The 72,089-nt window shown below is 32.6% G+C and overlaps 3 protein-coding genes and 1 pseudogene across 3 annotated transcripts; 3 read left to right on the top strand and 1 right to left on the bottom strand.

Moving 5' to 3' along the window:
• The first annotated feature begins 5,647 nt into the window (after nt 1–5,647).
• Nucleotides 5,648–6,853, top strand: LOC128171715 (IgGFc-binding protein-like). Its single transcript, XM_052837478.1, has one exon. The coding sequence runs from the start codon at nt 5,648–5,650 to the stop codon at nt 6,848–6,850; it is 1,203 nt and encodes a 400-aa protein (XP_052693438.1). The 3' UTR covers nt 6,851–6,853.
• A 19,302-nt stretch (nt 6,854–26,155) lies between these two features.
• On the top strand, nt 26,156–28,229 carry LOC128174326 (IgGFc-binding protein-like). The gene has a single exon (XM_052839900.1). The coding sequence runs from the start codon at nt 26,156–26,158 to the stop codon at nt 27,356–27,358; it is 1,203 nt and encodes a 400-aa protein (XP_052695860.1). The 3' UTR covers nt 27,359–28,229.
• A 13,198-nt stretch (nt 28,230–41,427) lies between these two features.
• LOC128174325 (uncharacterized) lies at nt 41,428–43,658 on the bottom strand. The gene is made up of 3 exons (XM_052839899.1): nt 43,606–43,658; nt 41,768–42,358; nt 41,428–41,557 (listed from the first exon to the last, which is right to left on the bottom strand). Exons 1-2 carry the CDS (start codon nt 43,656–43,658, stop codon nt 41,791–41,793), a joined length of 621 nt encoding a protein of 206 aa, XP_052695859.1. The 3' UTR covers nt 41,428–41,557; nt 41,768–41,790.
• A 4,806-nt stretch (nt 43,659–48,464) lies between these two features.
• On the top strand, nt 48,465–63,718 carry LOC128171720 (hepatic lectin-like; annotated as a pseudogene).
• The last annotated feature ends 8,371 nt before the right edge of the window (nt 63,719–72,089 follow it).

The following is a 72,089-nucleotide window of genomic DNA, read 5'->3' as shown; positions in this document are numbered from 1 at the left end:
ACAAAGTTCTGTTTTTTTTTCAGCTGTTTATTTGTATCTCATTTCACACAATCACGCCTCACTATCACTGATTTAACATTTATAAAAGGCTTGTAAAGTCTGTCAAGCTATATGAGAAGTGCATCATTGAAATATTGATTTAGCATTGTATCTCTATAAAATCAAACAGTTCATTGGTTCACTGAATCTGATTCATAGTGCAAACTTGTTTAGATAATCGTAAAAGTTTAATCTGTGAACCAAGAAAACTTAAGAGATTCACTCTCAGATGTTTGGTAAAAATAAGATTAGAAAATGTATCTAAATAGTTAATATTTAGTTTAATTTAAAAAAGAATAGTGAAATGCTAATAAGAGGATGGAATTGATAAGCATATGTGAATGAACATTTAACAACACAAACTTGCTAACTTCGTAAAAATAAAATGAAAATGTATTATAAATAAAGAAATTATATCCATGAGGAAATTAACGAATCATTTAAGCGTGCATTAAATGAATGATTATCCTACTCTTCAAACAATTTTCAAACCAATCACAGAAACATCTGGGCAATGCTTCATAACATGAAATAGGACCTATGTTTACATTTCACTTTTCTATGCTATTAATACCAGCCCAAATACTATTTTAAAATACCAGCATAATAGTTGCAAAATACTATTTTAAAATACCAGCATAGTAGATGTTGTTATTCCCATTAGAAGCAGGGGACATATCCTGGTTTATTCTCGTATGAACAACATCAAAATATTTATACATCTCTCTCTCTCTCTCTCTCTCTCTCTCTCTCTCTCTCTCTCTCTCTCTCTCTCTCTCTCTGACACAGAATATTAAGAAAGACAACTGCAAAATTAGAGTCTAGTTTGTTAATTTCCATGTATAGCTGTAAGGTGGAGGTTGAATCATAACAGGATTGTGAGTATTCGTAGCCATGTCATTATCAAAAGCAGGTGATGTTGATGTTCTTTGTGTTCGTTCATCCTACCTCTACCGGTATTAGGATATGCAAAAGTAGAGAACTGTTTTAACAGTTTTAAACATACTTATATTTAATATATTATAAACAATGTTATCAATAGTAGCATTTATCAGAAATGAACCCATCCATTTCAGTCAATTGAAATGTGATTTATTCAGTCTCCTTCCAAGACCTTTCATTCAATATCTAGTTCATTCTGTGCATATGAAAGTGTGTAGGTTTAACGCTTTGTCTGTATATGTATAACGGTTTCAACAAAACAAGTTAGTACTGTTGATCAACTTAACCACGTACCTATTTACCACTTAACAGTATTAAGTTGTCATTCATCGCTGATTTACGTCTACATGAAGATATTAGGAAGTCCCGCCGGCAGTGTCACATGCAAAGTGTTTTTGTGTTGACAACGGATTAAAATACAGACTTAAGATAATCTGATTTTTTTATCGTTTTTCCTTTGAAAAAAAAATCTCTTTGATCAGTATTACATACGTTGCAGATACAAATTTAGTCTTATAGCCGTTGAAAAATGGAGACAGATACCTTGTATTATAAGCTGATTTTAAGAGGCTCGTCATTCTACATCGACAAACGCACATTTAAAAAAAATAAAAACATGTCAACAATCATAATCATATCTCAAAGTACTCTAGAATAATGTTACACCAACTTATCAGCAATTTTTATTTTAACTTTTCTCTACACTTTTTTTATCATTCTTAACTAAAGGTTACGGTTAGTTCATTTCATCTTTTGCCTACTTTGGAGTTCAATTGACATGTGATGATTCATTCAAAATAGCAAATTGTTTGTTCATGAACTTGTTAAAAGCTAATATTGCACGATGTTTGGCCTATGGCAACTTTGATGACTCTGCATTAAATAAAAGATGCGTTAAAAATTGTGCCCACAAAGTGATTAAGAATTACTGATTTTATGCACAGCTTTTGTTTTATGTAAACATGAAACATAATGTATAGGACAGTTCTTGCTTTAAAGCACAATAAGGTAAATTGTTTTACTTTGAACTTTTATACTCAAATTGTACGTTACTGAATTCTACATGATAAATTTTTAACGCATTTGAAGTTGGAAGCAACTTTGAGGAAGTAAGAAACCTCAATTGATAATAACAAAATAAAAATGAAGAATCTGCTAAAAAAAAAAACCAGACTTATTTTTTGGAAAAATCATAATATTTTATTAACGAGTAGATTTTGACCCGTGCGTGCACGGGTTGAAATTGCATATAATATCGGACATTTACGAAATAGATACATCGACACACCGTATTGTTGACATTTACATAACGAAGATTTAAGACTACAAAAATGCTATTAATTTCACTACACTCTGCTTAGTTAGAATATTCTAACTATGTCTCGGAACAGGCCTTTTACCACAGTTTGCCTCCCATATACCCGTAATGTAGCACAAAAATGCAGAATCGCTCCAATACGATGTTTTAGAAAATCAATGAGGCTGCATTGAAAATAACAGTCACATTTCCATTTAAAAATTTTAGTAAAAAATTCAAAACTTTTTCACCAACGTTTTTACTCGCTTCGAATTTTCACACTATGTTGACGTTCGGAACTCTCGGGATATTTCATATTAAATGCACTGAGTTAGAGTTGTCTCCCGTATTCCTTTATGAACAGAAAATATAACAAATTTTCAATGAAAATTTACACGTATTTGTAATATCGTTTCTGAGTTTATCCATGCAAATGTGATATTGTGGAAACATCAACTAAAAAGCCTCCAATGATTTAGCGTGTATATAATGCACATGCGCAAGATTGTAAAATCCCAAATATCCAGATGATTTCCGGATTTTTAAAAGGAAATTTCGTTGATTATTAGCGAAGCTTGATTGAGAAAAAAATAAAAACAAAATGGTAATTTTCAAGTACCAATGACGTTTAAAATATATAAAACAAAAGACAGTACTCTTCGGATTTCTCGGTATTAAGGCCCAAAAATTCGAGTCTAATTTTTTAATATAGTAGTATATATATAAAGAGAATGACGTGTAAGTTATATGATAGTATCTATTTTTCTACAATGAATCACTTGTTTGTAAATGTTATCGCTTCTATTTAATATTTATATTAAAACTCGGTTATGGCAAAGTTCTAGGGACCAATGGATCTACTTTGTAATAGCCGTAATTCGTTATATCCGTATAACGAATTCCTAATAATAACTTATATAGCTTTATATATCTTTTCTTTCACCGAATTACAATTTTTGCTTATTGGGGCTTAAAATGAAAATACATTCGTTTGATTCCTATAATAATCAAATTGTAACTTGATGAATTTTTGTGAAAATAAATTCATTTGAACTATTATGTTTAACGGTAGTGCAAACATTTTAAACTGTAAAGAAATTCGTTATAATAGAGCTAAACTTCGTCTTTTTTCACATCTACGGGACTCAGAATCAGTTTGCTATATCCGTAAATTCGTTACATGTTATATCCGAGTTCGTCATAGCCGTAAAATTTTACAAAGGTTTGTTAAGAATCTTACCGGGGACTCAACAAACTCTACTATTATCGAGATTTCGCTATATCCGTGTCCGTACTAAACGAGTTTTACTGTACTTATTTTCCCTTTGATAGAGAGAGTGTTAATAACTATACAGTTTTAACCGGAAAAACTATTAATGCAAGTAGATAATGCTTACTTTTTTAATTTTTAAAAATTTTTGTTTTTGCTTTTTTTTAATGGGCATAATATTCTGTCAGTAACAGCCAATAAAATAAAATCAGAATCGAAGCAACTTAAGGTATGCCGACACTAAATATATGAATGTCATCATTAATATCACTTCAGGTATGCGTACACAAAATGTATGACGTCTAAATTAGTAAAATTAGTAAAAATAATAATCATCCAATCAGAACTGCACTTCATTTTCCAATAACTAGCAATTATCTCTTTTACAATAAGGTATTCTTTATATAGCTTCAATTTGATCTGATATGCCGCATATGTATGGGAAAGTCCGTGTTTGTAACATTCTTGGTTGAATCTGTTAATTACATTTGAAACAAAAAAAAAAGAACCTAATCAGTTAATCGAGGGCTGAATTTACAATTTTAAATTCTTTATAGAAAAATAGGATGGAGCCCTTCATGATTCATTGTATGCTTATGACCATAAGCCTGTTGAGTGCGGAAGCCATGTCATTCAAAACTTACGGGGGAAAGATTGAGTTTTTTAACAAAGTGTCTATATACGAACCATTAGAAAACAAACATACAGGCTCTCTTCTTAGGTGTAGCGTGCTTTGTGGCATTGGATGCAACTGTTTCAACTTTAATTTAAAGACCGGCACGTGTCTTTTATATAACTCATGCAATCCCTTGCATTTGACGGTCTCCGAAATCGGATGGAGATTCTTTACTGACCCCTCTCTTGATCCAAATGGTGAGTACATGTTGTCAGATCATTTATAGATTATTGCAAAGAAAAATAAATACATTTACTAAATACCAGTGTATGATTACATAACAAATTACATAGATCAGCGCGCATTATATCATTTTATTTTCCATTATATGATTGCTATAACTACTTAAATCTTATTTTGTTGCATGCATCATTTACATTTACTCTAAATTCATCAAAACTTATGCCATGGCAAACCCAGATGCGTATATGTTTTGTTCATTTCACCCCAACATTCAAATAAAAATCAGAAGGAAAATCATCGTTTCCTTCTTATGAATTACTAATTCATATTTCCGTGTGTCAATGTATACATGTATAGAATGCTCATTTGTCGATCAACTTTAATCATTGTGTTTAAATTATTAAATTAATGAAACAAAAAATGGTCACTTAACAAAGTCCATATTTTTTTTCAACAGTTTTGTAATCAAAATTGTCACAAAATGTTTGAACCATTGAATCTTACTTTATTCAAAAAGAAAAGTCTCGACTTTCCCTATAGTATCATTAGGTAGCTTGCGGGTTTACTTCCGGTCATGATCAGACGGTTAACTCTTCAAAGAGTCTTATAAACTAATTTGTGTATTATAGAGAATAGTCTTTATTTTTCAAACAAAATTAATAATCTTTATTTTTCAAACAAAATTAATAAACAGAAAAGTGATTTTCTTGATTTTTTTTTAATATGGTTAGTATTTTAAGTTAATCAGCACTTTCCTTTTACAAATAAGATGTTTCCTTTTTCTGCATCTAATGCTTCAAAAATGAAACATTTAAAATGAATTAGAATGTCCTGCACTGTGTGTTTGTGTTAATATTTCAATATAAATCCATTTATTAAAATGGGTATATATAATCAATACGTGATAAAAGTTATGTTCGACAGTAAATAATCAGCATCGGACGTGTTGTGTTTTATGATAATACAATTAATTCTTTACATTGTACATCCCATACCTATAGATAAAAAAGGCACACATCAACTTTATGCTAAACGTTCCCTAAACCGTTACATTATGATGACTAAACGTCTTAAACACTATAGAAAAAAACATATGTGATCATCTTAGACAAATATTGTAAAATTGTTCGCATTTTAACTTAACTAGCGCTTTCCTTTTACAAATAAGGTGTTTCCTTCTTATATTCATGTATTTCTACAATTTACAGAGAACAAGAAATTTGGTTTCGTCGTTTTATTTATGGGGAGGACATCAAATGATACGAAGAATGTTTACATTGCATCCAAGAAAGGTGCAAGCATGAATATATCAACATCCCAAGATCTTGACAACTCCTTAAAACGGCAGATAGACAGAACGGTTAGTATAGCGTCAAGTCAGCATATTATTTTTCCACCTCAATTGGAACTTAACAAGTTTAAGAGAGAATTGAAGTCAGTATTCATAGAAACATTTGGCGATTCTTTTGTCGTAAGTCTGGATAATATGAAATGGTATGCTGGAAGCTTAGGACTTATACCAATACATAAACTGTCTACCTATTATGTGGTTATATCGACAGAGCCTTCGAGTTCTTTTAGCAGTCAGTTTGCTTTGGCTGCTATTAAAAACAATACATCGGTTTCAATAACTTTTAAGATGAAACAAAACATTCCTCTCTATATCCATGGAAACTCCTTTTTGAATGGTGATGCATACACTCTAACACTTGACCGATTTGAAACATATCAAATTGCCCATGGAACGGATTTAACAGGAACCGTTGTTCAATCTTCAAAACCTATCGCAGTATTTTCAGGAAATGATTGTAATTGGCTTGAAAATATAGGTTATTGTGATCCCCTCATTGAGCAGGTTATTCCAACAGCAAAGCTAGATAACATGTACATTGTACCTCCGAATCCAAATGACCGAAACACTAAAGTTCTTATCACTGCGGTAGATCAGAGTAATATTTCCTACACAGTGGATCAAACATCTCACACTGTTTCATTGAACAAACTGGATTCTTTTGATATAATAATTTCTAGCAGGCAAACGTGTGTGATTGAATCAAACACAACAATTATCGTTACAAGTTTTGGCCTTTCATCTCAGATATCTGATATGGGCGATCCTTCAATGACAAACGTACCTGGAGTTCATCAGTATATTGATTACTACAAAACAATCGTGCCATACGGGTTCAATTATAGTTATGTGACCGTGATTATGAAACAATCTTTAAAAGATTCCATCCGTATTAACAACACAGCAATAAACAGAAACAATGTTGTATTTGAAGAAAATGTATCAGCCATGAAATTATCATACAATGTGAGGTCCATACAAGTAGAGGCAGGGGAGGTTATCGTATCTACGGTAGGCGGGGAGAAGTTTGGACTCATGTTCTCCGGAGTTAAAGCTTGGGCTGCCTATGGTTTCTCTGCATTCAATCTGTGAAACTATAATATAGTAAAACCTACCTACTCCGGCTTATACCGAGTCTGCAACATATTTTTCAAGAACAGATTAAGTGCGACTTAAGAAACGGCAATACCTTTCTAATACAGAGTTGTATAATAAACATTGAAGCAAACGTTAATGTATCATTTCATACAAACGCTACATAACTTACTTTTGACTGTGTAAATAGTCATATTTTAGTTTTAACTTTTATTTATGTTCAAAGAAAATTAATATTCTTGATTCGCCGTTGCACTGAATGATTGATCAGCAAGAACATGCTTCATATTTCATGTTTTTTTTAATTACCTCTCTCTCTTTTCTTTCAATTGTTAAACTGGTTGGACTTGTATCCAATATTATCGAATAAAACGATTCTATCGTGTAAGGCTATATTATGTTGTACTTGATACATCTTAAGTAATAATCGCCCTGACGTGCCGTTTTACTATTACAGTTTACAGTTTAATATGTTGTCAAAGCAATAATAATAACCTTTGAGATGAAACAATTTTTTATGTCAACTTTCGCAAAAAAGTACTATTTACTTTATGTTTTATTTTAAATCAAATAATGCGTTCAATGTGTGTGGGCTTTTTTTCATCTTAACTGATATGATTTCAATTTTGATATTGATAATTCAAAAAAAAATGCTTAATAAAAACAGCGATAATCTGTAATTTTAAATCCCAAAATCAAGGACTAAACGATTCACCTATAACAAAAATGTCATAATTAAGATCAAAAGTCGTACAGGGTACAATACTAGTGCAGGGAGGTTTAATACATGTATTCGCAATGGTTATAAAGTGAAATATACTGTGTCATTTCTACACATACTACCTAAATTGCATACAGTGAAAGGCCAAAAACTAAAATCTCTATCACGTCGACCTAAACTCATATCTAAGAACTGCTATTAAAAACTAACGTATGTTGTAGCTTTTCTTTCACGTAATGAAAATAGCATGTCCTCACTTGATGTAATCGTGGTGGTGGTAGGGACAACATGCAGAAGACAAACACCATATATATACTCATTATAACGATTGTTACAATCTTTTTTTCCAATAATTGTCATCTCACACATGTAAGAAAATATATTCTTTTAAAGCTTCAATTTAAACTGAGATTTGGCAAATGTATGTAAAATACATTGATGTTAGAAACAAAAACATTATACACTTTTCTGTTAACTTAGTAATTATGGCAAATTGAAAAAAATAACGATTTTTCGTCAGAAAAAAATTACAAGTCTTTATTTTGACGAAATGTTATATCAGTCGTTGGCGTTTTCTCTCTTTTATCAGACAGCAGCAAAATCTGGAGTTGCCTTTCTTGATATTGAAAGTTAAAATAACGGATTACAGTGCCAAGAGTTATCTATTTTTGATTCAACAGATGTTAACTGTATGTGTCTTTGGCTATATGGTTAACAGACTTCAATCTATATTTCTCAAATACAAAAATATAAACAAAAATGAGCACACATCAAATCATCACTCCCACGTAAAATCTAATCGCTTAATTAAGTCCTTTAAAGCCCTTCCCTGGTCAAATAACTCCTGTAAAACCAGGCCAGCCTGACCCATCCGTTTCAAAGACATATGGAAAAAAACATTGGCCAAAGATGAAAACGATATGGACCACAAAGAGACGCAAAGCTGCAATCATTCAAATGGATGTAGATTCACCACGGTGTTATAAAGCAGCGAACCATTATGTTTGTCTGAACAAGAAGATAGATGAAAACACACACACACACAACAAAAAAAAAAACAAACCAAAAAAACCCAAAAGACAAAAACCCCCAAAACAAGAGGCCAATAGGCCTTAACGGTCACCTGAGTACCATATCCCATATACAAACTTGTCGAGGAGTCGCATATATGAATTTAATTAAGTTATTCTAGAGTAAAAAATATATATATAAAATACAGTAAAACTCGGTTATAGCGAAGCCCTAGGGACCAGATGATCTACTTCGTTATATCCATAAATCGTTATATCCGTATTACGAATTCGTAATACAGCAAAACTCGGTTATAACGAAGTCACTGGGACCTCGGAAATTACTTCGTTATATCCGTAATTCGTTATAACCGTATAAGAAATTCATTAAATTTACATAGCTGGGGATCCAAGATGACTTCGCAATATCCGTAAATTTGCAATATTCGTGTTCGTACTAAACGAGTTTTACTGTAATAACTATAGCGAATTCACTATATACATGTACATGCTTTCTTTCACCAGACTATAACTTTTGCTAATTGAGGCTTAAAATAAAAATACATTACTTTGATACCTTTAATAATCGGATTGTGAATTGAAAAACTTATATTAAAATAAATTCATTCAAATAATTATGTTAAATGGTAGTGCGAACTTTTCTAATCTGTAAAGAAATTCGTTATAAAAGTTTTAAATTTCGTTAATTTTCACCTCTACGGGATTCAAAATCAGTTCGCTATATCCGTAAATTTGTTATATCCGAATTCGTTATAACCGGAAAATTTTGCAAATATTTCATACGATTTTTACCGGGGACTTAAAAAATTTCGCTATATCCGAGAATTCGCTATATCCGTGTTCATACTGAACGAGTTTTACTGTATTGTAATGACGACCGCCTCCCTACCTGGATTAATCTTTCAAAAAGAGCTATGAAACCTATTAAAAACTTAAAGATCATAATAGAGTGCATGGCCCGATATTGAAAAGGTGCAAGACACTGATAGAAAATAATTTTCCCATATTTGTTAACTTTCAATATATGTTTTATGTGTATATGTTTTCGAAGAAAAACTCAAACAAGGCGGCTAGTTTACATGTTTCATTTAAAACAACCTCCCTGCCCCCATCCCCAGGGGCAGACAGAAATCCTTCTTTTGAGGGCATTTAAACAAAAAAGAAACAAACAAGGAATAAGAAATGACTTGGTGTTACTCACTTCTCACGTTCAATTATTTAGATTTCAACATCTGGCATTTTTACCGAAATCATTTTACATGTACTGCTTATCGCTGATTTTGGTTAGCCGATTGCTATTCCTGGTGAAGATAATTTTTTTTTCTTACAGATGTGTTAGAGTTGAGAAGGAGATTTTTAAACATTATATACATTACGCCGTTCCTTTCCTCTCCGTACGGCCTGAGCCCCTGACTCAGGGGCAATGAATTCCACAATTCAGGTAGAGGAGTTCGTGGAAAACATACGAGGGTTGTTAGAAAAGTTCGCGGACAAAGTGATTTATGGCAAAATAACTGTGTACTTTCTAGGATGGCGTATGTTTTATTAAATGACTACCAATTGAAAATAAGTATGCAAAAATCATATGAATTCGAACTTTTTTTCAAAAGATACAGTGATTTTTACTTTTCATGAATTAGATTTACGGAGCACCATTTCATATTTTCACGACGTCAAGTGACGTCAAACAACAGAAAGTCAAACATGTTAAACTTACTCTTTTTCATAGTAAACACCTTTCAGGTCAACACACTTTTCAAGTCATTTAACCGATTTATAAACTGCATGTTCATACCAGTTTTAGTATAATGTCTTTGTGGCATATCGTAGATCATTTAGGTAAAACAAATCTCTGTCTACGCGGTTTCGACTTTAGATAGATAAAAAATCGAAATTCCTACGCCCAAGATTCGGGCTGTATGGGGGGAAGGGGTTGTGCTGCAAGGGCTAAAAAGGGGGTTATTCCATCTTTAATCCTCTGTAATTCTAATTGTAAACCTTTGTCCTATAAAAATAGCAGTATTTAAGAACATTTTGGTCTCCATCGTAGGTTTTCCTGCGTGCATAAAAAATTAAATGAAGGCCAGGTGCTCAAAGATGTCCACTGACGTCAACGTTCTTGAGTTTTTTTCAGGCGTTGTTTGTCAGAATTCGGCGATAAAACGGTCAAAAATTCTTCAATTTAATTGAAACTTTCACTTTCACAAAATGACCTTCATACGTTATTGTGATGTTATATGAAATATCGTTTATTTTGATGCACTTAAGCGGTGCATTTTCTTAATAAGGAAAAATGCGTACATAATAAAAAAAAAAAAACTAAAAAAAACCTGACATGCACAGGAAGAAGCTCTGCCATTCAGTCGACTGAATGATAACTGAATGGTCTGGAAAGGTGACTGAATGGCACACATATGCCATTCAGTCACTTTTCAGTTACCTTTCAGTCACCTTTCAATTGACTGAATGGCAGAGATTCATCCTGTGATGATTCATGAAACATATCTTATCAAAATAATTAAGGTGTATATTTTTATGATGCATTGAAAAACAAACAAATATTCGCATATTTCTTAGAAAATACGTCAGGATTAAATCTGGAAAGTTTCGCTGGTAACAGGTGAATAGTCCACTCACTATCAAACTTGTCCGTGAACTTTTCTAACAACCCTCGTAACCATGCATTCAGCGTTTGTCCCACATGTGTGGCAGTAAAGAAGAAGAATTTCTAAGATTTACTACATGTTCATAATATGGGTATATTGGCCCTATCCTAGGGCCCAAACCCCTGTCCCTGGGATCCTGAATTAAAAAATTTATGTAGAATACTCCAATGGCATCATAACTATGCATTTAGGTGGTTTTTTTTTTCAAATATATATGGGAGTAGAGAAGAAACTTTTATAAGATTTAATACATTTTAACTACATGGCCCTATTGACCCTACTCTAGAGCCTGAATGCTTGACCCAGGGGCCATGGTTTTCACAATTCTTCATGAACATCTTAACCATGTATCCAGTTTATTCTCACATGTGTTGGAGTTAAGAAGACGATGTTAGAATATTGGCTTTGCAGTTTTCAAAAAGAAGTTAAAAATGTAAAAATTTTAACGCACGACGATAGACGAAGACCAATTGCAATAGGTCACACGAATGACTCAGGTGACCTAAACATTAAAATTCCATCTTGTAGAATCGGAAAATAAAAGGAAGAAACTACAGAACGAGCTCTTACGCCGGAAAAAAACCAGGACGACCTACATGTATTCTGCTCCATGAACTCCACGCTCATATGTAGGGATACATAAGAGATCTGCCTGACTTTTTTTTTTGGGGGGGGGGGGGTATAAACTCTAATATCGATCGTTGCGTTGGCAGTGGAGTTCTACTACATTAGGACATATATCTTCTAGAAGAATGTGGTGGTCCAATTAATCTGACAAATAAATGGGCACGTTGAATGACTTTCACAAAGAGACAGGCTACCATGAGCATCAAACACAAAGTAGAATATTTGGATAACGCAAAGCAATTTTTTTTCGATACGATTAAACAATGAAGGATTTCTAAATTCCCGACAATCGGGATTAAACTGGATTGAACATGGCTTTTCATTGTTTCTGGACAATACAACATAAAGGTGCAAAATAGGTTAACGTTGCAGGGTTAGGGATCAAACGACACATAACTGCTCTGTTTTGTCTGACACTCACGCTCACTATTTTAACCTCTCTGCTAACTTACCAGGGTTCGACGACCATGTTGCACACCAATATACGATTTCCGACAGAATGGGCAATTACTGGAGTACAGAAAAAGAAAATGATTTTATACAGTAAGAGGTTTTAATTCTCTATGTCGAGTCAGTGCGCGAGAACTTATCCGTGTTACAAAAAATCCAACCAGCTCTTGCGATTTATGATGTATTCGCTGCCCACAGAGGTGAAAGAGTTTTATCAGCACTAATAGGTGCGAATATTCGTTGTGTGTTCGTAGGGTCATGAAAGCACATAATGTCATCAGTAAACACATCGAATTTCTCATTATATCAATTATAAGCGTCGGAATAAATAACATTTGATTGCGGATTTCTGGTTGTGTGTGCTTCTAAAACGTTTCTATAAATATGATTAAATAACTTCCTCTTTTGTTGAAAAAACATCAACTGCATGAGGTGACAAGTAGATCATTACGTGATAATAACGCTAAGCTAGAATAGGGTGGAATGTTGTAACATTATTACTTATTCGGTTTGTTACTAACTCACTACAGAAATATATCGGGTTGATCAATCTTATAGGTGGCGAGGCGAAGCTATGTTCTCATGTGTTTTGATCGCTTTATAAAGTGGTTTTGATCTCTGAAATAAAAAGAACTGAAATTAACCGTGAACACTAACCGAAAATTTGATTATATATATTGCATATGATCTTATTTTCGATAAAAATGGTATTCCATAAAGGTAAACATGTCAAAGATTAAGTATATGAAAACAAAAGTGTAAATTCGGATATTTATTTTTTTTAATCTACCATATAAAGCTAATGTTGGTGAACGATGTGGCGCATGGGCCTCTTGTTTTGTTTTTGTTTTTCACTGACCCCTTTCTTGATCCGATTGGTGAGTATTTGTTGGCTATAATTGAAAGTAAATTGCAATTTAAAGAAATTTTTACAATTACGAGTTATTTTTCATGATATTAAGAAATCATGCTTCCCCTCTTTCAATATATTTTGGATATGATATTTACTAAGATTGAAACATCGGTATACTTTGATTATTTTACACCTGATCAAAATCTTCCATGACAAAACCATCTTCATTCACATTTTTGTTCATTTCACTCAAAATCTAAATTAAAAAAAAAAAATACTCATTTCAAATCACTAGAGAGATAAAAAGTCTACCCACTTTATACATATATGCAATGAAAATTCTGTTCGCAAGACTTATCGAAAGGAACGGAAGTTTATGTAAACTATCCATGCAATCACTGAGGATATCCGAAAGCATACGATAAACCAAGAGGAATCTTTTCGCGGATTGATAGAACTTTCTAGATCGAACATCTCAGTGATTATATAACTAAATTACGTCACTCAAATGTAAAAGTCCGTTGCTTTCGATAAGTTTGGCGAGGACCTAGTACATTTCGACACGATACGTTTAATCTGAGGTAAGCAGATGTAGCCAGATTTTGGGAATTATTAGTTGGATAATTTCCCAACCTATACCTCGTCAGAAATTGTTGGATAAATTGGAGAACTTGTTTCAAGAATGGCGAGTGCTGTCCCTTTACTTTTTTAATATCCATTGACTACACTTTTTAAATATGATTGAAATAGGTGTTCCATTGAATGTGTTTAATGCAATACACAGAAATGCTTTTAAGATTACTAGTTTGTTTTAATATTCTTTGTCTTCGGGAACAAATAATACAGAACTCCACAATCCAACAACCGAGCTGTTGTGATGTCAAACACTATAAATGCAATCTTCATTAATATAATTCACTATTATGTTATCAGTATAAAAATATTATACCCCCGCTCCGAAGGAGAGGGGGTATACTGTTTTACCCTTGTGTGTCTGTCTGTCCGTCCGTAACAAAAATTTCTGTCGTATTTATCTCAGCAACTATTTATCGCAGATACGTGAACATTTTACACAATATTTGTATAGGCCTGCCATATAGTGGGATATATTTTTGTTCAAATCAGACGTCAAATTCCTGTTAAATTATGACTTTGCTTATTTTCAGCCAAAATTTTCAAACAAATTTTTGTCAAAGAATTCTCAGCAACTGTTTATCGCAGATGCTTGAATTTTTACACAGTATTTGTATAGGTATGCTATATCGTGGGATGTATTTTTGTACCAATCGGACGTCATCTTCTTGTTTAATGAGTACTTTGTTTATTTTTAGCCAAAATTTTCAAACAAATTTCCGTCAAAAATTTCTCAGCAACTATTTATCGCAGATGCTTGAAATTTCAACACACTATTTGTTTTGGCATGCCATATTGTGGGATATATTTTTTGTATCAATCGGGCGTCAACTTTCTGTTAAATAATGACTTTGTTTTTTTTTAGCCAAATTTTCAAACAAATTTTCGTCAAAGATTTCTCAGCAGCTATTTATTACAGATGCTTGAAATTTATACACAGAGTTTTTAAAAGCATACCATATCGTGGGATATATTTTTGTACCAATCGGACGTCTACTTCCTGTTAAATGAGTACTTTGTTTATTTTGTTAACAATCAGATGCCACTTTTCTGTTAAATGTCGACTTTGCTTTTTTTGTATATTCACATCAGAGCGGGGGAATCACTAGTGAACATTGAGGTGGTTGATACAATGCACAATTCAAAGTTAAAGGTACCATATCCAGGCTTGTTACTATAATATTTATCATACAATGTAACACTTTTGCAATTAGAGGTTTCCACTGTAGTCATTCGCCGTATACGTTTCATTTTAATTAGTGCTTGCATTGTGCCTTGTTTTATTAGGAATTTTAAGGTTTAATTCAACGTTTTATAACTATATATTGTTTTGGTACGACAACATTTAAATTGCAAACAAAGATACAACAAAAAGCTTGGTTTTTGAAAAAAAAAGAAACAAAAAAAAAAAAAAAAAAACATTGACTTTTCCGTCAATATGAATCCGCCCCCTCACCCACCCCCATAAATAGGCAGATTAATTGTTGTTAGCTTGTTTTAGTTCCTAGGGGTATCGTGTTTTGTGACAAAATTAACAAAAAATGAATTTCGCTGAGAGTAGATTGATTTTCTAAAAATCACTTTAACATCACAACACTATCTGCCTACGTCCGAACAAAAATATTTAAGGTAATAAGTAACATGCAATATATTGTTTTCAACACAAACGACTGTATTCAGAGTTTCTTTTTAGATTTTGTATTCGTGTCATGTATTTTTGCCCTTCTACATTCGCAAAAGGTTTTGCCCCATCTATAATTCGCCCAGAAATGATATATATTACATATACTCCTTTTAATGAACAAAATAAAACTGTTTTGAATCCACTTTATCTCAAATTTGCTTGCCGACAGCAAAAGAACTAGAGGCGATTATAAAAAGGAGACGAATGATTCCCTGTAAATGGCATCATTTTTATAATACTTTCAATGAATCTCTTCTTGTGATTTCGGTCAGTTAAATAATACTTTCGATTATATTTCTACTATATTTCTTTCAATAATTTGTTTCATATAGTTTCCATTTCTGTTAATAACGTTAACCGATGACAATTTATTTTGTGTGGCTGTTTTTAAAACCATACTGTAAGTTATTTCATTTCTTTACTGAATGCTATATCAATTGTATCACTAAAACCAAATGGCTTTGAATAGAATTAAAGGTTTTTAACGAATCAAATCAAGTTATCTGTGTTGAAAACAACATGCCAAAGTTGCAATCATTTATCTCTTCCATTTGAAAGTTATACAGCAATTATTACTTCTGCATTCGTATTATATAAAATATATAAGTATTCTATTTTTATATGTTTGTACAATTTTTTTTAACAAATTTTTCAAATGAATAATAACCAATGGGCAAGATGTAGTCAGTCGTATTTTTTTCTGAAGCAAATAATTATTGATAATTGGTTTAGAAAGCAGTCAGCTTGCAGCATACGTTCTGCGCAAACTTAAACAAACTTCAACAAGGTTAAAAAAATACCTTTCTTTTGGTGACAAAAAATAATTTACAGAGGAATATTATCTGTAAGCACAGTACTTGGCAAGTACTGCCAATGCAAACTAAACAAATTTATATAAAAAAAAATGACTCGTTGATTTTATCAGTTATTTGTCTAGACGTATCCATGATGGTATCATGTATTTGATAACATTCATCTTAATACCTGCTCCTATTCCTGTATAATTAGTGATTGAATCATTGCTTGCTATTTTAAATATGCATATGTATACCCAACTCAAATTCAACATAAATACAAAATGATGGCACCATAACAAAAACGGCAATTACCCGATATAAACGTTAAAATGCCCAATACAGTATTGCAAGTTGAAATTGGTTAAAAATGATAGATAGATAGATAGATAGATAGATAGATAGATAGATAGATAGATAGATAGATAGATAGATAGATAGTGTGACCTAAAATATGGGCAGCAACGGAACTCAATTCCTGCTTCAAATCGAGATCTAGTAGATGGCATGACCTTAAGTGTTTTAAGAATATATAAACATATCATTAATTTCCGAAATCAAACATATACATGTAAATACATGTACAAATAAAGAACAAGGTACACTTAGGGTCATATTTGGCCTATTTTCAGAGGTTAACAAATTTTGGTCCAAATACTCTCTAGGACATGGGCTTTCTATATATAGTAATATTATCTTTGTTTCACTAATAGTTTTTGAGATACCCGGAAAAAAGATGACATGCAAAATTATGACGTTATTTAACGTTAATGCCCTTAGTGGCAATAAAATTCGCTTTCTTCTCAAATATTCAACGAAATAAATTAAATTAAAAACTTTTTAATAAATTGATACCTGGGTGCACATTACACAATTGTGGAGTTTTTACTACAATATAAAACTGCACATGGTTTCATTTGGCTACCTAAGGAGTTAACTATTCACAGTCCAAAGTATGGGGGGGGGGTAAAAAAAAGGACCATAATCAAGAGTTGTCGAATGATTCCTTTGACTTTTAAAAACTTGAAATAAATGTTTTTTAATATTTATATGATTCAATGATTACATAACATTTGCTTGCAAATAATTCAATTTCCTTAGTTGTTAATGTCTGCTGAAGTCGTCATCAAATCCATGGCGCATTTTACAAGATAGTACATGTAACTTAGGACAGATCAATGTACTTTTAATGATGAGTTGGCTTATATTTGCATTGATAATAGTATCCCATGAACAGTTCTGTATTTGTATCAAAGACCTTATATATATATATTTATTGTTAAATTAAAAAGAGAAACACTTATATGTATAACACATCATATTTGACCTGTATGCACTTAAATACAAAATTTCCTATTACTTAACATTTAATGTCAATAATAATATTCAATGAAAGCTGGTGTGAAGTATTGGTTTAAATTATTACATGCAATGATATTAACCACAATAAAACAAAACTAAAATAAATTGATAGTGGTCTGGACTCCATGGAGGTTTAATCAAAATATTTTTTTCAAAGTATAACACATTGTTCATTTTTACAGTTTGATCTCAAATACAGTGGTACGATGCCCCAAAATAAGTAATATATTGATATGAACTGCTTTGAAAATGTTTAACTTTAAATATTTTCAATTTTATAGTAAAGATATGCTATGTATTTATGAGAGTAGTATACTTTACAAGTTAAAAGATAGACAAGCATATAAATATTGTGGTAAAAGAAAATGAGGTTATCCCTATACATGTATTTATTTTCAATGAGACACAATTATGAACAAAATGTATACAGCGTTTGAACAATATTTGTTGTATACATACAATATCAATTATTGAAAAGCACATCCATTATACTTTATACAGTTATAAATCAAAGAGCATGTCATAACTAAATAAGCCTCTAGACAAAGTGATTCTGACATTCTTATTTTACACATATATGGTTTTATATAATGGTTGTCAATATTCATACAATAAATCATTTGATATTGCAAATTTGTCATAAATTGATTTGCTTATAATCTTAAATTGCAATCAAAATAATTGTAGAAATAAATCAATCAACAATATACTTGCATTTAGGTATGAACTCAGAACATCAATATACACATTCAGGTACATTGTAATCATCACTAATTTTTACAGATATAATATTATACACTAAAATTCAGAAAAATTCTCCTATCAAACATGTTTTGTACATTATCATCTGGAGTTGCCTTTTTACTATACATAATTTAAACTTAAAAACTAGTTAAATTTTGAAAATAAACTTTAATTAACAGAACAATACATTGTAAATCAATCAAAAAAGAACAGAAATGCTGATCATTTCAATTCACAATGCCTGTACTAGAAATTGCCTATAGAGATATTACATGTAATGTTAGACAATAGTTCTGAAAAGTTTGAAATTATTATGCATTTATTGACTGATGAGTCACTTTGAAATTCACTCCTCTTCTGTTATGTAACATCTTTCTTCATTTTCTTCCTCACTTTCTGATTCATCAATTGGAAGTGCAGCAGCATCATCAACAGAACTACACCAATCGCACACACCACAGACACCACTTTCCTCATGACGAGCAAGACCCAAGAACCAAATCACACTGTTAATATGAGCACACATGCCCACAACTCTTGTATCAACTTTACATTTGCAAAACCAAGATTTGATACTGATATCATCATGTCTTATCCAAAGTAAGTATTTCTTTGCGGAAATGTGTCTAGTTTGAATCTTGGCACAGAGGATTCCATCAAAGTCATCACTGATGAAAATTTCATACCTTCCTTCCATAAAATGTTCATATGCATATGACTTTGCCAATCTTATTTGGTACACACCTAAGGTTAACTGACGTATTTCCTCCTCTGTCAAATGAGGGAAGACTACATCATGGGAGTCTATCTTCTCCCATCTTATGCTCCGCTTCTCTAAACCTTAAAAATATTATTTTCAAATAGAAGTTCAATTTATTCTCAACCAATTTTTATATTTGAAAATCCTGCCAAAACCTTGTGAGAAAACATAATCAAGATTCAAGATGATGCTCACCACTTGTCTCAAAATAATCCTTTAACTCATTCACTCCGTTTGCAAGAAATCGCATTTTTGTAGCCATGGCAACATCTTCCTCCTCAATTCCAGTGCTCAAGTCTGGTCTAAACTTGTTGCAGATTGCACTTACTATGCGGACATAATCGCCAATATGTGGTATCTGTGTATTGGGGATGGTCCTGCTAAAAAAATTCCATGTCTTGAGCCTGCCATTCACTGACTCGACAACCCATCTAAGCTGTAACACACAACACATACTATGAATATGCATATATATTACACATGCATGCAAGTTAAATATACAGTAACACTCGGTTATAACGAAGTCGTAGGGGCAACAAATTCACACTGTTATATCCATTAATCGTAATATACGTATAACATTTTTTTTTTAAAAATAAGTGCTGGGGACTCAAAACCTCGTTATATCCAAGAAATCCCTATATGTGTGTTTGAAATAAATATTTTACTGTAGTGCAATGTAATTAAAAGGAAAAGTTTGTTAAATCTTAAACTTTGGATTCACAACACATCTGTACTATATGATACAGTACTAAAACACATCAATAACATTTTAAGCTTAAAATTTTTAAAAGGTGACCTGCAACAACATAAACAAATTGAATCAGTATTATATTGAGGCATGTTATATTATACAAGTACCTTGGTCACAAATCTGGTTGAATTGGCTTCTTCTGTTGAGTGTTGCTTTGAATGACGAGTCAGAAAGAATGGCATTTCAACATGTATACCCAAGTCATCAAGCAAAGCTTCTGCGTCTCTGAAACCTCTGTCGACAATAAAAATATCGTCTTCTACCCATTTCCTAATGTCCTCTACATTTGTTTGGATCATGTGACTTAAGATCTTTGCATCGGAATTTTTGGAATCTGCCAGATAGGGACCTAATACAGAAATTATATATCCAGAAGTTGATACAATAATCATCGGTTTAACTAATGGCCGGTGTTTGTGGGTGCTGTAGGAACGACGTGAGAAAGAAAAGTTTCCGCTTTTTTGGAGGTATACATAAGTCCCATCGAGTACAAGAATGACTGGATTATCTGACATGCTGCATAGAAGTTTCTTGGCAAGGGGACGAGTATGGTGATAAATGACATCCTCCCTTGTTATGTTAGAGAACCCCAAATGCTTTGGCACAGAATCTTCCATCAAACCATTTTTCGCAGATATAACAGCACGTCGAACCTGGAAATAGAAAACCCAGTTTCAATTAATGTACATTCAATCACGTACGAGTTTTTATTTTTTATGTATAATAAAATAATAAGAAATCTTAAATGTATTGTCTTACTTAACATGTCCATACCTGCCATTTTTTCATGCCAAATAAGGTTCCAAGTAGTTGATTACTTAAACCACATCTAAGTTTCGTCAACAATAATGCTACACATGTTCTAGTACTTCTGTTCTTGGATGATCTTAAGTTGGTCTCCACCAAATATGTCATCAATTCATCAAACTGATCCTTTGTAACACCTGTTAGATTGCAGTAATCTTCATTTTCCATTCCATGTGGGTCATCAAAATTCAGTCTCTTGTTCTGATTTTGGATTGCTACCTCCCTTGTTTGTTTTAAACTCCAACAATGGTGGTCCTGTTGACATTGGAGACTTGTTTGTTTCAACAGATGCAATGCCTCAGTGTTGAGATCTCCATCAGATATATGTTTAGGACAGCATCTAGAACCAGGTGAAACAAATGGTTTTTTTTTGGATGAATACATTTACACGAGTGTTTTCAGGAACAACAACAAGCTTTGGCCCTGGCTTTTTACATATTACACAGTTGGCATGACTTGTAAAAGTACTTGGAATGGACAGTGTTACTGAAGGAGGGCTCTTCATACTCTGCTTTGATAATGTTTTCTGTATTTTGTTTGGCTCAGGGCTGTTGCAAATAGAATCTCTTGTCGATTTTGTTTCACACATGTGACGACATTTCCTACACAGCATGCTGTCACCAGAAACATCCATACGGAGTCTTCTCTTGATGAAGTCTGCATGCTCCTTCTTTATCCTGTTTCTGTCCTGTTGTGATGTTCTTTTGGAGCACAGCAAGCAGGGGTAGAACTTAGGCATTTTAAAAATATATTAAAAAGTCATTAATCACGCACAGTCACATTACTGTACAAGTATAATAATGCTACATGTATATGACAGATGTACATTTAATATCTGCAATAATGAAAGAACTTTCTGTAGAATTTTTTTTAAGAAATTCAATTTAATATCTTTAAGGTTCCTCCACACCCAGTGACCTGTACTTTTTAGAAGTGCATTACAACATGCAAATTCAACATATTGTTCTAGCTACCGGTACATGTAAAATATCGACCACTTCAAGTGTATTACTTGACAGTTCCAAAGGTTAGTCATCCGACTGCCAATCCTTTGGACCCCAAGATATTGGGTTCTAGTCCAACAGTAACTAATATTTTCATTGACTTGCGCAAAGTTTTTAAATTTCATATTTTCCCCTAAAAAATTTGTCTTCCATTATATTAGAATTTACTTTATCTTTGCATGATGATTATACATTAGTTTATGTTGCTTTAATAACATTTATCAAGCTGCATGGAGAAACCTTAATACCGGTATTTAAATGATATAAAATAAATGTTAAAATTATAAAGGATTGCAGGTATTAAATTATAACTGCTATTAAGATATTTTATCGTACCTCTGTTTATTGTTATTTCTTCATCATCACTATGGAAATAAACTTAATTTGACCTCTGAACACTGGTAAAGTCACACAAACATGAACATCTGATTTATGTAGACTGTAGAAAAATGTACAATTACTTACATGGCTTCAAACATCTGTTCATATTTATTAGCATTTACATTTTCAGTTGAAATGTGATAATACTGTAATTATAGATTATGTGTGGCAAAAGTGAAGATAACTATTTTTTTGATTTTGTTTTTTTTATTCCATTCATATGAAAAATCCTGAGGATGAGCATGCATACGATGGAATCAAATGATTAAAATTCTTCTTAAATAATTGCTACAAATACCTTTTATATCAAAAACTAACAGAAAAAAGTCAGTTACATGTATCATTTACTACGTTATTGCTTTGCAATAGCATAAAACCCTTTAGAACCCAGTGTATTAAATGATCACCTGTTTTTTCGGTATAATAAACAATTGATTGCATAAACATTCAGGAGATACAAAGATTCATTCATCCAGGGAAATCCATATTTCCTTTGGGCATTGCCCTCGAGAAATATGATTTTCCCTGGATGAATAAATCTCTGTATCTCCCTCACAATCATGCGATAAATGTAGCATTAATATCGATAGTACGCATCTGTAGATTGTCATATTGCAAATTCTGGTCAAAGTTACATGTAATAGTCTTGATTTGGCTACTGCATATGTGGTTGAGCAGTTTCCCTTATGCCTACCAGAAACATGCCACATATGCCTAAATACGTGCTTTCACACCTGATAGTTTTGCATGAATATATTTATAAATACACATCAAAAATAGCATCACTGGGCCTACAAAAAAAAATATTTTTATCTTATTTCCAAAAGCAGATAGGCCTGTTACGTGAAAGCAGAGACGTTATTTATGTCTCTGGTGAAAGGGGCATGCAAACTGACATATCTTTATACAGTGACAACTAGTTTGTTTGATTTTTATCCCTATCTCTACAACACACGCCAAAAAAACTAGCGGCGTCGGGTCAGGATTACAAGAATCTCGGATTAACATGCATTTTGTTGCTTTCCTTGTTTTCATAAGATCGCCAATCAATCCTTACCTAATACAATCCCATAGTGGTACATCAGTTGTGTTGAATATGTCTACGTATCGATAATGAACATAGTAGTTCCGTCAATCACTGCACCGTCATTCATTCAATCTATTCATTGCGATTGTCGAACTTGTCGTCTGGTTTGCAACGACAGAAACCGCCGAACGAAATTAAAAATTCCGAATTACAATGATTACTATTTTGCATTTATTTAATCAAATATATTTTTAAAATTTGGATTATTGCTACATTTGTACTTGAAATGCAGCGATTGTAGATCCCATGGTACATAATTTGGCGATTTTTCATTAAATATATAAGCCACGGGACTTGTTCCGGAAATGACAAATGTTTAAATTTCACTATGAGCACAGCAAACGCGATTTACGAAATATGCTTTTTTTCGACTAGTCATTGCAATAGCTTTGACATATACAAGTATTATCTATCGCGTTGCCTGTGCACATATCAAAATATTTACATACGTGTGTACAAATTCGTAGTTTTTTGCAAAAAAGTGAAATCGGGTTAAGTTTGGAATTTATAATTCTGATATGTGACGTTTTGGCGTCATTTCCCATGCATGTTTCAAGCACGGGGGTTGTCCAAATTTAACTTCAATGGGTGATGGCAGTTTAGCTGCTGCTTCATTTTTTATGATTTTCATAGGCCAAAATAATATACTAAGTGTACCTTGTTCTTACTCTACGATAAATAGCACGGCAGTACTGTCAATTCCTTATTTTGCGGGAGTACTTAATTTCGCGATTCCGCCGTTTTGTATCGCGAGAATATAAAATCGCAATCACCATTTTTTGGTTATAATTCCTTTACTTCTAAAAAATTCTAAAAAGTTTCTAAAAATTAAAGTGAGATTTTTAAATTTACGAGGGCTTCTCGCGATTTTACGCGGACATTAATTACTCGCGTTCAATTAGCAATATACAGTATGCTTTTCAAAAGAGAGATGGGGGAGAAAAAGGATTGGAACACTATTGTCAACATCTGTTTCTATTACATGTTACGACTCTCAGTTTGAGTGATTCAGCTGTGTGGTATCTTCAAATTCTGTATCAAAAAATCGATACCACATTTACCGATTTAAACGTTCGCAGAAATATGAATTGATAAAATGTCAACTCTACAAAAGAAGAACATATGGGAATCGTGTCGTGTGGTTGTGTTTCTAAACGACAGTGTCATGCTCCGTGAAAGGTATAGACTTACTTCAGAAAAAAATAAACAGCAATTCATTAAATATAAAATTACAAGAACAAATTTTAAAGTTGAGAAATGAGAAGTTTATAAATGATTCATTGGGATATGGTCACTGAAATATTGACTTCTTTATCTTTCTGTGAATAATAAGTTCGGATGAAGACTATGAAATCAAAAATCATTAAAATTAAAAATTGAAGCGTTCTACTTTAATGGAGAGTATGACTCTCCCAGTGGTCTATAAATGATGATGAAAATGTTAAACCTCTAAATAATAAAAAACAAAAACAAAAAAAAAACCACAGAAAACAAAAACAAAGGGTAAATATTGCAAACTGGGATTCTAAGCGTTTTAAATAAATATCCATTTGAAAATGTATCATCGCTTGACACACGCATTTATGTAAATTAACTCGCAAAAAAATGTTTGGCTATTAATTTCACATTTCTGGAATGGGTACTATTACACACTGACACCTGTCAATCAATAGATTGTATCAATACTCGAAAAAAAAAATACACGACCGTTTTAATACATTTTAATACAAAGTTTTAATACACAACCGTTCATATGACTGTCTAGCTTAATTTGAAATAAAGAGGTAGGAAATATAAGAAAAAAATCCGAATTCTATTCAACGTCACCAGATTAGAAGATTTTTGAATGGAATACTGTGATATCTGTGTAACTTCAATTTATGGACATAGAAAAGATCCGGGTGAAATTTATTGAGAACTTACTTGTTTTTAAAGTCAAGGTTTATCATACTAGTAAATATACTTTACAAGTCATGGAGCCATCTGTTGTTCACTTTGTGTTGTTGATAATGTACATGTATCTGCGACTTACACAAGCCAAAAACTTCCAAAGTTACCAGGCTTACCCAGAATTTGACAACAAAGTGTATATTAAAGAACCGTTATACAGCAAGACAACGGTCTCTCTCCTTAGTTGCAGCGCACTTTGTGGTAATGGATGCAACTGTTTCAACTTCAACCTACTTACGGGCATGTGTCTTCTCTTTGCTTCATGCAATCCCTTGCATGCATGTATGACAGGCTCTGAAAATGGATTGCGTTTCTTCTTCGATCCTTCTGTAATACTTAATGGTATGTATATGGTGTTTAATAATGAAATGCCACTTTTTAAACAAATTGAAATTGAATAATGAACAGTTAAATTGTTGATACACCAACTACAGCGAGTATTACTTCCTACACGCTTTAACGCGAAACAGTCGGACTATTTGTACATATATAAGAAAACATGTTAGTGTTGTTGGTTTTTTATTTATTTTCTCGTGCGCAAACATTTGTAACAAAGTTTGCCGAGTTCATCAAACTAAGTATATCGTACAATTTATTTAACATGTCCATATATCAATCATCTAAGAATATGAGTTAAAGTTTCTATGTTATAACACTGTACAAGCCAAAAGTATCTCTTATGCCAAAATTGTTTTAAGAAAGAATGTCAGAAAAATATAATTGATGATGAGAGGCACATATACTATCGAGCACAAATATTTATACATTGTTTTAATTTTTTTTCAAAAATTATATATAAATAAAAACGAAAGAAATCATTGTTAATATTATTTGAAAGAATATAATTCTTTTTGGATCTACTATTTCCTGATCAATCAAATACAATCACTTTTTCTTACTGATGAATTTCAAATTAACCTATTTTGTACATGTATATAATATTATTTTCCATTCCATTGCAGAACATGAGAAAACTGGTTTTATCGTTTTGTTTATGGCACATATAGACATTCCCATGAAGGATATTTACTTTTCATCCAAGAAAGGTGCATTCCTGAATATAACAACATCGTCACGTCTAGACCATTCCCTTAAACAACAGATAGATAAAATGATTACCGTACCTTCGAGTCATCGTATTATCATTCCATCTGCAATTGAACTGGAAAGCTTTAGGAAAGAAGTGAAGTCAATTTTCATCGAAACGTTTGATGATGTGTTTGTCGTTAGTCATGACCATCTTCCTGATACTATTGGAAGCACTGCAATTGTTCCACTACATAAAATGGCAACCCATTACGTTGTAATATCGACAGAGCCAACATCAAAGAAGAAGAGTCAGTTTGCTATAGCTGCTCTTAAAAATAACACGTCAGTTTCAATAACTTTTAAGATGAAACGAAACATTTTTTTGTATATCGATGGAAAGTCATTTTTGAATGGCGATGTATACAATTTAACACTTGATCGATTTGAAACATATCAGATTTCCCATGAAACGGATTTGACAGGAACAGTTATTGAATCGTCTGTACCTATCGCAGTTTTTTCGGGAAATACTTGTAATAGGCTTGAAAATATTGGCGCCTGTGATCATCTTATTCAACAAATAATTCCAACTAGAGAATTAGACAAAACATACATAGTACCCCCAAATACAAACGATCGAAGAACAAAGGTTCGTATAACAGCGACAGAAAGCAGCAACATAATGTACACAGTTAATGGAATAACTCAAACAGTAACAATTAATAAATTGGATTCTTTCGACACGATTCTATCCAGTAGACGAGCGTGTGTGATTGAATCAAAGACACCTATAACTGTCACCAGTTTTGGTTTACGCTCTAGCAAATCTACAATGGGCGATCCTTCCATGACGGTTGTTCCGGGGATAAATCAATACATTGATTACTACAAAACAGTGGTACCATCCGGTTTCAGTTTTAACTATGTAACTATTATGATAAAACAATCTTTAAAAGATTCTATCCGAATTAACAACACATTGACAAACGGAAGCAATATTGTATTTGAAGAAAATGTATCATTTATGAACTTAACATACAACGTGAGGTCTATTAGAGTACCGGAGGGTGAAATTTCTGTGTCTACAACTTGTGGGGAACATTTTGGACTCATGTTTTCGGGAGTTAAAACTTATGCTGCATATGGTTTTAGTGCGATACTGCTGTAGAACCTGAAATATTTGGTTCAGATTGGGTCTATTTAAATTAACACCATGAGGTACATATAGTAAGGGGATTGGGAGGCTTTATAACATTTTTTCTCAAACTTTTACTTGTTTGCCATTTTGTAAAACAATGGATGGTAATCAATCCATGTTTTTTAAAAGATTACCCGACAAGACATGAGTTTCATGTGTTTAAAAAGACATTAAGATTAATAATTAAGCGGATTATAGCGGGAAACAATTAGCGGTGTTCGTGTCAGCCGATTCATTTTTAATAATGATTTTCACAGACAACACTCGATGCAAATTGTTAAATATTTAGTGTTACAAAGTAAAACCTCGAAATAATAACTTTTCGAGACTAACGGCAAAAGAAGGCATCGCGAGAATGTTAGATGTACAAGTGTAACATTGTTTGTTGAAAGAAAATTTTTTACCTGTACATAGTTTATAAATCTGTACATAGGTCATAACTCATCCTTAGAATTATTATGATCCTGTTATGCATGACAGAAATGAAAGTTATTATCATGAGATTGATTTTGGTCAAATTTAGGCTTTTATGTCAGAAGTTTTTTTTTTTATTATGATTACAGTGTGTTTTGGTAGAGAGAAAGTTGTAAGTGCATTTTTAATGGGTTTTTTTCTAGATTTTGAATATTAAAAATTCTAAAAATCCGTGTAGGACAAGAAAAACAACTGGAATGATATTTTTACTCAGTATTCATGTACCAACAGGTATCAGAAAACTAACAGACATAAGAAACATTTCAAACCAAGCAGTTGATTATTGATTAGGCAATTGTACTTTAACATAAATATGAGATTATATATCCATAAAATTGAAATTGTTTTACCGTTCCGACATTGAAACACGTGTGGGTTTTTTTTTTCCTAGAACGGTAGCTATTTTGTTAGAATTTCATATAGATCAAATACAAAACATTATAGTTTGTTAAAATATTGTTGCTATTGTTTTTGTTATTGTTGTATCTGTTTAAAAAAAAAAATGAAAAGTATAATCCTTAAATGTTTACTTTTAAATGTAACTTCATTATGATGCCAAGCATGTTGAAAAAAAAAACAAACTTAAACACATTATTTTTTTCAATATGTTTTATCAAATATGAGCATTTGTTCCTTAAAAATTACAAAAATATTGATCGAAATAATTGCCGTTTTATCCGTATAGCAAAATTTAAAAGTATTGGCCACTATAGCGTATTTCACTACGAGTAGGATCTATATATTATAGCAATGCAATTGATTGAGGATCATACTACAAAGTAAAGTACTTTTAGATTCATATTTAATACAATAGTTTGTTAAAGTGTTGTTTAATTGTGTGTTGTTCTCGTTTTTCTAAGGATTCTAACATGTATATCAATATTTTTCTTTGACATCCCCTTTTAGAATGGGATTTCAATATCATGTCACGATTATAGTTAAAATCTAAAATAATTAGGTTTTTTTTCCTAAATTTCTTTTTTTTTAATGATTCTTAAATGGAATACAAAAACATCTATCACTTACACGTTACAAAAATATATATTGTTTGAGATTTAAATTGCTTTTTAACAGTATCGCACCTAAAAAAGGCAATACATGTAACAACGCATTTTCCTTCTAAGTAGTTCTCAATATGGATATGCAAGTAAGGGTTGTTACACGGCTTGACAAGGGCGCGCTTTGCGCGCCCAAGGCAACGGTGTAGCAACCATTTTGTCGCATGGTCTTTGTTTCTAGATTGAGTAATCAAACTTATCTGGGTTTGATTGGTAAGGACCGTATCAGATAAACTGTCAACAAGGTTCTGAATTATATTCACTTTTCCCCCCAAAAAGTGATATAATGGAAATTTAACTTTATTTTGTTTATTCATTGCACTTGTACAGTTAAATTAAATAAATCACTGTTAAATGTTTTTAAATTTAATTTTTACTTAAACAGTTTGTCTGCTATACATTCTTTGAAAACGATCCTATAGATTACTTTAGTGATTGGTCCAATGATTTATCAATTAACACCTTCCATTTAAAAAGATGCGCTGGCATCAGTGATATATCATGGACAATTAAATGGAAATTTGCGATCATTAGAGTGGAACCATGCGACAGTCAATTTAAAATAATGATGCACAAAAAATACTCTAAAATAAAACAGGTTCAAACTTGTTACTCACATTCTGAATCTAGAATTATTAGATTTTTTTCCTTTTAAAAATTATAAGTAACCCCCAAAAAACTAAACTGGTATGTTTCTATGTCTGTTTTACTTATGGTTCTTTGACCGCTCATCCTTTTATAATCAAGCAATTCACTGTTAATTTGAGTGACTTTTACCAGGTGTGTTATTCCACCTTAAGTAGAAAAAAATATATGCATGCTAAATATTATAGTTTGTCAAAGTGTCGAACGTCTTGGTATTATTGTTCTTTTTGTTGTTATTGTTATTGTTGTTATTGTTGTTGCTGTTATATTGTTGGGTTTTTTGTTGGTTTTTTTTTTAGATTTTTTAAATTTAGATGATTTTTATCATACTATAAATGCTTCGATTAAAATAAGATTACATTGTATCATCTGGTGAGTTTCGGGGAAATATAAACTAATTTGGATCTACATTCATTTTCATGTTTTACCGGTTTCAATTTACAAATATTATTTACTTTGAAGCATCCTTAAAAGCCATGGGTTTTATGACCATTCTATTTCCACAAACAAATTGAATAAGGACTCTCTTTGATAAAAATCTCCAATTAAAAATGAACATTAGTGTGTTACTTGTTTAATAATATTTTGAATCACGAATTAGTGCATTTCTTTTTTTTGAAAATAATACATGTTGCTGTTGTTAAAATAAAATGAAATATATATATTTAAGTCAATTTTATTTCCCAGGTAGAATATCTTTAGATACATAAGAAATACTACAATTCGCCAATGTGTTGTTTGTGTATGTGTGTGCTGTTGTCGCAAAAATCGTTAATACTTTGGCATAAAAACATTTTTGGCAAAACTGTTTTGCATGCAAATAAAATGGGCGATGCAAATGTATTTAACTCCGAGTCTGTGCTCCCAATATTGAAGGAAAATTGGGAGGGGGGGGGGGCAACTTCGGTATCTCGTATTATTTTCTGTGCTTGAAAAATAATCCCTGTTGAAATAAGATAAGAATCAAATACAAAAGTTTAAAGTCGATTATACAGATAGGCCATTGACCACAAAACCCTCTTACATATAAAAGGAAGTTATTCAAAACTGTCATCTAAATGTCATACAATAAATATTAAAAGCTTCTCTTGTGCCTGCTTTTGTAAACAATTCACTTATAAATCTTGTATATGGATACTGCATCTGCATGATATATGACTAACAGTTTCGGTTATAGTAATTACAAATTCCCATTGTGTCGATAACAACAAAATGTGACAACAAGCAAGTACAACCCATTTTTTCCTGTGACAAAATTTATCATATGGACTATATTTTATTGGTTTATAACGCTCGTACAAATTTATGTGCGGCAAAAAGTTAACGTAATATGTTGTTATTTACTCTAAACAACGTTTCTAACTTATAGTAAAACAAAAAAAAAATGTTTGCTTTAAATAATGTTGTTGTGGATTTTATGTACAATAAAAGAACTTTAGAAAATGACATTTATTTTTTACTTTTCATTTAAGGTTCTCCGATCCTCAGCCTCAAAGAATTTTTTTTCATCATAAGAATGATATTATTCTTTCCACCTTTATAAATGAAATGATATAAAATGAATGTTTTTAGAGGGTATCCATGCATTTTACAAAGTAATTGCAAATTCGCCTATGATGGATATATTTGTATAATGGAAAAAAGAAACAAGTTGAGTCTTACAAAAAGTTCGGTGCATCGATGGCAAGATGTATATAAGTGGGAAAGCTCCGTAAATCCACTACGCCAAGCATATAATGTGACTGGTGGTTATACTAGGAGTAGAATACTAAATTAAACTTGTCTGTATAAAAGTCAGATTTATTGTACAAATAAAAGAAATCCGGATAATTTAGAGTTATCGAACTTTGCCGAGGATCGGAGATAGTTAATACTGGTACTCTATTTGCGTAAAACAATACTAATTTGACAATACATGTTAACTTGAAGGAAAACATAAGGATGACGTCAGCTAGATACAGAAGAACATCAATGTTTTCGCAATGTGATCGCAACTTTGAATATTTATTACGTGTCTCACTGCAGTCCGTCTATTCAAGAAAGTTCATTTTTGAAATTAATCCTTTGCTGTAAGATTCGCTGTTTATATTTTAAAACAATTTCGTATTAATACCGTAATATAAAGGGTTACATTGTTATTTCATAAGATTATAGATTTCCAACATGGTACGTTTTATTGACAATACACAGATAATAATGAATTTAAATAAATGAAGACAAAAGCATGTGAAATATTTTGAAATTTATCTTTGTATTGTAAATAATGTTGACTGCTTACATTTTTTTTATTTCAGTGTAGCAAGCTTTACCTTCAACACTGAAACTACTCTTCACATGGATTACAAAGTCCTCTTTGGCTCTATCTTAAGTACAGTTTTGAAGATTTGATCATTAAAGACCCACACTTTATTAAATTGAAAATGATTAACACTTGTGGGAAATACCAAATCGTTTTGATCTGTGTTGTTTTAAGTTAAAAAATAAACCATATTTGCTCTCAATGTTTTCGGTGCTGACCAGGTGAAAATTATTATTAAAAAATCAATTTCTTGTGTCTATGTGGAGTTGAATCTTTGCTCTAGTAGTTTTGGTGAATTGATTGTCATTAGGGTGCAACACACAGTTTTATATGTAAGGTTATAAGGATGTTTTTAAATGAGGGACAAGCAAAACTGACCCCTATAAAAATAAATTGTAAAAACATGTGACATATATATCTATATATATCACTAGAAAGATGAAATTGTGAATTTTGTGAATATTTAAAAATAATGCACATGTAACTTAATACAAGAATTTATTTGGCACTCATAACATGAGGAAAATTTACAAAAGGATGCCTCTAAATTCAGTACATTCATGTATTTTAGACTCCCCTAACAACAAATTGCAAATACATCAGCCATTTTAATTTGTGTGCATTTTCAAAGTAAGTCCTAAGGAATCGTTTTATAGTATGTTCATGGTACATTCATCAGCTTTTTAAAGAGTTACATTACCTGCTAATAAATTCATGAAATTCTGCACGCGTAAAATCAGGATGTTTTTGGAGTTACCTCCCTTTATTTTAGAGTCTCACAAAACTAATTTAAGAAATTTTTCTACATACTCTTTTCATGTATTCGAAAGATAAACCTTTAAATTATGCAGTTGAGAATTTAATGTGGACAAGTGTGCTATTAATCATAGTTAGTTCCCCTTTATATGTTAATTACGTTTTAGTATTTTCTGGAAATGTTTGATTTTTCGTATCTGGATCCGAAAATACATATAGTGTATGTTTAGTGCTGCCATGCGAATGGTGAAACTTCGTATTTGTGGAACATTGTCTGCATATCATCATTACTGTTCTTCTGTGCAACTACATTGTTATAGGTATGTTTGCGACTACAACTTTTGTATAATTGCATAATATCTAGGTTGTTAGATTTCCTGTATATTGTATCTTTATGTTTTGGCACATACCCTTTTCCCGCCATATCCAAATGTTATCATCAACCTGAATAATCGGATTATCTTTCACCACTGATTAGTAATTATATGAAAGGAACTACAACATATCCATGGTTACAAGTATGGGCTTACATACCACAGGCATAGCACTGGAGTATTTGAAAATTAAAGATTTTATTTAAAAAACCATAAAGACACGCTTTACTTACTTGTATGTTTATCTTTGTTATTTTGTTGTTTTAATTGTTTTGTTTTTTATGTCTCATTAGACTCAAAAACAACTGTATCATCATCCCTAATAACTAAAGAAAAAATAAAGATGCATTTTTCTGAGGATTACTCCCTGGATAAAAACGTTTTCACCTTCATTGCTTACATACACCATCTCACTAAACTACACCATCTCACTAAACTTTACCTTAAGATGACGAAAATGAAATACAATAAGACATGTCTGAGGTTGGTAACTTAATGAACGTACACTGTATATAGACCGATGTCAGTTATCATCAATACACACAAACGCCAACACGTACCCGCTGCTCCTAGGATGCAAGCATATTGTTAACATATGAGTGCAGATGTCTGTTAAAGAAATGAACGAAACTCCTTTTTTGTCAATATGCCACCGAAAATGTTTCGTGCTTAGGGTTGTGGTTGTTGGTTTGGTGTCCTGTAATTAATAATTTAGTCGATATAAGGTAATGATGTTTATTCCTCAAAGATCTAGCATAAAGTCAATTATAAACAAATGATAAAAATGATAACAAAGAAAACAGAGTACTTAACAAAGCGTCTTTACAAAATGTGATTAGAGATGCAACCTAAAAAGGACCACAATAAAAATAAGTCTTTGCATACTCTAACACAATTGTAACATATACACATGCTAAGTGAATATTGACCACATTAAATCTGTGTTTTATAAGTACATATTTATATAAAATAAATAAGGGGAAAATGAACTAAAATGGAGAGATCGCTTGGCTATGATGAAGACCATAATTATTGAAAATTCAACTATATTTATTTACATGTAGTAGTAAGCTACAAACCTATTTTTAGCGCGAGTACACATGTACTCGGCTATATTGACGAGCCGAAATAAAAATGTAAAGTGGGGTAAAGTGAAATATAGATCTTTAGTTCAAATAAAAGAAAGCGTAGATAAAAATAAACATGTTATACACTTACATTATAAATCATGAACGATCGATTGGAATCATATAATGAAGCACGCATTCTCCTAGCGAAATAGATTTGTAAAACCCGCATTTCCTCTTGGGCGGAAGTGTAAACAATGATTAGATTTAGAACCAATCACGTGGTAATTCCGGAGACGCGTTAGCAATATTATCAAAGTGAAAAGCGGGGGATAGTAATAATTGATAAGTAAGAAAATCAAAAATGAATCAAATAACAAAATATTAAGAACAGATGGAAAAATGATTATGAACATAAAATGATTGAGAAAATAAACATACAAGTTAATATTCCTGACTAACAATAATTTCATATCATAGCATGTAATATACATGTATATACATGTAATTTCAAGACATTATAAAATTCATTGACAGTAAAAGTAGAATGTTTTACCCTTTAAAAAGAAAAAGAGTTGTAATTAAAATGCATATAAAAATGTATATGAAATAATGTCCTACCTGTAATTGATAAATAAGTAAATGTTTATTCCACGAAGATCCAGCATAAAGTGACGCGCTGGGATCTTGGGATAAAAATCGACCGAGTCCAGGTGATGTACATTACAGGTTAATTACTGATTGTATCAAGGCTTCCTTTGCGAGGGCCTCTTGACAAAAAGAAAGGCATAGCGTGGGTACAGACAAAAGGGCCTAATCCGATGACCTGACACTAATTGAGTAGATCAAACATCAAAAGAAGTGTCTTATTGATAAGTGATTTGTTACGTAAAATTTGTTTTACCTTAACAAGATAGATATTTCGCTCATCGCCGTGATAAGTGTGAATATTTACGAAGCAGATTATCAAGTGATAGAAAATATTTCCTTGCGGCGAAATGGGGTTTATAGTGACAAAAAGATATTAGTTACTTTTTATGCAGTTTGTTCCAGAAATAGTTTGAAACACAATTCAGTATAAAGATATAATATGTAGAAAATAGGACAATTTTCTATATTAGAATATTTCTGATTAAAGCTAAAATATGAAGAAAATAGGAAAATTTTCTATGTTAAAATATTTCTGATAAGGGGTCAAATGTACTTTATGATAATTCCCTCCTGGTTCGGAAATTTTTTGTTCTCAAAAATAAAAGTTATGGTAGCGGGTAAAAAAATGGGGGGGGGGGGGGTAATGACATGGTGAATAAGCTAGGTATCTAGTTAAATGAATTAATGTTTGCATACAGAATGATACAAGAGATGTTTGTAAAACACTTATGCCCCGCTCCCTTGGAAACAAACAGAAACTGCAAGTAACTGGAATTTCTTTAAGTCCAAGGACCATAACTCTGTCGATAATTGCTCTATCATACCCAATATCAAACTTAACCTAGATGTTCTCATAATAAACCTGTATACCAAATTTCATTTCAATATCTTCATACTCTGCGAAGAAAATGAACGGAAACTGCAAATAACTGGAATTTTTCTACGTCCAAGGGCCATAACTCTGTTGAAAATTACTCGATCGTACCCAATATCGAACTTGTCCTAGATATTAATATGATACACCTGAATACTAAATTTCATTCCAATATGTTCATCCTCTGTGAAGAAAATGAAGGGAAACTGCAAATGACTGGAATTTTTCTAAGCCCAAGGGCCATAACTCGAAAATTGCTCGATCGTACCCAATATCGAACTTGACCTAGATATTATCATGATTAACCTGAATACCAAGTTGTATTTCAATATGTTCATCCTCTGCGAAGAAAATGAACGGAAACTGTCGGTGGACCGACCGACAGACCGACCGACCGACCGACAGACACCAGCAAAGCAATATGCCCTCCCTTCTTCTTGGCTATATAAAAATAACTACACAAGTACCCTACAATGTAAAAGTTGTACAACAAATGGTGCAAGAAAAACACTTCAGGGTGTACACTATTTTAAGGGAATACATACACACTTTTACACTGGAAGTATTGTGTTCCAAGATTCTTTCCCATAAAAATTATTGAATCAATTTGAAATTCTGAATGGGAGTCGAATATAACAAGAAGCATGTTGTGCAGGTGGGTGTTATATTGATTGGAGTTTGTATGCTTTGAAAGGTGAAAGGTGAAATTTTGACTGAATTGTGTGTGTGTTTGTTTTGAATGATTGGATTAATTGGGATTATCGATGGTCAAAGTTGGGTATGCAGGTTGTCAGAGCAAACAGGATGAAGCATGCAGTCAGTACAAGTTGTGAGTTAAGGGTTTAGTGTGGTGGTTTAAGGTTGCTAGTGAGTACAGAAAATGTGCACAGGTCATGTATGAGTAAAAATGAGGTAATGTATTAGTAAAAATGTAAGTATGCTCAAGAACATGCAATTAATTCATTCAAAACATTGCAGGTGAATAGGAAAGTGTTGTGTAGTCCCGGTGACCTAGGGAAGGAAGTGAGGTAGATTAGGGGAAAAAAAAGGTCAGGTATTCATTGTTAATATTAATACAGTAAAATAACCGTAACAATTTTTGAGCAATATATTCAAATATTAACAATGATACATGATGGGTGGCTTAGGGAGCAAAGTTAGAGGTAGGATTGTAGGAAAGGACGGTCAGAGAATAGGACTTGCAACAATTTAAATTCATTTGTAAAAACATGCAAGCTCTGGTTAAACATTATAACCGGATGTGTTTAGAGAAGAATGGGATGCCTGCTTATTAGCATTGTTAAGGTTTCGTAAAGGAGTGTTGAAATTGGGTTTGTAAGCATGATAGTAGACTGCATTTTGGTGTTCGATAAAGTGCAGTGTTAGTGACTGTATCTGTTAGGTTAAGATAAGTATTTGTTAATTGTGATTTTAAAGGTACTAATGTATTTTTTTGTGTTATGTGGATGCAAAATGACTTTATGTGTTTTAAATTTGGAACAAAAAGTAATTGTATAAAGGGGAAGAATGTCTTGGAAAACAAGACTTACCACCTTGAACACAGTCTTTTGTGTAGTTGTAAAGTTTGTAATGGTCACTGTTGTCTTGGAGAATGGTACCACTGTTGCAGTGATTGGAAGACGCAGTGTATTCTGCCAAAGTTATTCTGGAGGTCGTTGCCATGGTTGCTGGGCTGGTTATTGTGGAGACTGCTACCAGTGTTGTTGTGGAGGTCATTGCCATGGTTTCTGGGTTGGCTACTACCGGGATTTTTGTTGCGCTGCTGCCTTGGTGCTGCCCCAGTTGTTGTTGGTCCTGCTGTCAGAGTTGTTTGTCGAGACCCATGTCCTGGTTGGTCTCTTTCAGTCTCTGGAGGAACTCATTCTCTCAGTATTAGTTGGTCCTAGTAATAGGTCCTGGAGCTTGCTTGTTGACTCTTCAAAGGGATGAACCGATTGTCACGAAAAATGTTTCGTGCTTAGGGTTGGGTTATTAAGGTTGGTTTTCTGTAATTGATAAATTGAGTCGATATACAGTAAATGTTTATTCCACGAAGATCCAGCATAAAGTGACGCGCTGGGATCTTGGGACAAAAATCAAGGTCAGGTACATTACAGGTTAATTACTTATTGTATCAATAAAAGTAAGAAAGTCTTCCCTTGCGAGGGCCTCTGGACAAAAAGATAATCAGAGCGTGGGTACAGACAAAAGGGGCTTAATCCGATGACCTGACACTAATTGAGGAGATCAAACATCAAAAGAAGTGTCTACAGTCATTTCATGCATATCTTTTACAATTCAATGCTATGCTATGGTATGCGATTTTAATGATATGCTATGAGATTTGTATGCTATGCTATGAGATTTGTATGCTATGCTATGAGAAATTGAAATGAAGGGCTTAATGATATGGTATGCTATGCTATGCTATGGTATGCTATGAGATTTGAACAAAAACGCCTCCATACACAGAAGAGTTCCACACATTTCGAAGTAAAATAATAAGAAGCCAAAGTTTACCACAAATCTATCATGTAAACATTTATTTTTTCAAATAAAAACATTTAAAACCGAGTTAAAATAACGTTGTATGCTATGCTATGGTATGCTATGGTATGATATGACGAATGCGATTCTATGAGATTGTATGCTATGGTATGAGATTCCAGTGCTATGCTATGAGATTCCAATGTTATGCTATGAGATTTCAATGCTATGCTATGCTATGGTGTATGTTGTAAAAGATATGCTTGAACTGACTGTAATTGATAAGTGATTTGTTACGTACAATTTGGTTTACCTTAACGAGATAGATATTTCGGTCATCGCAGTGATAAGTGTGAATATTTACGAAGCAGATTATCAAGTGATAGAAAATATTTCCTTGCGGCGAAATGGGTTTTATACACTGCTGCTATCGTGAAAGTTGACAAAACTATCCTATCCTATATCCTGTATCCTGCATCCTATCTTGCAAAAAAGCTCTATCCTATCCTATCCTATCCCATACCTTCAAAATATAGGAATGCAAGTTAAATGAAACGAAATTTAAGAATAAAATGATTTTAAACAGTGGGACGGACAACTTCGGAATGGACATTTTCCGGCGTTGCACCTTTTTCCGCTTAAGCTATCTTAGTGATTTTTTGTTAAAAAGGTTGAGTTTTTCCTTCTAAAACAATTATGAAATAAATAAAAGGAGCATTACTAGATAGTTTTTTTTATATTCAGCTTTTAAATTCCCTCCCCATGGGAAAAAATGTGATAAAAAAACTCATGAAAAACCCCATGTAAACCCCATTGGGTTTTCTTTAAAAAACCCAAATACTAAATGGTTTTTTTTTTTTCACCCATATTTTTCTTATTGAGCAATCAAGGGTTTCTTTTTACCCCACTTTTAAAATAGGTACAAAAACCCCATATTATATTCTGATCATTTTGATTTCAAAAAGGTTAAGCACAACCTCTTTAATCATAATTCTACTTTTCATCCACCTCATTAAGCTTTACTAAATTACTTGATAGTGTGATGTTCATTCTCAGCTGTTTAATCAAAATCATGAACATAATTGATAAAAAGTGAACAACCTTTCATTAATCTTGCTGAAGTTGTGCTAGTCCTTCGTGTGTGTGTATTTTTTTTTAAACTACATGTATCTTAGACTGTAACTCTTGCTATACTATGCATGTGCGACCAATTTTCCAAATATGCTATAATAATCTCTGGGATATAATAGCTCAAATGGGTTGTAAAAATACAGGGCAAAAATTGTAAATCCGCAATAAAATGCATAAATGAAACAACTTTTTTTAAACTACTATTTTATAGACCTTTCGGTAGATCAAAACTTCTTCAGTACCAATCTCATGAATCTGAGTAACCATTGTTTTTTTTTCGGGGGGGGGGGGGGTTGCTTACAAACAGTTGTTGTATTGTGGTGTTTATTCAGAGATTTTATTACAACATTTTTATCGATTCTTTTCATTTTTTGCACTGTAAAATTACACCCCATCTGGGATATTATACGGTTTTCTGTAGTGGCATCCCGTTTGGCAACCTGGTCTGGATAGCCCACAAACGGCACAGCGTCGTAATTCATAACCTCTGTCTTTCACTTCAGCATGGCTATAGATATCGTTGATTCGCGTAATACATGTCACCATAGAAAGTTATCAACTTTTGTAATGTATGAAACAAAATAGACCTCAGCTCGAAGCTCATAATGTTTTGGAATCGATGTGAAGCATGCTGTTATTAAAAGCTTTCTTAAATTCACTTGACTTAAGCGCATTGTTGATCAAGAAAAATGGTGTAGAAAATAAAATTCAGGTCCGAATTTTAACGATTTATAGCCGGTTACCCCCCTTCCCCGAAAAAATCAAAAGACAAAAAGTTATTGATTAATTTAAAAGTTGATTAAGAATGATGACGGAATGCTTACAGTAATAGGTGGTACTAAGAAATACACTATCTAAATTTTGATATCGTGCATGATTGGGTGGTGGTGGGGTTACAATGCTCCCTTTATTAGACAATGACTTACTGAAAGAAACTAATAGAAACAGACTACATTTGATATGGTCAAATAACTGGCCCCGATTTTTGACAAATTTGTATATACTGTGATATGATATCAAAATCAATAATATTGATGCTACCGAGATGTCTATCACATTATGTTAATTATGAGCCACCACTGTACAGTGTGAATCTCCATCATTTCATCTATGATGTAACTAAACTGGGCTATATAATCAAACAAGCAAAAATATTATAACTTTATCTTCAAAATTTGCTTTCGAGTACAGAACAAATGTTTGATCAAGTAAACTATATTATATACATTTGAGTTAAAAATTCTGCTTGAGCACTTTTGCATGCACTTGATGTTTCTCAATCAAAATTTAAAATTATAAAAAAACACCCATATTTTGTTAAAAAACATTATACCAAAATAAGACAATATTCAAGACGTCATTACTATCATATTATGCCGTCACTGAAGTGATAACTTTTTACATACTTTTTACCCCCCTAAAAAATGCTGCATGCATTATGATGACATTAATTGAATGAGATTCAATTATTAAGAGGACCTCTACTAGAGCCATTTATAAACATAACCTTTTTTATTTACTTTTTGATACAAAATTAGCCACATAAATCAAAGAAACACTTTCAACCTTTCATATACATTTGCTTTATTTAATGGCTTATTTCCTCAAAACAGCAGTTTATAATACTGTGTAATCAGTTTGAATTCATTGGCCTGAGTTTCTTGATCATTAAAAAATCTTTAGGTACATGTTGCAATATATTTATGATTTATTAAGGGGCAAGTGTGTACCAGAAAACCCTTGAAAATAAGCTCCTCTAAATTTCTATGATTACACAGTACAATAAATTTAAAAAGCTAAGATAAAGAATCAAATGAACACAAATAAATGCAATAACTGTTCAATTCCAGCTTGTTGGAGCATGTATGTTATAAATATATTGAAAAGCACATATAACATTTTTAATATAATAATATTGCATGCATTTTTTTCATGACAATTTCAAATATAACATATGATAATAGAATTTTGGAGCGGACTATTGCCGCACCCGAATTAGAACTCCCAATAAAAGTACAAATCAAACTTTTAAAAAAGCTTTGGAGTGGACTATGGCTGCTCCGAATAAACACTCCAATTACTCCAAACAAATAACAATTTCAAATCAAACAAATTTGAAATTTTGGAGCGGACGTTTGCCGCACTCGAATTAACACTCCCAATAAAAATTAAATTCAAATCTATTAAACATATTAAAAAGTTTTGGAGCGGAATATTACTGCACCCGAATTAACACTCTTTCACCATTTCAAACTCGACATTTACATTGAATCTCAGATGCTGACTTTTGTCACTTAAACCAACAATTCCATCAAGTAAATTAAGGTCTTATTCTTTGTCTCACTGTTCGAATCTGTAAAAAAGTACCTAAAAATAGATATAAAATAAATTTATACAACTTACGAGAGAGAGACACACAGACTAAAACTTTGAAATTTATTTAAAAGGTTTTCCTTTAAGACTTGTTTCCAAATGTTTTCACTAACGATATATATCACCAAAGTTTTACAGCTAAGGAAACTCTTACAAGAATAGTTTACATAATTTGCTATTGATCACTTACTGTTGACTCCTGTGTCAGACTTGTCATGTGTCTGTAGATGGCTTCCGCCACAGCTGAGGGACCATTTCCTCAGTGGGAACCAGCCTCAGATGCTCCCTGAAGGCACTCAGCGTTGTTATGTTGGGTTGGTGATATTGAAACTGTCCATGTAAGTGGCCAGTCCACCAGTTTTTCTCCTCTGGAGACATACTCCCACTCTTCTCCCACTTCCGAGGGTCTGCTTCCATGCTGCTAAATGCTTTCCTCCCCTTCTCTGGCATGGTTCCAATTGGCAGAGGTTCGCCTCTGAAAGCCCCTGCCAGGTTGGTTATGTCCACACACTTGTAGTCTGACCGCTCCATTGGCCACTCTTTGTAGAATAGCTTGACCTCCTCCTCCACCAGTTTGAACTTGAAGATGTGGGGGGAATTGTGGCCGGACAACTGGACTGGGGATTCCAAGGCAAGGCCCCTGTAGTCCCAAATGTTCTCCAGGAATGTTGTCGTTGGTTCCGGATGGTACAACTGGTGGATTTCAGCATGAAGATGGTCCAGGGTTTTGATGGCCTGTTGCCAATTTGGATGGACATGCGAGGAAATAGCTGGTCCACATCTTTATGGGTATGTCCTACCATCAAAAAGGACAATTTAACCTGCAGCAATAAACAAGTGGAACATGTGAATTATTTTTTTTTAAAAGAAGATATGAAAATTGTGTGCTTAATTTTCCATACCATTTGTCATGACTTTATTGATATTATACGGTATACTATAACTATGACAATTTTATTCATAAACTGAAACAGTGATGGAAGTTATTCCCAGTTATGTGTAATTAATAATCCATTATTTAAATATTTATCGAACGAATTCATCTTTAAGTGGTGGAAACTGTCCATTGCTTAATTATTTTCAAAACTTACAGTTAGCTAGCACATATAAACAATTGAATGAGATTGTTTAAGGACATTATTTACATCTACCGAGTGTGGGACGCCTCTATTTCTTACGGAAACTTTATGGTTAATTCATAGTTCCAAAGAAACAGCAAGACTGAAATCTACATGTCCCTTTATCCATAGGTCAAAATCAACAGCGGCTGAAATTGACATGACTGAAATTTACATGCTCCTTTTATCAATTTTAAATTCATTATTTTTTTCAATGCGTTTTTTTCCTAACTTTTCTCCTGTGATTTCAAGATTTCAAGTTGATGATTTAGTTTAAAAAATATATTTAATGGAGACAACAATAGGTTTTCCTTTTTTTCTCCCCCAAAACCAAGGACTAAAAGATTCACCTACGCTGCAAAGTAAAGGCATGTTTAAGTAGGCGGGGCTTATTTTATTGAACTTCGAGCTCAAAAAAAAATTAATCATATCGAAGTCGTTTAAAACTTGCAGGAATAAATAATGCTTTTGGTAGGGTGTTCTGTTTGTTTTTTTTTTTGTTTTCTTTTGATTTTTGGGTTTTTTTTATTTGGTTTTTGGTTTTGTTTTGTTTTGTTTTGTTTTGTTTTGTTTTGTTTTGTTTTGTTTTGTTTTGTTTTTTTTTTTGTTTTTTTTTGGGAGGGGGGGTATATCGAGACAATTAAATATGTATGCTTTCACGGTGCATAATATGTTGTAAATAACGCTTTTTAATGGAAATATAAATATACCTTTTCACGGTAACTGCGCACCGCTATTTTGCAGGGCAAAATGACATATTTTGGTAAACAAAAAAGGAGGGACATTACATTGATTGTTTCATTGATGTTCTTTCAACATCTTTGTCAAAGTATATCAATTTGCTCTACAAGAGATAAGTACTGCAATTATCGTAAAAGGGGTCAATCATTTTTTGGTTCTGATACGCTACCTCTCGACATTTGATGGTGTCTCTGACAACAACTGTATAAAAGAAGCAGGCATGGTTACGGCTAATGGCAAATACGAAGAGCTTTTTTCTTCGTTTTATCTTTTAACATCAACTAATTTCTTAAATTGAAAAGATACTTTAAGAATTCGTTAATTATGTCTATGACTTGCACACACAAGTATTATAGGTGATTTTTAGTAGCTTAATACGAGTTAGAGACCGAGGATGTATAGTTTACACAGACCACGTGTAAATAAAGTTGAAGTGGTGCATACTGGCTGTAGTTCCAATGAAACGAACATTTTGTATAATATTGAGCTAGAAATAGTTTTATCAGTTTTGGATGTAAATGTAAAATTCAGCATGGAGAAGAAAAAAATGTATCTAGAGTCATTCTATCTGTAGAAAATAGCTTTGTTGTTTTCACCCGTGAATTTGAAAAGACCAATATTATCGGTGTTTTATACTTCTTGGTTATTGTGTAAAATAATTTTAATGTGATATTGAAAATAACAGAGACATTAATGTTATGACCATTTTGTCTTTTTCTGGTTTATTTTCCAGTATAATTTCAATCACAATGAACAGAAAAAATCAAAATCTACAGCTGACTACGGCTCGTAAAAGGAATTTTTTCTGCTACATTTCTTTTATCATGTCTTATGTCTGAGGCCTGTAATATGTAAGCTGTTCGCCTAATCACAGTTCAGATCATTTTTCACATCTGTATACGGACGCATTCTACATAGCTACACAAATTGTAATGCATTCCGTAGTGACAAAAAGTAATGTGCTTCTTCCATTGCATTAGATCAAACTACGAAAGAAACAACAGTTTACCTCCTTTTTGTCCAAAATCAATTGCTCAAACCATTTTGCTGTATGATTTTTTTAAGTATTGTAAACTGATTCTCCTGTTTAGATACCTTTCTGTATCTACCAGAGTTTTCTTAAAGAGGAGGGAACGTTATATCAAAGGTTTACTATGTGTACTTGTAGCGAAACAAATATGGATTTTAAGTAAATTTGAAATTGTAATAAAAGGATTTTTTTTTTAAATCTTAAACTTATGTACATCTTTTTATAGCCATTATAAAAATGGAATATGTTAAAATTGAAAGACGTTATAGCTCGTTCGAAAAAAGAATGAATTTCAGGTCATTGGCAGTTTGGAAAAGATTGGAAACCACAACTTTCGGTTTGGAGTTATTCTCATTATCTTTTTAAATTTTAGGGGCATTCATTTTCAGACAAATGCTCTGAAATGGTGGATAGCAAATGATTTAAAGATAAAAAACTTTAATATTGACAATTTGGACGTTGTCCTCTGATTTTTGTGTTTTAGTTTAGTCAATGCACAAAAAAAAAGTTGTGCATAATTTTGGGGTTTTCAGTTGAGACCATATAAAGGGGGATGGTCCCTTAAAGAAGTGAAACAAATAAACGCCTGGAAAGTCTTTGCTTTATAACTAAAAAAACGGTAAATATTTCGATAATGCTCCCGCTGGAAAAGTTAATCGTTTTTACCATATCAATTTAATTGTTATATAGTATTGGTTGGATAGTGCGTAATAAGAGAGTGAAAAGTTTGACGTAAAAAAATGTAAATCCGCATTCAATTTGCTAAAAAGCAATAACCCCCTGTGTGTAATACTGTTCTAAGGTCGCAATTAATTCTTTTCTTGTTTTTATTGGATAATACAAATTTATCAAGAATGCTATTTTAGTACCCCGCGCTTTTATCACAACTCATTTTTGGATTTGTCATCCTCTTATGAAAAATGAGAACAAAATAAGGGAGGATTTAATCAAATAGAATTGATAAGTCTTTGATTTTCTTTTGTTAATTAAGCACAGAAACAGAATGAAATGAACATTTGACTATAAACATACAATAACTGCAACATTTTTAAACTTAAGCTTTGTGTAAAATATTTAGTATTTACTCATTCCCCACACGTGGCCGTGGAGAGTTATCGCGCGTTGATCGACTGGAACTATTTGTAGTTATTTTGTAGACTACCTTTAGGTAGAAACACGCGAAGTGTTTTTGTGTCGCCGTCAGACATCAATGATTAAGCACTATATATTAATTTTCCTCTTTTAGTTTATTAAAAAAACCCACCAAAGATCTTTATATTTCTGTATTTTCACTCAGTTAACATTTCACCTGCGATGCTAATACGTGCGACGACAGGCAGTAGCATGATCTGAAATAACAAAAATTGATATACATAGTTAGAATATAAATAAAGACTAAATTTAAAGTATAAATTCTGTTTACAATTTACAATTACCAATGATAAAAACATTGATTCGTGTAACAAACACATCATGCTCCAGATTTGCACATTTTAGATTTTTACGGAACTTCATTTTCTTGATATATATTTATAATAAAATAGAAGAAAAATATAAACAAACAAAAACAAGGAAGCTGTGTCGAATTTGTAACCCAATTATCAGAACTACGTCGTGGGAATCGTTGCAATTCCTACATTGATTGAGCAATATGGTTTTTTTTCATGGAACAACGAAGCAATGTAGTACTATTTTGTTCAAAAATATGAAGTAATGATATTGCAGGTGCATATATTTACAATCTGTTTTTGAAACAAGAGGTTGCTAGTATCTTCTGACAGATATTTTTGCTGCTGACCATACTGTTGACATGAATAAATATTATTTTTATTATTATTATTATTATTATTATTATTATTATTATTATTTTAAATTTGTTGACATTTACACAAGTTTGGCACTTGACATATTTTCAACCATCAGTTTCAAATTGGTATTGTATGGTGATGTCCTTTCTGAGTGCTCTGAAATAAATATGAATGCAACTAGAAGTATTTTTGCATGTTGGTAATTCATTGAAACTACCTAAATCTTTCATAAATGTAGAACAGAGTTCGATATCTAATAAATAGATCATAAACACCATGAATGGATAAAAAATGTTTTGAAGTCCCATCATCTAGCAATAGATATTTAAGGAGACCGGGTCTAATTATACCCCCGCTCCGAAGGAGAGGGGGTATACTGTTTTACCCTTGTGTGTCTGTCTGTCTGTCCGTCTGTCTGTCCGCCCGTAACAAAAATTTCTGTCGCATTTATCTCAGCAACTATTTATCGCAGATGCTTGAAATTTTTACACAGTGTTTGTTAAGGCATGCCATATCGTAGGATATATTTTTGTATTAATCAGACGTCAACTTCCTGTTAAATGACGACTTTGTTTATTTTTAGCAAAAATTTTCAAACAAATTTTTGTCAAAGAATTCTTAGCAACTGTTTATCGCAGATGCTTGAAATTTGTACACAGTACTTGTGTAAGCATGCTATATCGTGGGATGTATTTTCGTACCAATTGGACGTCAACTTCCTGAGTAATGAGTACTTTGTTTATTTTTAGCCAAAATTTTCAAACAAATTTCCGTCAAAGATATTTCAGCAGCTATTTATCGCAGATGCTTGAAATTTTAACACACTATTTGTTTTGGCATGCCATATTTGGGATTTATTTTTGTATCAATTGGACGTCAACTTCCTATTAAATGAGTACTTTGTTTATTTTAGCCAACATTTTCAAACCAATTTCCTCAAAGATTTCTCAGCAGCTATTTATCGCAGATGCTTGAAATTTTAACACACTATTTGTTTAGGCATGCCATATTGTGGGATATATTTCTGTACCAATCGGATGCCAGCTTTCTGTTAAATGTCGACTTTGCTTATTTTGCATATTCACATCAGAGCGGGGGTATCACTAGTGAGCATTGGCTCACAGAAATCTTGTTTTTTCGGCCCGAGATTTTTGAATGACATTTTTTGCATGAATTGCTACTGATGTAATGATTATTTTAAGATAGAAAAATAAGACATTTACCACCCCGTTTGTTTAACGGGTCATCTGAAAGTTTGTTAATTTTTAACATAGGACCCTATGGGATTTTGATCAATTTTGCGCATATTTTACAATTTTTTTAAACTTCTGCTCAAGGGTTTTCTTTTTCTGTTCTACATATTAAAGTTATTGATAAAAGGCATCAAATGGTCAAATGAAAAGTATCTTTTTACCTCCTGGTTTGTTCCAGGGGTCTTATCAAAGTTGTGGGGTTTTTTGGTATGCCCAATCTCCCAGTTTGTCCGATAATGGCTATTTTTTATTTGACAAAAGCGGAAATGGTGATCTTTATAGTATTATTAAAACATTCAGACAGATTTAAGTAATAAATAAATATATATCACATATTAAGGTTCATTAATAAAAAATACATGGTTACTGTTTTGAAATATATGAATTAAGCTAGATTTAGGCGAGTTAGGAAAACGTGACAAAGGGCTAGGCTTGCTGAACCCTCTTCACCTTTTCGAGTCGAGCCAAAATAAAGCTTATACTTCGAAACATTTATATATAATATCAATTTCACACATCAAACGAGCTATTTTCAACAAATTTCGCTGAATATCTGCTGTTGAAACTATCACGATATGACGGCACAATACAAATGAAACGCTGCGCGAAAGTGTGCGTGCTCGTTCTGTACTCGGCCTCGTTAACTAATGATTCAAACTTGTTTAATATCCCTTCATTACCCATTGAATTCCTCAAATATTACATTGTAGAATTTTGTGTTTTTACCTATAAGGAAGAAAACATAGAAATAATTACATTTTAACGTTTAAGGAAATGTGTACATGAGTAGTATTCTAACAATTATCATTTCTGTTTATTATTATATAACATGTTTCATAATTGTCAAGTATCTCGAACAAGTGTTTACATGCAACATATATAAAAAAGAGATCTGTTTACTTCCTCTTTGTTAAAAGTCTCAGACAGACGACTTGTCTCAAGTATTACAGCATAAAATATTTCGACAGTATTTAGCCGACTAAGACGTTTTTCATTGCAACACAGATTTGGGTGAATTGTGAGCTATTCTTTTCTACATTTTTTGCAGTTGCAGAACGAAAAAAAAACAATAAAAAAAAAGATGAATAAATTGTACATTGTTCAAGTGGCTATATGCATTTGTTTCATGGACGGCTTTGATGGACAACCGTTGTATGAAGACAAATGCCATGTCGATGATATGGACAGACGTTTCAACGGAGCTTACAGTAAGATTTAAACAGTTAATCATTTTAAATCAAAAAAAAAAAAAAATAAACGTTTAAACATTTTAGAATTCATCATAATTAATTTCTCCTATTATAAAAAGTGCTTGTGATATGTTTTGCACGTTTCAATATTTTTATATTATCGAATAGAACACCTCAAGGATTTGTCAAATTCAAATTGTAATGGCTCTACGCCTAATCTTGGTAGAGTTCTTTTATTCGTTTGTAATGATGATAATTCAACTTAAAAAATCTTGACCTTGGGTTCTACAAACGTAACGTCATTGATTAAAAGTAGAAATGTTTAAACATGGCTCTCTTCGCAGTATATTGAACCCTGCGTTATTATTTCTTTATGCCATTGTACTTATCCCAAAGGCACATGTTGTTTAATGTATGCATTTATTATATCAATTTATTTAAGACCGTCTGCTTATGAATGTTAAACATATTATGATTTAAACAAAAATGGAAAAATGAATAGCTCCTATCAGCCGCGTAGTTCAGATCACTTGACTCGGCACTTATTTAGTGTTTCGGCGGTGTGATGTTATCGAGGTTAATTGATAGATTTGTAGCTGCAAATCTGCCATCCCTAGGTATCATTTTATTAGAGAAGTACGCATAGTGCACCTTTTAGTATAGTGTGCCAACATTTGATAGATTTTTCCTAAGGTTATGAATTTGTTACAACTCAAATTTGAGAGCTCCTTTTCTTTGTATTATTTTGAGCTGTGAGAGTCAAGTCTTCATTGTATTTTTCCAGAACTTCTTCTATAATATCATTAATTTCATTTTTATTATGTCCTCTTTTCTTCACAGTGTGCATTAAATTCACTTAAGATTTGATTTAATATAGTAGGGTCACTTGCATTTCACATATGGCGGTACGTTTTCTTCTTGATGAAACCTATGACAACTGATGCATTATGAGCACTACTTCGCTCCAGAGATTGAAATATATAAGTTGGTTTAATGAATGATTAAATCAAGGGTTAGCATGTTCATGAATCGTATTCCTTAAAGGGACATGGTCACCATTTTCGTTAAAAAGTATTTTTCCGATTTTAATATTTTCAATGCTTCAGAAAGGCATTTTTAATAAGCAATTGAAATTTGATTACCATTTCTTGAGTTATAAGCGAGTAACAGAGCTTTAAATGCTTCGCTATGTAAACAAAGCGTTTGTTTACATTTTGAACGTTGAAGTAATAATTTCAGTTTTAAACCTTAAACGAATGTTTTAAACGTAAGGAACTGTTTATCTATGCTTAGAATAAATAAAAAGATAAATCAGCTTGAAATTTCTTTTTACTGGTATATTGAACCTATGTAAACAAAAACAGGGCAAGAGCCTTGTATTGTTAGCCATGTATCTTGCTTATAACTCTACGAATGACTCTCAAATTTTATTCGATCATTAGAAATGCAATTCTAAAGCATTGTAAATAATATAAAAAAAAAATGGAATTTCACCAAAAACGTGACCATGCCCCTTTAAAATAGCGTAGTGTCAAAAAATGCAAATGTTTTGTAGACGGATTTAAGCAATCGGCAAAGGTTATTTGCTAAGATGAATGTGTCGTATATTTCGTTTTCATTTCCATGAAAAAATAATGTATTCATTGTTTCGATTGTGGTCATGAAACAGTATATCTGTTTTCCTTTGGAATATCTGTAGAATCCATTCTTTAATTTGATGTACGCGAACACTACATAGGGCGGGGTGACATTATGACCCAATAACACAACTTGTAATTTGTTTATATGTGTGCATGAGAGTTTCATTGAAATATTTTTTTCTTAAATTAAATTACGTAAGTAATTTGGATCTGATATGGGCAGGGCTAGTATTGAATAAACACTCTTGTCAAACTTACTTTAAACCAACTTTTATTTGCAACGATTTTCTTTCGCGATTTTTTTCAGATGAACTGGTTCGCGACGAGTTTTGTTTACGTCAAAGACTGCTTATGCTGGAAATAATGACTTCTATAGAAAAAATAAATGTAGATAGAAGTTTTACAACCCAGAAGAAGAAAATAGATTTAATATTTTTACGATTTAACAGCAGATTTAAACTCTTTTTTTTTCATAAAGACTCTTTTCATACATGGACGGAAACAAACTTGCTTTGTCGTCGGTCGAAATTAAGAAAACGTCAGATGATTTTAATTTTGTCTGAATGAAACGCATTGTAACACTGAAAGGAACGCACTGATATTAACATAAACAAGGCAGAAGAAATAATATGTGCGTTGTCTTGCCCAATGTTGTCTAAATAGTTAAAGGTACAAGACATTTAAAATTAAAATAAAAACAAGAAATAACAAATCCGGATTTAAAATGTCACAACAATTTTATCCAAGAAAAAAATGTTGATATGAAAACAAAGGGTTTTACTGAAGATGCGAACTTCAACTGTTTAACGAAAAAAAAAAACGAGGTATGGGAGTTTTTTGTCTGCCCCCCTCCCCCCCCCCCCCCCTCCTTCAGAAGTACACAAACTGGACATAAATGTATTTGATGCCATTAAAACAATGGTTGCTGCAAAAACATTACGGTAATTCCTAAGGAAAGACAAATTATCTCCCCATATAACAAGGCCAACAGAAAATATTTATTTAGTCAATATGTTGCTTATATGTTAACAACAATTTTGCACACGTTAAGAATTTCTATAAGGGGCGGTTGTAATTTCATTATAAATATAGAGCATATCAGACTAGAGGCACAATGCCTGCTTGTCAGTTATATGATGTAACAAGAAATAGCCTACGATAAGTTCGACAAGAGTGTTTATTCAATACTAGCCCCGTCCACATCAGATCCGAGTAGCTAACGCAATTTGATTTTAGAAAACAACAAATTTAAATGTAATTCTCACACCTATCTAGGCTATGAATAAATTATACATGCACAGTCCCTGAAATGTTCTATTTTCCCACTTAAACGGCGAGTAAACGGTGAGCGCACGCTGAGCGAGCGGTGAGTGCACAATGAACTTAATATGAGCGCACGCTGAATTGAAATTGATGAGCACTTATGAAAGGTGAAAGGTGAGCGAACGCGAGCGCAAAGTGAAAGATAAACGCACGGTAACAATATGAGAACGCAAGGTTAAATGATTTATTCTGAGTTCCTTGGGAATTATTCTTACATTGTGTTTCGTTGGTAATCGGGGAAAAATAACAAATACACAAAATGTATGTATTGTTATCAGCCTAAATATGATATTATCTGACTGAAGAATAAGTGGACGCTGGACGCACGTTGAGCGCTTTGTGAACAATAAGGTCGAATTAAACGAAGCGTATAGCCCAAATGAACACACGAAGAAAGCACGGAATAAGAAAGTAAAACGTTTCAGGGACTGCACTATACAATGCTTGAACAACATGTATAATGGAGGCTTTAGTTATTGAAAAAAATATATTTATAAAAAAGCTTGAATTTTTTAGCATGGTAAAAGTAAACAAAGATGTATAAGGTGTATGCATGATTTTGCGACTTATGATAAATGTATGAACAAAAATTGATTACATTTGGTAACAAGTCAACTCATTTTAAAGAATAAAATGTTCAGGGTACAGTCGAAATTGTTAAGACCCTCAAATATGAAAATAAATTTCGCAATGAAAATGCTTGTCGCTAAGATCCCTAAGATTAATTATTTTCACAGGAAGACCAGCAGTTCAAAAGTTTGTTGCGATTTGTATTTCAAAATATCATATCCTTTTTTTCTATTAATTTACTTTGTAGATATACTCTTTAGAGACAGGTGAAAAAATGATCATTTTAATGGACAACAAAGGCGACCTATTTGTCATAAATAAATAAACAAAATAAGCTTATGAACAAAAATGATGACAAAAACTATTACATATTATTATATATACTTTTAATTTACAATATCTTTTCAAAACGTGTATTTAACTTTCACAGATAGAGAAGTGGTATTGCAAAGACAAATTGGCAGTTTAAAAAATCAACTTGACTCCTTTAGAGGTATTTCTTTTTATAAACGATGAGTTAATGCTTAGTACACTTCAATCACTAAGAAATATGTCTTAAAGCTTAAGAAAGCTGGTTTTAGAAGTACAAAAACTGATTGTTTATCTTAATTTAGAAAAAAAAAAAACTTAGCTATCAAATATGTAATTCTTTTGTTTTGGGTTTCAGATACAATAGAACGTTTACAATTTCATCTTGGATGTTTAAATAAGAACGGAACATGTAAGTAATCTATTCTTGCTGTCCATACGTTCGAACGTCCATCAGTCTGTCTGTCTGATATGACGGCATATGTGTTACTGTTTAAATCACTTGAACAAGGATTCGGCAACACAACTACACAACTATAGCAACCATTTCTACATTGTACGCAGGGCGTCGCTTTTATCGTTTGAAGAGTTAATCTTTGACTGGCCTAAGTATGATACTTGTTTTAAACATGACACTTAAACAATCTTAACTTCTCGGGCCTTTACGGCAAGCTTGGAAAAACACCTCGAATGTATTAACATCACCAGATGTTAGAATTTAATACAAAATGGAGTCGATTCCCATCAAAATAACTATCGGTTAAACAGCCTTGTATGTCGCTTATGTGTTCTATATTAGGGTATATAGTTGACTTTAATGAAGTATATAGCTCACATCTCAACAGATCGTAAAATGTGTTGTATTTATATCAAATTTTTATAACATGGGGGGGGGGGTCATGGACGCCAAAGTAATACATTCGAGGTGTGTGTCGAGATTGCCTGAAAGGCCCGAGAAATTGCGAGTGGGCTCTCAATAACAGAAAAGTATACAAGTTTAGCATTTTTGAAAAAGCTTACCGTCTTTAGAACAAACCCGAAACACAAATTAGTTATCAAAGACAGTTTAATTCTCCTTTTATATTTATATAAATGCCACCTTCCTCTACATAGCATGGCGAGTGGATTTATCCGAACATTTTTGTGTCTTGTGTCGTTTAAGCCTGCGTGTCTAAAATTGAGAACTGTGTGCGCGAGCAGGTAAGTTGAGATCGACTATAGGGTAAACGAGATCTTAGGTAGGGTCGTAGACTCGTATTATTTTGATAAAATCAAAGTTATACCACTGCATTTATCTATCTAAGGTGCAAATAACTTTACCAATATCAGGCATACCGCATCATTTTTTTTTTACATTTTGGTATAAATATTTGAATTAACAATGCTTAAAGAAAAACAAATAATTTCAAGATATTGTAGAATGTTACTTTCAACTACATGTAGTTGGACCTGAAAACCAAAGGCTGAATTTCATTCATAGCAATTTGTATTGCATTTTCGTTTTCTCACTTTTTAATATTTGAAATCTACGAAATTTGTTAAGTCGTACAAAGATCATCAGAAAATTATCTCCCTTGCGCCGAACAGTATTTCAACCAATGAAATTAATGTAAATTTTCACATCATGTATTTTCAACCAAACACAAAGGAAGAGAAGAGCACAACCCGGAGACTGTAAATTATTTCAACTCTTTATACCGTCTTCCAAGGCAGACGGATATAAAGGTGGTGGTATGGGAGGGTGCTTTCAATTAAACTACACACTATTGTATGTTTTATTTCAATTATTATCATTTTCAATGCCAACATTGCATAATCGGCGAAAAAAGAACAATAACTTATGCATGATTTTCAGATCTCGAAGAAAACGTTACAAAGAGTCAATACTGTTTCATTAAAGCACCTTTCAACTGGAAAAATGCCAAGGTAAATTGTTTATTGCTTTAATATATTGTTAATATCCTTAGTTTATTCGAATATGAAATTTACGAAAACAACCTGGTTCTCATGTTTTTCTTATTATATCCCCCGCAAACGAAGTTTGGGGGGTATATAGGAATCACCTTGTCCGTCCGTCCGTCCGTCCGTCTGTCAGTCCGTCCATCCGTCCGTCCGTCCGTCCGTCTGTCTGTTCGATTCGTGTCCGGTCCATATCTTTCTTATGGAGAAAAGTTAGAAGTTCTTACTTCACACAAAGATTGCTTATGACCTAAGAGTGTGTCATGACCTTGAACCAAGGTCGTTCGGGCAAGGTCAAGGTCACCAACAGAAAAAAGTGCAAAATTCGTGTCCGGTCCATATCGTTCTTATGGAGAAACATTGGAAGTTCTTACTTCACACAAAGATTGCTGATGACGTAAGGGTGTGTCATGACCTTAACCCAAGGTCATTTGGGCAAGGTCAAGTTCACTGACAGAAAAAGTGCAAAATTCGTGTCCGGTCCATATCTTTTTAATGGAGAAACATTGGAAGTTATTACTTCACACAAAGATTGCTTATGACCTTAGGGTTGGTCATAACCGTGACCTAAGGTCATTTGGACAAGGTCAAGGTCAATGGCAGAAAAAAGTGCAAAATTCGTGTCCGGTCCATATCGTTCTTATGGAGAAACATTGGAAGTTCTCAGTTCACACAAAGATTGCTTATGAGCTAAGGGTTTGTCATGACCTTGACCAAAGGTCATTTGGGCAAGGCAAAGGCTACTTGCATAAAATTTTAAAACTCGTGTCCAGTCCATATCTTTCTAAAGGACAAATATTGGAAGTTCTTAATTCACATCTAGAATGCTTATAACCTGAGAGTGTGTCATGACCTTGACCAAAGGTCAATTGAGGAAGTTCAAGGTCATTGTTAAAAAAAAAATCGGGCTCAGTATACCAATAACTCAAAATGTTTATATTAAGTGGCTGCTTGACATGTGGAATTTCGAGTCATGTTTGTTAACATAAGGATGCAAATGTCCTCATGCATTTACAGTTAACTTGAACTAAGATGGAATTTAAAGAATAGAACTTGGTTTTTGTACTCATATAAGCATTAACAGTTTTAAAAAATAGAGCAGTTGCTATTTATAGAAAATGGACGATGAAATAGATTCATCCAATATTTTCTATAATAGAAATAATACATGAGTTATGATTTTTTCTTAGCGGGTGGTATCAATTGTGAGCTTGCTCACAGTACCTCTAGTTTATTAATATATATTTACATAATCAAGTATGTGAACCTCTAATTCAAAGGAAAATATATTGTAAATTTATATCTCAATCGAAACTGACAAGACTGAAATCTACACCGCGGTTAAGGCAAGTGTTTAAAGATTGTAGATATTATGGTCATTTTGAATAATATTTCATTCTAACAAAACCAATGCTGAATACAAGTATCTATAGTCTGTCCCAAGATATTTATGCAGCACATTTGGACGATTCGTAATAAAAATACACATACCTGTGAAAGAAGTACAATTGAAAAAGTTGAAAGGGATAATTTCCAAGATAATTTCATTGACACATTATCATCTCTCACTGAAAAAAATTCACAGGAACGAAAACATGATGCCTAAGTTACTTATAAAAATCGAATTAGTAACAAAATGTGAATCCGGGATATCTTGGAACAGAGTATAGTGAATGTGTTCACGAAGGATGTATATTTGTACTTTGGAATGGAGTCACTCTTAATGTAATTTCCGATTTTCATTTTATGGTTTGACAATATGCTATATCTGCATAGATTTTTTAAGATGTTATTTCATCCTCTTTATTCTGTTTTATTTAGTTCAAAATGACCTATTTTTTCACCCCCCCTACTTATACTTACTGTACATGCATGCAAAATTAACTTAAAATTAGATCGATATGACTGTAAGAATGACCCTTCCTTCTATATATATAATCTTTCTATCAAACCAAATCTGAGGCATTAATCGCATTTTATACTAAAATAGTTAGTACAGCATTACAGATGTTTGATCCACCTATTTTCCACAAAGAACTATATATGATAAGAGTTAAATTTGGCCCCCAAAATTCGCCATTTTTTAAGTGTTTCGGGTACAATAAAATGTTAACTAATTTTTTAGAAGAGTTGATATAAAATTTATTTTTAATCTTTTTATTTGATTTATTTGCACTCACTGGTAGTATATCACGTCAGAAATGACGCCATTTCTTTAATTCATTAAAAATCAGCCAAAAATTGACATTTTTCTTAGGCTATCTATTTACGAATGGAAAATATATAGCGCAAGCTTGAACAAGGAAAATATTTTTGTCACTTATTATTCTTGGCTAGATTCATCTCTGATTAAAATATTTTATTTGTTCAAGAATGCGCTCTATGTTTTCGGAAGGAAAAACTGCTGAAAACAAGCTGTTTTACGCTAAAAATGCCAAAATGGCGGGAAAAGGTTGTCTTTACAATGTCATATTTCTAAATTGTGGGCACTTTAACCAAAATGAATATTATGTAAACACATCACATACATATCTGTACTAAGAAAACAAAGAATGATAGGAAAATGATGATGTTCATTTTAGGGGGCCATTTTAGGCTCTTATCATATATAGTCCAAAGAAAAATATAGCACAAGATCACTGTGACGTCATACATTTAAATCAATGATCATTTGTTTGCATTTCTCGACTCAATACGAAGTAATGCAAGCATGTAAAATCTCTGGTCTCACCGAAACTTTTTTGGTCTCAAAACGTGCCTTCAAACCTCAAGGCACCCTTTATTACGAGTTAAAAGTAAGTCATTTTTAGCACAGCACCATGGGAGAAAACATTAGCGAGCATTATGGGACGTAGACAAAAAAAAATTCTTAATGAATCTGTAGGTTTAGTTCGTTCTTATTCCCGCGTGCACTGGTTCATAGTTCCAATTTTGACATTGTTTACACTTCATTCCAATGATTTTTTTCCGACATTGATCACCAAAAAAGCATTTACTTGTTTAAATACTAGTAATACATTTTGCCAAACGCATTTTTAAACGTTGTGGGCTGTATACATTGAGAACAAAGTTAAACATGGCAATTCACATATTACTTTGATAATATAATACATGTGTATATAAACTGCTGCATCGATTTTTGTTTTTTTTTTGTTCCGCACATATATAATAACGCAATATTTGTCAAATATGCGAATCGCTGTCAAAGGAATAAGACAAATCCTATTTTTTGACAGTAGCTGGAAACTGTATTCTTAGGAAAACTAATTGCGTGACTTTACCTCATAAAGACATTGGCCAATTCATTGATAATTGAATTATTTGTATCTGTGTTTTATCCATTTATTTATTTATTTGTATTTTATTCATTTACCTATTTGTTCATTACCAGGGTAAATGGCAATCATTTGGGTCACATCTTCTTGAGATCAACACAGAATCAGAACAGAAATGGTTGTATGATAAAGGTAGTTTCTTGTGCTTTAAACAGTTATATTTTAGTTGGCCACCAGATTACGTCAATGATATAGTTATGTTGCTTAACCTTTGAAAATTATGTCAAGTGTTAAACTTCTTGACATTTTTGGGATTTAAAAGTAAACTAATTTTTTTTAATTCTTACTTTGCAGGAACGGGCAATAGGTTACTTTCAAGTTGATAAACGTTTCAATCTCTTTCTTATGGTTTCATAGGAGTAGTAATACAATGTGACATGCATTTTATACATAAAGGCAATAAGTTTAAATCTCTTTTTGACTATATCTACCTATAGTGAAGGATCAAAATATACATAAATAGGTTGCTCACTGCTTGAAAAGTAGGCTCCAGAGGTCGTGAGTTCAAACGCCTGTCGGGGCGGAGGTGGAGCTCCATTAAAGTGAATTTCTCTGTGGTTTATGCATATCTATGTCCTTCACTTTGGGCAGGTATATGTCAACTTTAGAGTCGTTGCAATGTTTTTGCTTATTATATGTATATATCTATGCAATGTATATATCGTTTAGATCCTCTCAAAATGTCGTTTAACCTGTACCTCAAGCGACCGTTTATTGTGCGACCAGCGCGCTAGGTTCCGTTCGTCATCGAAGGCAGGAATAATGTCTTGCCTAGAAGACCGATTGGTTAGCCCGGTGGTCGCTCACTGCTAGGAAAAAAGATTCCAGAAGTCATGGGTTAAGCCCCGGCCGGGGTGAACTTGAGCTCCAATATAGTGAATTTCACGGTGCTTTATGTATATCACTATGTCAATTTGAATGTGTTTGCAATGTTTTTGCTCTTTTATATATATATATATATATATATATATATATATATATATATATATATATATATATATATATATATATATAAGAGGAATGTCAACGAGTACTCGACTATCGCTCGGTTACACTGATCACCAACTAAGTTTTCTTAGTCGATTACTCGTACACTCGTACAAGTTATTGAGTAAATTAATTTAAAAAAGCTTGTTCTTAACGCTGCAGTTTTGAGCTACGAATGATAATAAAAGTTTCTTTTTTTCGGTATGTTTTATGCCTTAGTTACAGGTTTTTTTTTCCATCGGTCTCCCTGGTGTATTTTTTAAGCGGCTAATAAATGATCTCTTTTGATTTACTTAGGCAATGATGTACTTGAGGAGAACAAATTGTGTTTCTTCTAATCAGTTATCTATTTGATTAGGTGTTTGTGTCTTGAAAAATCTAATCATATCAAAATTATCCCAAGGTGTTCAGTTTAATAATCATTAAGCTATTATTGTTGATTTGTCGCGGACTTAGCATGGACCTGGTCACATTTGATTTGCTTAAGATAACATGAAGCTCATTTATATGTTCTACTAGCATCACACGAAAAAGAAAAACTAGGACATTTGCTAACACATATGTAGATGGAAAACTTTTGTACATATTATTTTAGGTTTTAAATGCTTTTTTTAGTTTTACACAATATGCATGTGACAGTAGCACTATTTGATTTCATCAGGACACACAATTTCAGATAAATGATCCAGTACACAACGATTGCTCGACTAAAGCCCATTATAAATCGGCTAAGCCAACAGAGTAATATCGTGCAATCCTATTCGAAGGGGGTCAAGACTACCCCCTGAACAATTGGCTTACATACCATTTTGTGCGTCACGATACACCGAAGAAGAAAATATTTGGTAAAGGGGTCAATATTACAATTTTTTTTTAGATAATTGGCCATTTCTAATTCGTGGGAGTGGGGGTAACCTCAGAGGGAAGATCTAATATGCCCGCTATCTTGCCTAATCAATGTGTGATTCTGAAGTGCATACGTTATTATCTTACATGTTATTATAATATGGTGTGTTTTTTTTTCATTTTGGACACACACCTCTCTCAGCCACCCCCCCCCCCCCCCGCCAAAAAAAATGCGGTTGACAAACTCAAACGAAAAACAAAGAATCTTACTGAGGTGCACACCTACAGTGAGTTCAAGCAATTTAAAAAAAAAAAACATTAACTATAGCATAGCATAAAATATAATTTTTCTTACCATAGCATTAGAATCTCTTACCATAGCATACTATCTCACAGCAAAGAATTAGATTCTCATTCCTCACGGCACAACATAGCATACAATAGGACAGCATACAACATACCTTCAACTCTTTTTATTTATTTTTCTTTGAGAATACATGTTAATATTGCATTTTAGAGAAAAACTGTTGATAAATTCGAAATGTTAAGAGCTATTCAAATCTCATAGTTAAACAAACCAAAGTACAGGCACGTAGCATCAGGGGGGGCCAGCACTTTTTCTCGCAGCAGCATTTTTTTTTAAATTTACATATTAAAAAATGAATTATAATGGAGTTGGCCCCCCCACTTTTTTTGAAGTTACTAAAAAATTGATATGAAAATTAGGAAATGAGTAGTCAAATTGAAGGTACCCCCCCCCCCCCCCCCCCCCACGGATTAGGAATTTCATGATTTGGAAGAAAAAAATTTTTGGTAGGGAAGAATTTTTTTTTGGAAGTATAGTTGAGTCTACCCCCCCGCTCCCCCCCCCCCCCCCCCACGGATTAGGATTTTGAAGATTTTTGGAATTTTTTTTTTTTTTTTTTTTTTTTTTTTTTTTTTTTTGCTTGTCAAGATTTTTTGGATGGGTCTGGCCCCCCCACTTTCAAAAACGATGCTACGTGCCTGAAGTATACCGTATCACAGCATATCATGAAAATGGCATACCATAGATTAGTATAAATATAGTACAAATGTATAAATTTATACAGGTATTAACTGAAATATGTAGGCCCATTATGTTCTAGAAGTGAGTAAAATTTCATTTGGCCGTCTTTAAGAAACGCGATCGACAAGTTTAGGGTTTAGAAAAAAGAAGACAAAGAGCTGGACGAACACAATACGTCGCAACCCCCATTTGCGAGTCTTAAAAGAAATATTTCATTAGTGGTTGTATATTAAATGTATTTCATTAACATAATCACTTGATAACCAATATATACATACAGCTACTATTGAAATAAGTATCTCAATACTAGTAGAGAGTGATTTTCTCATAAATGATGATTTATGGAGGCCGATTTGGGGTTGTTTTTTGTGTGGAAAAACTACATTTGCAAAACTATTCATTGTTTAACCATATATCATTTAATTAAATTTTAGTTACCTTGAAAGGTTTCTAGAAAATTGATCGTCTGGTTTTATTTAGGGTACATCTCAAAGAGAGGTACATTTGCTATAGAAATATATAGGAAACTGTCATGTTTCGCACTTCGGAGCAGGTTTAAAAAATACTACAATAGCTTTTTTTTCTCAAATTGTTATAAAGATTGGTTGTAATGAAGTTCTTTTGGATTTTGTGTGGGTGATAGCGAAAACGACAAACAGTAAAATAAACAAAACAATATGAAATTATTTATCAACAAAACAAATTAAAATAATAGAATATGAAGAGACTCACACTCACAAACACACACCTTCACTCTCTCACTAAGAAAGAAAATATAACTTTAAACAGTTAATCAATCAACACTGACAATGAAACAACAGTGAATTAATTTTTAACACATTCAATTGTCAATGTATATATAAAACAAATAAAGCTTTAAACGCTGGCTAAATATAGCTATTACAGTATTTAAAGGAAAAAACCAGCAAATCAAAATCACCAATACTGTTAAATGTAATTTCACAGAAAAAGTGAATTGGAATGTTATCTGTAATTAAACAATCAATTTTTATCACTAGGTAAACTGATAAATCATTTAATCATAAAATAGAATTGAAAGTTTGGCTTCAAATAATTGCAAAAGCCATCCTAAAATAGTCACCACTGGGCCTCCATAGCAGACAAAACACAAACAAAATATCCTGTGTCTAGTCCCGGACTCGAAGGTCTCTCACTGGAAAACTATCCACACAGGGCCTCCTAACCATAAACGTTGGTCAAACACGAGCTCCCGTGCGTCCCACTTGCGTCACGCGCTGCTCCGTTAATAGTTCTCAGTCCTAGTCCTGCCCCACATATGCTAAGCTAAGCCTTCAACTAACGTTTCACTATTGACCCACCGGGTTAACGATATGATTATCCCTGCACTGAAACAATAATAACCTATGCTAAAATCTATAGACATACTCATTTATACAACGAAAATAACAAAGAATACACCCTGTAAATATACACCCCGTAAATATACTATGAAACTGACAAAATACATACAAAAACTAACCGGCTGGAGAAAAGCAAATGCCCAAACAGATTTACAGTAATTTATGGCTACCAGTCTACCAGACTAGCTTCTGGTATTCGCCAAAATTAACAAACTTGAAGACGATTTCAACAACGTTGCCGCACACTTGACAAGCAGTCACGGCTCTAACTCACCAAACCGGTTATACTAAAAATAGCCATAACACTAAACACTCTCGATTGACAAGTATGGAACACAACTTGGTCCAAAATTACAACTATTTTCACAAACAAATACAAAACTGAAATAAACTGAATTCAACTTCAACACATTGGTAATATCATTTCCTACCTTTTAGGCCTCCTTTAAAGATAATTGCAAAATATTGTGATATACTTCAAATGAAAATAGCCAATAAAATAAGGTATGGTTTTATAACTATCCTAAACTTTCCGGATATTCGTACCTAACAAGTAAATCAATTGGTAGAAGCATTAGCTACGAATCTGTAATTTCGAATTCCGGTTGGGCTTTTCCAAATTTTACCTTTCAAAACAATTAAAAAGTGTAGTTTGGTCATTTTTTTTTTATTTTAAAATTCTAAATCGGTGAGGGTATTTTAATTATAATGTTCTTTTATTTAGTTTCGAGCTCGGAAGGAATGTGGTGGATCGGACTTGTATTACACACCGTAGAACACTTATGGATTTGGGATCATTCGGAGAGTGCATCGACATTAAAAAACTGGCATCCAGCAGAACCCAATGGTGAAGGACGTGAGAAGTGCGCCCTGGTAAAAAAAAAGATGGCAGGTGGCGTGATTATTCTTGCACTAGAAAGTTCTACTTTATTTGTGAAAGAAAATAAGAGAGAAATTATCACGGGAAAAAGTGGTCAATAACTTAAAACATTGATGTCAGATCTACATGTATCACCCAGTAATAAGGAGTTAAACAAAAATGCATGTATATATTACGTTCTTTATTTTGTAATCTATATCAGCTAATCAAAACATAAAATAAAAAGGATATGAATATCCACGTTAAATGACACAGGTACATAAAAGAATTATTCTTTTTTTAATATGAGTATATATTAGATTAGTTCTCGTAATATGATTTCGTGCTGATTATTTAATTTGCACAGGGTGTTCCATAATATCCTATACCATTTGAAATTCTTAAATAATGTTTGACCAAAACTTTAGAATTGTGATTCAATTTTAAAAAAAAAAAAAAGGAAACGAAAGTGTATTTTTCTATTTAAACAATTAAGGTGAAAATATGCCTTTCATCGACTTATGATGTCACAATATTGCATCATATTTCTTTAGTTTAATTGATTTTTTTTTTCACAATGAATCGGACAAGAAAGCACGCATCTTGCTTTTAAAGGCTGCTTTTTTAAACACATACTCCAGATACAGTTCTACGAGTTATGAAACAAGAATACTCTAGGTAAAAACAACTCAACAAGCACCGGCTTCAATAAAGAAAAAAAATTAGTTGTTTTTTTTTCTGGGACACCTCGCATATAGACTACATTTAACTTTTTTTGTTTATATTTATTGATAATGTTCATATATATATTGAAACAATGCTTTGATGTATCGCATTTGAATGATTAAAATAATGACATATAAAATATTCTAAAGCTTAAAAGTTCTTACTATCTTTTTTTCTGACAAATAAAGTTTTCTTCGGTATATTAAAAAACCTATCAATTGAGTATTCGGTCGAGAGCAATTTTATTGTACATGTACCCATTGACAGTATCTATTTCCCTCGGCTTCACATCGCGGAATAAGTGATGTCTATGGGGCTGATAGCTTGATTTCGTCCTCATTTCCATCAAAAAGGTATATGATATTATTCCTGGTGTCATAACTTCATACAGTATACATGTTTTGATGTGATTCCGAAATATAATGTCATTACATTGTAGAAATAGTGCGACTATTGATACGATTAAATTATTTTTTTAATGATTAGCATCGAGTCAGTCTGAAACAAAAATGTTATAAATACGCATAATTTGGCTTTGCAGACAAATTCTAAATAAAATTACTAATTTATTTTTTATTTAAGGGATTGATATTCTCGCTTACTCTGACAAATGTCATTAGGCATAGGACACCTCTCTTACAATTATAATTACATCAAGTTCACATACCCGTTTTCTTTATTTGATTTATAAACTAAACCTACAGGTAATACAACGGGATGATACACAACATATTTTTAAAGTCAGCTCATCCACTCTCCGAAGACTTTGTCTTTATGTAATAAAAAATATTTACATTACACATATATTGCATGTAAGGTGTGTTGAAAGCTACGGCAGTTATAACGCTGTAACACACACAGGGTACTCAAAGGTTAAAAGCTGAACTTCACGCTTTTGTCTGTTACATTGACTCTTCCATTTATATTCACTTAACCTTAGGACAAAATAGGATTTTAGAGATATGAATCACATTTGCAGACAAGACAAAAAGTAAAACAAAAATTAAATGTAAGCATCAAATCCTTTTTCTTTTTAAAATATAGTCTCATAGAACTCGTTTCAAAATTCCATCGATTTCCCCACTTGGTGACAGCCAATGTTTACGTCAGCCACTCGCTAGAATCAGTCAGCCGGTAACTTCGCCGGCATCAAAAGGATGCCGCCGTCACAACAACGCATGTGATATAAACGGTGCAATTGAACTAGAGATGGAACCTGCAGGTCGGAAAACAATTGTCTTGTTGGTTTTTTTTTATTCTAATATTAAGTAATATAAATATGCATATTTGAAATTACTTTATAAAAATGTAGCCTAAACATACACATAGACTCAAGGAGAGAAAGAGAGAGAGAACACATGCAGTTGAAACGTGCAACGGAATTAAATATAGTGTACTACTGATAAAAAAAACCAACTGATTGGTTAATCATGTTTATATATTTTTTATAATGCATGCATAAATCTATGTGAATGAAAAATTAACAGTCCTTATTCATAATCGGTAACAAAGCGGCATTTATTTGATACCGGTGGTTCTAATGCGGTTGTACTGCGTGGGAGTTTCGGCGTCATGTCTTTGATGCCGGCGAAGCGACGGGCGTCTGGATTTAGCGAGCTGCTGACAAAAGCAAGAATTTCACCAAGTGGGAAATTCGATAGTATTTTAAAATGAGCTCTAAATGCAGGGGTGTGTGATATTTGTGGTAGATTTTTGTTCATTTCATGTAAACATATTTGATCAAATATAATTTATAAAAGTTGTTAATTAAATTAAATAATTTGTTTCGATTGTTATGCTCTATATATTCTAAACTACCCCAGTAAAAGAAAAAAAATTGAACAACAAATCTCAACAACAAATTAAATAAGAATAACTGAATTGAAAATGAGCTTGCAACAAAACCGAACTCTGCATGACAACACTTGAACAATGTATTACTTACACAATACACATTTTAAATCTTTGCTCAGGCAAATAACCATCTAAAATAACAACTTTGAAGTACACGAATTAAAGGTCTGAGCTTTTTCAAATTATGTTATGAACGTTTTTATATAATGTTCTGCAAAAATCTCAAATACACAGTAAATAAAACAACAATCTGCAGATCACCCTTTTCATAATCTACGTGCAGATTATATGCATAAATAGCTTGATTCCCTTCATACTGAATATTGTACCACATTTGAAATCCTGGTATAACACTAATCACTTTACCTCTATATCAATAGGTTTGGTCTGTAAATTTTTGGTCGACTGTTTTTCCCACTAAAAGAGGAATACCTACAACTTCATTCTCAGTTGTTTCACCAATCAAAGTACTTTTAATCAATTCAAGCAAGTTCGTCCTTAGTTCCGGAATTGTTAGTTTCTTGTATTTGCCTCCATCTGATTTCGTTGAAAAATTGAAAAGCTTCTTGTTCCTTGGTTTCTGTTTAAGAAATTTTTTCCTAAATTTTAGTTGTGCTTGCATTGCTTTTACAATTTCCTTGTCATCCTTCAGTCTTGAAACACCCTCATCTACTTGCTTCTCACTCTGCCAAACGCCATAAAAACATATATCATTAGTCATGTCCTCTGCTTTCTTCAATCTTTCTCCACAGGATGAATCTGTGCCATTCAGTTAACTGAAATGTGACTGAACGATAACTAAAAGGTGACTGACTGGCATAGCTGTGCTATTCAGTCCCCTTTTCAGACCATTCAGTTAATATTCAGTTGACTGAATGGCAGAGTTTCATCCTGTGCTCTCTCAATTCTTTCCAGTTCTTTTTGTTTCTCTTGCTGTGCTTTTAACCTTTTCTTATTAATTATTTGTATCCGCTCCTTGAACTTATCGCGAATCTCTCTTCCTTCTAAAATTGAATCCTGCATTAGTTTGTCTTTTTCATCTGTTGGAATAGATGACAGCCATTGGGATATTTTGTTGTATGGATACAAAAGAAACGCCTCATTTGTAAATAAAGAACAGATGCATTTGGTCTAAAAGATATCGAATGGTCTAGCTGACCAAATATGAATTCTGGCATCTTATTGTGCTTTGCAACAGATCTTGTTTGTTGTCGAAAGTTATCTGATGCATCCCAGTATTTTCCACCTGGTAAATGTTCTGGAATCATTCGTGCTAAAAGTTGTTTAATTGCTGTAAACAAGTTTTGAAGTAATGGCAGAACAATTTCATCTATTTGGTCAGATTTCTCAAGCAGTTTGGAAAAAATCAAGTCACCTTGTTGAACAGCTGTGTCAAAGGGAGTTGTGTTTTTTGGCATGAATTTACCAACGTATTGAAGTTTTCATTCATGTCTAGGAAGTGACCTGGTGATTCTATCAGCCACCACAAAGGCGAAGTTATGAATTTGGATATATATGAGAGAGATTTGGTTCCTGCCATATACAAATCCTCTTTGCAGTCTAACAAACCGGCTTTTAGTAAATCATTGGAAGTTCCATGAACATGCTCCAAGAATTGACAAGTATCTTCTTTGTGGTAATAAACTGCTTGTCCTTCAAGAGAGATCATATTAAATCTATGATGAAAACCCCTTTCTTCTATTTTCATGTGATATGTAGCCGTTAAAAAGCAAAGTAAATGTCATACATGTATGTTAAGTTAAACAATCAGACAGCAGGTCTCGTTGCTCGCAACGATATCTTTTTTATTTATTTTTTTAATTTAAATTATGAACGTTCATATGTCCTGGTGTTGAATTTTTATAAACATGTGTCCGATTTTTTTTAATCCCATTAACTGATATCAATTACAAAATTTGTAACTGGTTACTGTACCATCGTTCCGACCGATTAATCGGTGAACCGGTTAGCAATTGCCGTCCGAAGTTTAAATTAACCTTTTGTTCTTCCGCACTTAAACATGTGAACTAACATTTGACACTTCCCTGTTACCTTGTTTACAGGTGCATGAGGACAATTACCCCCCCCCCCCCCCCCACACACACACACACACACACACACTTCCAATAACAAATAAATAACAATTCTTTTAATGTCATGTACACAACATATTCCTTTCTTTATATATGGGCATTAAAGGAAAACAGATAAATAACCCCCCCCCCCCCCCCATCGTCATTTGAAAATAGATAGAGAGAGGAAAGATGTGCAACTCTGCTTTCTTTATATTACTTCGCCTTCATTTTTTAAACTATCAAAATATACCAGCTTTATGTATCAAATAAGCCCGCCTTGATGTTGTCGCATTAAATGTATTTCTTTCCCAAAATGCTTTTTTTCCCGCACAAATGAATGTACGTTGTTCTGTAATCCATCAATACTATGTTTTTTGGTCTTGTTTTTTTTTTTTTTTTTTTTTCAATTTTATGATATTTTTGGCAAATACTTTTTAGATAATATCGTGTTATATTGACTGAAATAGTTTTACTTCAGTCCCAGATACTACGCAAAGTGACTTGCCTTTCTTTCTTTTTTTATATGCAGGTTGGTAGGTGTTTTACATGGATTAATTATTTGCCGTGAACTTTTAGATATCTAGAAAGGCCAATGTTGATTATTTGACATTAGAGGAATTTCCATAAAAAGTACCAAATACACTGTGCGTCTAATTCGAGGAAGGAAGGATGGGGGGGGGATCCTATTATAAAATATTAGTGAATTGGTCGCGATGAAATAATTTAAACTTATTTCAAGCCAGAGGAAAAGTCAAATCAGATACGCAGGGCAATTTTTAACAAACAGAACGGGTACGCGAATTTAAAAAAGAAAAGACAATAAAAACTCACACGTTCCTACAATGAGGTAGAAGATAACCATTAATTCCAGATGCGCAATCAGGTGTAAATAATACGAATGTTTTATACTCTCGCTTTGTGGTGTGTCGTATTTAAACTTTAATCATGTAGATCATACTTCAGTGACGGCCATTTAACTCGTTTCCAAATTACTAATATGACCTTTGAGCGATAGCTATTTTAGATTAATTGCAAGGTGCCCTTTGTTATTTAATGGTGATATTCTTGTCGCCTTTCAAGTACGGTTCAACATATTCTGACCAAAACTGCAGACATTAATGTTTGGTCTATTTTGAGTTTTTCATATATAGCTGCTCTCATTTAGATTTAATCGAGAATAAATAAAGACATTTTGTTTTCTCCATTAAATGTTTCAAAAAATATATTGTGTGTATTTTTCTGTTATCCAAATCTTCAAATATCCCCTACGAATGTAAAATGATCAATATGTCTGGTTGATAGTGACCTCTGCTATCAATGAACGACAGTATCATGGTAAGCATTAACACACAATGTTGAAGGAAATGACTGCCGTCACGAGAAAAGGGTCCTTAAGGCCACATTTTCACAAACTCACGTTTTTTCAATTCCGATTAGCCAACGCTTTCTGAAAATAAATATACAACGATATCCAAGATCTTGTGTGTTCTATAAAAATTGTATGACAATTTTAGTAGGAAATGTCAACACGACTTTGACGTAGCCGGTCGAGAACGTCACGAACGTCAAATTTTGTTTTGCATTATTTTTTTTTCCTCTATACTCTGTTTCATCGTCTTTAGTTGTTTGAAGTAGAATGAATTACGCATTTTCTACAATTTTAGATGTCTTACTGTTTTAACAAAAAAGAACAAAACATTTTGAATATAAGATTTCAATAAACCATAATCGTTGAAATAATTAGTAATATATAAGTATTATCCACATTTTGTTTTCAAAATGTTCGATTGCATGTAACTTTCAATAAGACTTCTGTATTTATTATGTCCCTTTTTGGCACTAATCGATAGTACTAGTGCCGATAGACGTAACTTATGCTCAATGAGTAGTAACATTTTTACATGTTAACTAAATTTAATTTTCTTATCGATGTTGCACGATGCATGAATGAATCTCTCTCTCTCTCTCTCTCTCTCTCTCTCTCTCTCTCATTGAATACAATAATCGGCCAAGTGATTATCAGTTTTTAAAAAAAAAATGAAAAATTAAATAAAAGCTGTTTACAGAATGCACGAGGCAGGGCATACGGTATTCCGAAGTTTTAAGGAATCTCGCGATTATTCGGATTTTATCCAAACCCTGCATGAAGAACCCTTACCCTATATAAGTGTTTTGGTCAAACCCTAGATTTAAATCCTTACATAGCAAGGCAAAGATTTATAAACTTTAAAAGATGGTTTTATTTTCTTAAAATGTTGGCAATTCCTAATCAGTATATTCACCTACGCAGCACCGTAAAGGCTTGAAGAAGTAGATGGGACGTTTTATATTGAAATTTGAAATCATTAATAATAATGAGCAATTTCAAAGTCTTTAAAAACTTGCAGGAATAAATCATGATTTTTGTTGGGTTTTTTTCGAGGGGGGGGGGTCCCTTTTTCTTCTTTCCTTTCCTTGTTTCCTATTTTTCCTATTTTTTTTATGTTTTTGTTTGTTTGTTTATTTGTTATTTTTCTTTTGTTTATATCGAGACAATTGAATATGTCTGTTTTTTTATGGTGTTAGAACTTTTGCTATTTACGCTCTATTTATTAAAATATAAATAGGGCCATTCACAGTAACTGCGTTACCACTCTTTTGAAGGGCAAAATGACATACCGGTATATTGGTAAAAAATGATATAACGTTAATTGTTTCATTGACTTCATTTGATTATCTATTAACTAAATCCTCAACAACGTATATCAATTTGCTCTGCAAATGAGCAATATTGCAGTTATTGTGATGGGGTCTGATATTGTTTGATTCCGATCCGCTACCTTTCGACGCTTGAATCGGATATGTGACGCTTGAATCGGATATGTGACGTCAACTCTATAAAAGAAGCAATCACTGTTTGCAAACGCAATATTGTCTCTTCTTGGTTTTCCTTCTTTTAACATCAGCGAATACTAAATTGAATCTATACGATAAGAATTCGTTAATTATTTCTATGACTTGCATACACAATTATTATAGGCGATTTTTAATAGTTTAAAATGACAGAAAATGTAAAGTTTCTAAGGGCAACGTGTAAATAAAGTTGAAAATGTGTGTACTGGTTATAGTTCCAATGATGATGAGCTAGAAATAGTGTTATCAGTTATATATGTAAATTTGCTATTAAGCATTGAAGAAGAAGCATTTTATCTGCAGGAAAGAGCTCTGTTGGTTCCATCGGACATTTGAATAGACCAATATTATCCATGTTCTACACCTCCTGGTTATTGTGTAAAATAATTTTAATGTGATATTGAAAATATCTAATAAATATATGAATGTTATAATACTGAGACATAAAAGTCAAGAGACCTTTTGTCTTTTTCTAGTTTTTTTCCAGTATAAATTCAATGACCATGAACACAAAAAATCAAAATCTAATAAAAGCTGACAACGACTCATATAAGGTATTTTTCTGCTATATTTCTTTTATCATGTCTTATGTCTGAGGCCTGTAATATGTAAGCTGTTCGCCTAATCACAGTTCAGATTATTTTTCACCTCTGTAGACGGACGTATTCTACATAGCTACATATATTGTAAAGCACTCCGTAGAGACGAAAGTAATGTAGTAATGTGCTTCTTCCATTACAAGAGATCACGTTACATGTAACAACGAAACAGCAGTTGAGCAAGTCAGCGCAGTACAAACACAAATAAAATTAATCTGAAATAAAATGACAACAAATGTAACGTAAGTTAAAAACACGAACCTATGTTGTTCTTTCTAGGCACAGCTTGACAGCTTATGCATTCTTTTAGATTTTCTTTCGCTGTTCTGACCTATTGAAAATGAAACACCATTCTTGTGGAGAAGGCTTAAATAGGCTTTGCCTGCTGCCCAATCCTATTATGTAAATATTATTTTGCATAATAAAATATGTTCAAATCAAATCAAACACCATTCTTATACCCCTGTAAAACAGTTACCTTATAACTCTATACGAAAAAAAACCTCCAGCATTTTGACTGTTAGACCGGAACTGTTGGATTGGAACTGTTAGTCAAAGTACTGTCATTTTTATATGTCATTTGAAGCTACATGAATTTTCAAGCTAGCAATGCAAAGGACTTTTAAAAGATAATATGATTTACGGTGCGACCGTTGAGGCGAGCGCAGCAGCTGATCAAAAAATGAATAATGATAAATCTATAAAAATAAAAGTAGTGACGTAAAGTAAATGAATTTGAATGCAAAATAAAATAAACATATACCTATTTTTTCAGTATTTTTTCATTATTCATAATTCATAAGATATGTTTTAATTATTTATATACTGGTCGCACGTCAGTATAGAATTTATCTCAGATAAAATGTTGTTGAATAATAACGATTTTTAAATTAACATAATGTACATTGCAGTTTATTTCCTCTTTTCTTGCAGCAGACGTTTTTCTTAAACTTACATATAAAAATTGA

The sequence above is a fragment of the Crassostrea angulata genome, chromosome 2 (genome assembly GCF_025612915.1).
Source record: "Crassostrea angulata isolate pt1a10 chromosome 2, ASM2561291v2, whole genome shotgun sequence".
Taxonomy (NCBI): domain Eukaryota; kingdom Metazoa; phylum Mollusca; class Bivalvia; order Ostreida; family Ostreidae; genus Magallana; species Magallana angulata.
This window is presented reverse-complemented; position numbering and strand designations above follow the sequence as displayed.

Bases quoted from the DNA above. Each gene is read 5' to 3' on its own strand.
- LOC128171715 (XM_052837478.1), top strand. From the start codon at position 5,648: ATGGGGAGGACATCAAATGATACGAAGAATGTTTACATTGCATCCAAG.
- LOC128174325 (XM_052839899.1), bottom strand. From the start codon at position 43,658: ATGCCTGCTTCTTTTATACAGTTGTTGTCAGAGACACCATCAAATGTC. The intron at 42,359-43,605 runs GTAGCGTATCAG...ATACCCATAAAG, and splicing joins ACACCATCAAATGTCGAGAG to ATGTGGACCAGCTATTTCCT.
- LOC128174326 (XM_052839900.1), top strand. From the start codon at position 26,156: ATGGCACATATAGACATTCCCATGAAGGATATTTACTTTTCATCCAAG.